The following is a 72,089-nucleotide window of genomic DNA, read 5'->3' as shown; positions in this document are numbered from 1 at the left end:
TGCTGGGAATGGAATATGGAGTGTAAAAAGAGTATTAAAAATTCAATAATTTTTCTAACAAATTATTGTACTGTTTACATTTAGATTGAATGCTATGCACTCACTTTTACCATCTGGTAATTACATTTTTTTGTGGTTTTTTTAGAGCTTGGTGTAAAACTCCAAATTATTGAAGTACCAGGAAGGTTTTCCTTTTATTTAAAATAGATTTCTTCCACATACAGTACAAATCAGTATTGGCCCCTTTTCTCCCAACTCTTTCATGTTCCCCCATCCATCCCCATGTGTAAACCAGGCTGATGCCACCGCTCATCATAAACCCAGCAGGCCTCTGAGGGATAACAAAACAAGATAAAATATAATTAGATAATACAAAAAGCAACACATAGGAAATGGAGAATGCAAACACAAGGACAGAATAAGAGGAATCATGAGAATCAGAGATGGTTTAATTAGTGGTAAGTAAGACAAGCTGAGATGGCCTGCCATCCATTTCACAGACTTATGAATATCTCAGCAAATCTTTGTGATAGCCTTAATTTTATTATACCCTACTGGGTAATAGAGGGACATTGAACTGCTTTCTGAAGTAGCACAGAGAAAAGATGGAATAATATTTAAAACTGACTTGCTTAAATGCCTAGCATGAGAAAAAGAACTTTTAACTTCACCCCTTCATACACTCTTTTCACACTGCCTTGGTAATGATTAAGTTCAACTTTGGTATTATTCTGTTGTTTCATTTGGCGATCATAATCTGTGGACTATGTGGAGTCATATATTTCTACTTCACAGTGTTCTTGGACAAACATTTCATTCAGTGTTTATTTTTTTTTTAGATAACATTTTCTTTCATTTAATATTTCTATATTCAGAAGAATGTAATCCATACTTTCTTTGATATAACCAACAATATCATGCTTTGCCCCAATTAAGATCAACATTAATTTCATGCATAAGTTTTTAAGAGGTAGCATGTGGATGGTTGCGGCAAGGACTATAATCTCTACCTAGCAACTGTGTTGAGTGTGCAGTTATATTTCTTAGTTCTTAGGTTTTATTTTATAACTCCAAGCTCAGGAAGCCCATGATATCTGCACTGTCCATCTGGCGTTGATAAATGTGTAGAATTTCTTACAACATTCTTGAGACTATTAGTAAAACCCCTTTATAGAAATGATTAAATTCTTATACTAAATGAAAAGCTAGGCTTTGATGTGCAGATCACTTAGATTGCTTGGCTCATCACTAAAGCTATTAATTATTTCATTATATTTTACTGTTTTCAAAAGATTAATGCTTTGAAATTTTTAATTGTACTTTACCTCTGTAATCTTTTATGTTTTATAGTTCTATTTCTGATTTTAATTTTATAATGTAGGGTAAACAGGCAGACAGTGCACACTAAGGTCATCAGCACTATTAAATTTTGACAGTGCCTATGACACACACTTTTAAAAAAAACATAGTTTTCTTGCAAATTTTACTTAATGATGGGTTCATTTGACTAAGTGAAGCCTATTGGATGTATCCCAATGCTCAGGAAAAAGTGAGATGTATAGTCTTAATATGGGAGAATGGCACAGAACTCATGGCTTCAAATCTAAAACTTTGATTTTGCAAAGCTCATTAATGGAATAACTAATAAATTTTATTGTTTTAAATTTTGAAACTATAAATTTAACAGCAATGCTAAACATATATGTTGCATTTATTATGAAGGACACTTAATATTTTAACACATTAACAAAAGTAATATGATTTTAATGTATTAATGCTAGCTAGTGTTTATATTAGTTATATATCATTAACTGTGAATTATTCAGCATACCAATGTTATAAATTATTTAAATATATTGATCTCAGGACTTAGTATTTTAGTAATAAGGCTGTGTCTCTAGTTGCATATGTAGCAGAGGATGTCCTGATAGGCCATCAGTGGGAGGAGAGACCCTTGGTCTTGCAAAGATCATATGCTCCAGTACAGGGGATTGCCAGGGCCAGGAAGCAGAAGTGGGTGGGTTAGGAGCAGGGTGTTGGGAGGGTATAGGGGACTTTCAGGATAGCATTTAAAATGTAAATGAAGAAAATATCTAATAAAATTGTTTTTGAAAGAAAAAAAAGAAAAGCTTTAATTACTAAGATCCTTGCAATGTGGGGTAGTGGAAAGTTATGAGTTCAAGTTAAAATAATAACAATATTTTACCAAGTAAAGATAAGAGCCAACCTCCAGTGAAAAAAATGGTTCTCTTTGTTCTTGAAATAGCATATTATGTTATTAAAAATATTATGTAATTCAATTCAATTAGCTTTCTTTATTTATTAAGCTAAGTTATGAAAGAGACGACAGACATTGTGCTTACTTGAGAGTAGCTTTAGTACTGGCCTGGTTCAGTAGGTAATAGACATGAGTTTTTCTGTAATTTTAAATAAAACTTCTAGGACATATAACACATTCTGTTATTAGAAGTTTTGTGTTGTTTCTACCAACATTCAAGAAAGAAGCTGATTGAAAATCATAAATAACGCTTTCATATGATGATACAAATGGCTGTGGTCTTCATCAGCTCATAAAAAGTACTAAAAAAATTACTGAAAATCCAGGTCAGTAGTTATTGTGATAAGTATAGTTTAGAATATATTCACTGAAAATCAAGTTTGAATACTTTATTTACAAAAGACACAGCAGTAGAAATAGTCTTCCCTGGGGAAAAACACACCGATTGATTATATAATACCAAATGATCAATAGTGAAAATATATGGACAAGAAACAGTTTACAGACTGGGTTGTACTCAAGTATTTAGGAATGTATGTATAGATAATATATATGTATATATATATATTTTTATATATATATATATATATCAATGAAACAATAATTAATGAAAAATGTGTCCATGAATTTGAAATGTAGTATAGACAGGTATATGCAGAGGGTGTAGAGAAAGAAAGGAGGATATGATATAACTGTAATTTCTCAAAAAAATTTAAAAATTAATTAAAAATGGAAAACAATCATTTTTTAAGCTATTGGGTAGATCAGCATGAATTGCAACAGTATTTTAATAAGAAATTAATTGAGTCAGACAAGACAATATAAAAACACTCTTAGATGAAGCTGTTGAGTAAATATAAGTGTGAAATGAGCAGCCAATGGGGAGGGTCTGATTGTGAGAATCAACTGTGTTCTCAGCAGCACATGTAAAAAATGACCACAATGGAGTTTCATGAAGATAACTATATATCCCTTTAACCCAGACTCATGTGAAGGGCATTCCTTGTGTATTTGTGTTTCAAGATGGATCCCAGGGGATTATCTGATGCATATCCTTGGTGGAGAAGTTTTTGAAGAAATACACACAACTACACAATACTCTAAAAAGGAATGAAGACTGGGAAGATATTTTGACTCAAGTTTAAATAGATCACTGACTGTCTGTGCACTGCTTAGCCTTCTCTGTGATGTGTATGAGTTACAGGGAAGAAAACTACAGAGATCCTGAAGAGAAATGAGTTTGCCTATTTATAGCAATCAAACCTATTCTACATTCTCCATGATGGATCATGTTCTCTAATCTTTTGCAAACTAGATTACTGTTTCCTTTGTAAAAACATATACAGAACATGCACTTATTTGATGTGAATAAACCTGGTTGAAAGCTGATAGTAGTGTAAACTAACCGAACTTATACCATGTCAAACTATGATATTTGCCAGGCCTTTCCAGATAATATGCTACTACGTATTTTTTTTTAAATACAGTGTCTGTGTATGTATACATGTGTACACACCCGTGTGTGCACTGACTCGTGTGTGAATGCTGATGTCAGAATAACCTTGGGTGTCTGTCCTCACCTTCCACCTCTTGCATATATGAGGGTAGCACATTATTGAATAATTATTAGTAGTTAGAGGTAAATTATTTCTTATCTTTAAATGAGTGAAATGAATTTACTTCACCTTAGCTCTAAACAGTATTACAATAGAAATTGTTACATAGTTTTTATCCTTTGTATAAAGTACTTTTCAAATGAAAGATTTTTATTTTTTCACAAATGCGAATGTACAAATGCCACATTGAATTGAAAGCATCATAGTAAAACTGTAAACATAATTAATATTGAGTAATGTATTTTAATGGAATGTTTGCTTGCTCAAGAAAAATAATTATGTTTAAAATTAGAACCTTAGACTAATTTTCATTTCTGCCACATTTTATTACAGCTCACCTTTGATAATTAATGGGTACATATTTATTTCCACTTACTGTAAAAAAAGGGGGAAATTACTTTCTGTCTAAAATGGGAAAGTTCATATTTTATGTAATTCATTTATCCCTCTAAATGATAGTATACTTATTTAAAAAATAGGAATATTTTATTTCTAACATATTTTCTGAAATTCAAAACCAAGTTATTGATTTACTAACATATCTTTGGTGTTGATGATGTCAGCATAATATTTCTTTAAATGGCATAACCCTGAAATGAAAACATTCAGTTTACTATATTTATATGTAAAGTTAGTGATGGAAGTTCTGGGAAGTATGCAAAAATAAGGTTTTGGGAGTTTTTGGTGTGTGTTCTAAGTGTAATGAATTAATACAATATGCTATTTTATTAATTTTCAAGCTGTTCTACATAAATATGTTCATGTAATTAGTTTAATCACCTTTTGGAGGCAAGATATGAAGGAACATTATGAATCAAGCAGAATGAGGTAACATCACTGTCATAAAACACCATATGATATAATGACAAATAATGATAATTTGTTAATAGCTCATTTCCATCCTTCATAAGTTAATAGTAATTGGATAAATTTAGAATCACTATTCTTATATTTAAAGATTGCTTCTATGTCTCTCAGTCTACCTGTGATTAAAGTAGTCAAAAGCATATGCAAGAAAACAAATGACGGGATGCCCTGAAATGTGTTACTGCTCCATAAGGAGCACACTCACCAGATATCTGCTGCTCATGTTCTAGGATCCATTGGTGTTAGATTAGAAAGGATTTCAATGAGTTAAGACATTATTTTAATTGATGAACAAATGAAGTATTGCATTTATTAATGGGTAGAAACTAAATTCCTGTGTTGATATAAGTTTTTGTATTTGGGCTCCATTGGCTGAGAATAATTTACACAGGAAGTGACTCAGTTCAGGAGAGGTGATAAGTGACATGACTTTGGAGGTGAAGAGAAGAAAGGACAAAGCAGAGAGTTGCATTGATCATGCACTGTGAAATCTGAAAAGACCACATTGGAAGATGCTTTGATGAGGGTAATATGAGACCAAACATTAGACATTTGTAATAATGATTATTGCTTTAAGATATGCCATACATTGGGCACGAATTAGCAGACAGTCCCACAGTGCCCTGAAGACTCTCTTAGGATCACTGGTGAGATGAACACAACATTGGTTCCAAGCCAATCACACCGGACCTGAGCCAGCAGCAAGGAAGCAGAAAACATGCCTGACCAGGGGCACAAGTCACTTCCGGTAGGTGCGAAAAGTATTGTGACAGGTCTGTGACAGCAGGAGCAAGGACACGGGAGCCCTGCCTGACCAGAGACTCAGGTTCCCTCTGATCAATACTGGTATACCATGGTTTAGAACAGACCAGAAAGCTCCATGGTCCTCAGATGAGACACCCTTTCCAGGCACTGTAATATGCCCAATATCGTAGGATTCCAGGATCCCAGGGTAACAGGAATTTGGTCACACTAGGATGTCAGGGTCTCAGAGGAAGCTTGACTGCCAAGAACTCTGACACACCCAGAATCTCAGGTTCACAGGAGTCTGGAATCACAGGATCACAGAGAAAGCTGGACTCTGAGGAGTCCTGAATCAACTGAGATTATAGGAAGAACAGGCTCCAATCAGATATATTGAGGGCAGCAAGCACTTGAGATAATCAGATGGCAGGAGGCAAGCATAAGAACAGAAGCAACACAAACCAAGGTTACTTGTCATCATCACAACAAAACTTTCCCACCACAGCAAGTCCTGGATACACCATAACACCAGAAAAACAAGACATGGATCTAAAGTCACTTCTCATGATGATAATGGAGGACTTTAAGAAGGAAATACAGAAAAACACAGGTAAACAGCTAGAAGCCTAAAAGAGAAAACACAAAAATCCCTTAGAGAATTACAGGAAAACACTGCCAAACAGGTGAAAGAATTGAACAAAACAATCCAGGATCTAAAAGTGGAAGTAGAAACAATAAAGAAATCCCAAAGGGAGACAACTCTGGACATAGAGATCCTAGGAAAGAAATCAGAAACCATAGATGCCAGCATCAGCAACAGAATACAGGAGATGGAAGAGAGAACATAAGGTACAGAAGATTCCATAGAGAGCATGGACACAACAATCAAAGAGAATGCAAAATGCAAAAAGATCCTAACTCAAAACATCCAGGAAATCCAGGACACAATGAGAAGACCAAACCTAAGGATAATAGGTATAGATGAGAATGAAGATTTTCAACTTAAAGGGCCAGTAAATATCTTCAACACAATTATAGAAGAGAACTTCCCTAACCTAAAGAAAGAGATGCCCATGAACATACACGAAGCCTACAGAACTCCAAATGGACTGGGCCAGAAAAGAAATTCCTCCTGACACATAATAATCAGAACAATGAATTCACTAAATAAAGATAGAATAATAAAAGCAGTGAGGGAAAAAGGTCAAATCACATATAATAGCAGGCCTATTACAATTACATCAGACTTCTCACCAGGGACTATGAAACCCAGAAGATCCTGGACAGATGTTATACAGACCCTAAGAGAACACAAATGCCAGCCCAGGCTACTATACCCAGCAAACTTCTCAATTAAAATAGATGGAGAAACCAAAGTATTACATGACAAAACCAAATTTACACAGTATCTTTCCATGAATCCAGCCCTTCAGAGGTTAATAACAGGAAAACACTAAGGACAGAAATTACACCCTAGAAAAAGCAAGAAAGTAATCCTTTAACAAACATAGAAGAAGACAGTTGCAAAAACAAAATCCCAAATCTAACAACAAAAATAACAGAAAGCAACAATTACTTTTCCTTAATATCTCTTAATATCAATGGATTCAATTCCCCAATAAAAAGACATAGACTAACAGACTGACTACACAAACAGGACACAACATTTTGCTGTTTACAGGAAATACACCTCAGGAAAATTGGCAGACACAACCTCAGAGTGAAAGGCTGGAAAACAGTTTTTTAAGCAAATGGTCTGAAGAAAAAACCTGGAGTAGCCATTCCAATATTGAATAAAATTGACTTCAAACCCAAAGTTATCAAAAAAGACAAGGAGGGGCACTTCATACTCATCAAAGGTAAAATCTTTCAAGATGAACTCTCAATTCTGAATTTCTATGCTCCAAATGCAAGGACATCCACATTAATTAAATAAAGTTTAGTAAAGCTCAAAGCACACATTGCACCTCACACAATAATAGTGGGAGACATCAACACCCCACTCTCATCAATGGACAGATCCTGGAAACAGAAAATAAACAGAGACACATTGAAACTAACAGAAGTTATGAAAGAAATGGATTAACAGATATCTACAGAACATTTTATCCTAAAACAAAAGGATTTACCTTCTCAGCACTTCATGGTACCTTCTCCAAAATTGACCATATAATTGGTCACAAAACAGATCTCAACAGATAAAAAAATATTGAAATTATCCTATGCGTCCTATCAGATCACCATGGACTAATGCTGATCTTCAATAACAACATAAATAATAGAAAGCCAATATTCACGTGGAAGCTGAACAACACTCTACTCAATGATAGCTTGGTCAAGGAAGAAATAAATAAAGAAATTAAAGACTTTTTAGAGTTTAATGATAATGATGCCACAACATACCCAATGTTATGGGACACAAGGAAAGTAGTACTAAGAAGAAAACTCATAGTTCTGAGTGCTGCCAAAAAGAAACTGGAGATAGCTTGGAATTGGCTGGGCAAGAAACTAATCAATGAGTATAGCAGAGTGTCAATAGAAATCATTGTATTGCTACCCATTGTTGTTTGTTGTTGATGTTGTTGTTTTATTTTGCGGCAGGTGGGACAATAGTATTTTTTTCACCTTAGGCTCCTGGGCCATCTGGTGTTGTGGTTATCACTGGGGCTAAATTTTATATTAATTCCATTCTCCTGTGGGTGGCTGTGAACAAGGAATGTGTCAGCACTCAGGTGATTTCCTGTAAACCTGCTTCCCACCTTAATTTGTAAAATAAAGGAGATGATTGGGCAGATAAAAGGTAAAGAGGAGAAGAAGGTGAGGAGAGAGAAGAAGGAAAAATGGAAGAGGGAGAGGATGCAGAGGAGGAGAAAGAGGAAGAGCAGAGCAGAAGCACATGGCCTGGGAAACTGCAAGTTCTAGGGTTTCTCATAAGCTTTGAAAGATGCTAGTGTAGTGGTAGATCTGCCCCATCTAGGTGCACAGCATATAATCCTATTAACTTTGTTGTGTTTTCATTGCCAGGGCATATTTGGGAGAAGATTTACTGCAACAATTTAGAATCAGGTTCTTAGTCACACAAGTAATATCATGTATAGGTTCTTTCTCTTGGACTGAGCTGTAATACAAACCAGATTTTGGTTGGTTACTCCCAACCGTGTGTGTGTGTGTGTGTGTGTGTGTGTGTGTGTGTGTTTTGAGCAGAGACATTCCACTAAAGTGATTGTGGATCACTTCAGTGTCTTCTCCACTCATATGGGAGGAGGTTTTGTTTAATCCTCAGCTTAAAATACACTTGGCATTAAGTCCTTTACCATATACTATAAGCTGAATTTCCTGACCTTCTTGAGAGATTCCTTTTGAATTTATATTCAGCTGTAGTAGGTCTTTGGAACAAAATACATCTAGTCACAGAAAGTAGGTAAGTATACAATGTTTCCAGGCGAGTAGCTCTGTCTGTATTGCCTGGGAAGAATAATGATATAGACAGCAGCACAAGCATCCTCCTCTCAGAAAGCAACATGGCTGTACTTCCATCCAAATAGAGGAACACTGAATACAGTGTGAAGCCTGAAAAAAATTGGGTTTCAAATGATTTAAATCCATGCTAGTTATTATACAATAACCTTGCCACTTCTTCCATGGACCTCATAAATTTGAGGCTTGAAAACAAAAGTTTGAAATTTGAGATATTATCAAACACTAATGACTGTTTGCCTTGTAAACTTGAAGTTAAATTATAATCCATACAAAATCACCACTAAAGGGCAGTTTCACATGTGAGTGGAATACGTATCTACTGAAAAGGTAAATGAAAAATTGAATAGTGCAATTATACATATTTTTACTACTAAATCATCTTCATTCATCAATGTCTACATTGAATGCATTAGAATATTTATTTTTCCAATGGGTTTCACATTCTCCTATCACCGTTATTTGATGAAATCATGGCATTAACATAAACAGGAAATAAATAGCAAAAAAGCAAAATATGCCTTGAGAGTTTAGAGCTGTACATAATTTTTCTGCAAAACTGTTTAACTCCCTTCACATCCAAATTTCTTACTTCTTGAGAAAAAAAATACTTTAATAAAAAAATCATTCCACCAATTCACTTCATGTGAAATATTTATTTATAATACATCTAGATATATACAATATTCCTGTTTCTTGTTGCCTTTTGAAATAATTTTGTAGTGCTAGATATTTAGTCAAAATATTTTGTATACCAAACAAGTCTATCCTACTGATATTTCTAATGCGTTGTTTTATAGTAACTAGAAATTATAGAATTTTTTCTAGGATCCTGGAAACACTGTACTTAATCTATCCCTAAAGATTAATAGAAACAATGCTTTATAATACACTCCTTTATTTATCTTATGGTATCTGTCAATATTTGTGATACAACTGCACTTGTAAGTGAAAACTTTGCATTCCTGATGTAAATGTTAATCTGCACTAAGGAATGTTAAATATAATGAATAGTATTATATATACATTAAATACTCTTTGTTTTAAGTCTATGAATGTTTGGCATATGACAGGGATGTAATGGCCATACCATGTTATTTTAATTAATCAATTTCAATACATGCTGACATATAGGCATCTTAGTTCACTATGTTCGCTAGTGTGACAAGTACTTCAAAGAAGATGAACAAAAGGATATCTCTTATATGGTATGAGAGAACCCTTTGTATGTACACATGAGAGGTGTGTAGCTTGCTTATATGGTAGTTCTGAGGAATTGTTAATGAATTCTTTCGTGAGTTTGAAGTTTTCATTCCAGCAGCAAAGTATGGTTTCTACATCATGCTTTTCTCTGCAATAAAATTATTTGCAATTAATGCTGAAGACTACAGTTTAGCAACATCCCTGCCAGGGGAGGTATCCGTATAATGTCTGAAGGACTCTAGTAAAGCACTAACATCTCTCTTTCAAACACTTACAGATACTGTGTTAATCATACTCAACCACAACATTTCTTTATCTTCCCCAGTAAACGTTCTATAAAATGTAGGCATAAGAGCCAGAGAGCCAGCGTCATGGGACTAGGGGAAGTAATAAACTTACTGCCTTTTTACTGCTCTGTGGTCTTTCTAACAACACTGAAAGCATCTATTCGAATTAACAATGAGTCCAGATTTCCAAGGCAGAAGTTGTGTTTAGTCGACAATTGTAAGTACAAGTGAGGAAACCTAAACTCTCTAATAGTTTTGTTGTTGAATTTTAAATAATAATATGCATGAATGGCAAATAATGAATCCTAGTATATCACTATAATGCTTACTCCAAAACTGAAGGAGTATTTGCAGAAACATGATGCCTAAACTTTTAAAAAAGCAATCTGAAATCATAAAATAAAAGCATTATTTTCCAATAGAATAATATGACAAATTGAAGTATAGAGAGCTAAACTTACAAGTACATTTGCAAACGAACAAAAAAAAGAGTAGAATAATTTTGACAAGCATAACTCCTATCAAATGCTCCAGCTCTACCTTATGAGTTGAGAATTTAATCGTTATTATGAAGTGTCTTCTATTCAAAATCATTCAGTGAATCTTTCAGCTATTAATTGCACATGGGATTTGCTTTGCACTATGATATCTCTTCTGGAAATGAAGTTATAACACACGCTATGTGAAAATTTACAAGGTGCTAATGAGCTTTCTTCAAACACCACAAATTATTTAAGTAACTTAATGCTGTTGTTATTTTTTACAGTGTCAAAGGAGTTTTCACACTAATGTGAAGCAGGCACATAATTTATTTCTCTGTTTCCAAACTTCCAAGTATAAATTGAAAACATAAGCATAATGTCAAAGAGAATGACATTAATTTATTTCTTTCAAAGGCTTATATATTCAAAAGTATTTTTATTACCAGGAAATAAATAATTATGTGATTGATTTTCATGCTTAGCAGTCTAAATTTTTAGCATAGATTTGATATAGAAATGTATAAAGGGGTGCTATCACATTGAAACAGAATATGGAATTTCTATAGATTTTAACTATATGTACTAAATGAAAATTTAAATTATGTATTTATACCAAACACACACCCCACACACACACTCTCACACACACACACATACATATATATATATTTTTTTTTCTTTTTACCTCACACTAGAAAGTCAGTTTGCTTCTTATACAGAGATGTAAATATTAGATAAACATACATTTTCCCATGCTTTTAATGATTTCCCCCAGAGTAGAACAAGTTGTTTGCAATGATAGGCATAGAAAAGGTCCGTAGTTTACAATAGCAATTTCAAAGGACAAGAAGTTAAACTTGGGCCTTACATGGAACTCTCTTTAGCTTCACATCCTAGGAGAATAATTTATGGGGCTCTAAACATAAGTGAGAAAACAGGAAGTGGTGGAAAGGTGGACAAGATTTTTATGATCTTATGTGGTAATATGTAAAATAATAAATCCTAGACATGCATAGATTTCTACAAATTAAAAAAAATGACATAATGTAACATTTACTTGTCTACATGGTTGTAAATACTAAGTTTTGTCTACTTGTGCAAAAACACATGCATTACTCTGAAAGGAGAATGCGGAGTTGCCAGGTGCACAGTTACTCACTCTTTCTCAGTGACAGGATTAATAAAACAAATCCAGTAAAGGGGGTGTTTGTTTGTTTGTTTTCTTTGCCGTGGTGTGTGTGTGTGTGTGTGTGTGTGTGTGTGTGTGTGTTGAGATGAGTTTTTTGAAGAGTTTTGCTAACCCAAGGGCTGGGCTTGACATAGATTTCAGTTTCACTAAACTCTAATTATTAATTTATTATCTTATTGTATAACTTACATTGGATGTAAATACATTAGTGATAGCCTAAACTGCACTAGGCTGTCATATCAAGGTATATGGTAATTTCATCTACAACAAAAGTATATTAACATGGAGGCTAGGAAGTCTAATTCTAAAATCAAATTTTAAAGAAAATTTAATGTAAAAGGGGCTGGATTTATCTCTTTATGATGGATGTTCATGTCCTTCAATGCAGCAGCCAATCAAGATAAAACTACCTCTAGAAAGTTTTATTTAATTTGTGACTGTTTCCATTACAGGATCTTTGGTGGACCTCTGACCACTATTAAGATCTCCTGTTGTACTCAAGTCATATTCTTCTCATGGGGGAATACATGCTTGTTCATATCAATAGCCTTTCCAGTCTTAACATGTTCCAGCAACAACTTCAAGTTTACATTTAAATTCAAATGAATCAAATATGTAAGACAATTTATAAAGTCACCTCTATGTAAAGTCTACTTCATAAAACCAGACAAGAAAATAAATATTTTAATGAATTAATCATTAGAGAAGCCCCTTTAACTTCTGATTTTTCTGTATCTTCCTCACTTTCTGAATGCTCAAACTCTAGCCACAGACCACAAAACCCATGCTGATCATACTCTGATAAGACAAGAGCAGCCCTTCTTTGGAAATTTTCTGGACCCAGTCCACTCAAATTCACTAAATGCCAAAATTCTTTAGCGTACAGTTCTTTGTTTGTGTGTGTGTGTGTGTGTGTGTCCTGAATAAATTTGTTAGATGTTTCCTATTTGGGATAATCTATGATGTTCCACTTTCATGGATAGATTTTATCCAAGAAACATTTCTCCATTTTGTCTTTTCTGATAACTGTTTTTGTATGACCCCCTCATATGTCAATAGGACATAGGCTATGCTTGATACTTTAAGGCAAGCATAGTTCTCTGTATGGTCATAGAGTATATGTGTCTGTAAATTATATTCCATGTTGTACTATCAAAGTTTGGTGTGGCTTTTTGTAGAAAAATGAGATTCAGATTAGCTTGTTCATGGCATGACTGCATCAGCTTCTATCATTCTAACGAAAAGCAGGAGTAGGAGCTGAGCCTGACAGTACTGACAAGGCATATTCACAAGTTTCCTTCCTGACTCTGTTCCTTTAAGGCACTAATTCCCTCCATGGTAGGATGTTTGAGGACATTTTCTCATTGTTTTGTTGTAGATTACCCATTCCTTCTATCTGTGAGAAATGATATTATCAGCAAAATTTCATTAGTTTAGACCCTTGGATGCCCACCTAAAAATACTTCCTACTCAAAAATTCAGCCTCCATTTTCCACTCTAACTACTTTCCAGTTACCTATTAGATCTTAAAATATATTTCCATTCCCTTATATTACTCCTATAATATCTGTGGTTAAAAAACCCTATAGAGTCTCTGTAATATTTTTACAAAGAAATTTTAAGACAGGATAGTGTAATTAATTGTCCTTTAGCTCCTCACTTTTGTAAAATCCTAAGACATACACACATGTCCTTTCTGTTCTTTGAAATTGAGTTAGTGATCATTTTTTAAAAGTTATTATTATTATTTCATATATGGTTTTACAATCCAGTCCTTATTCATCTGCAGGTTCTTCTTCCAACAGTTTTTCATTCCATTCCTTCTCCCCCATCTCTAAAATAATGTCCCAACCCAAACCCTACCAGACCTCCCCATTCCCTGAGACCTCAGGTAAGTCGAGGGTTAGGTTCCTCTTCTCTCATTGAGGTGAGACCAGGCATTCCTCTGCTCAATATGCATCAGGGGCCTTATATCAGTGAGTTTATGCTACCGAGTTGATGGCTCAGTGTCTGAGGGATCTCTGCGATGCAGATTAATTCAGACAACTGGTCTTCCTATGTGGTCACCCAGCTCCTCAGCTTCTTCCAAATCACTTTGGAAAGTAAACTTTTGCTGCAGTTGCTGACCTCATGACTCATCTCTTCTTGAGGCCTCTGCATAAGTGTCCCTTCACCCATGGTTCTAACAATATGCTGATCACAGGCATGAAATCAGAGGAAAATTTAGACCTTCCACTGTTGCCTCTTCTTCAAAGCCTAGAGTTGCTGATCACTGTCCTTTCATGGTTTTGTTTGCTTATTTGTTTTATCTATTCCTTCCAGAAACTTCCATCCTATATTCTCCAAGCAGTTCCATGCACAGATATATAGGTATATAACGCAGCATTAACAGCAATAACTACAAAGTTTAACCTACATCTGTTTTAATTTAATTTGCACTGTTATAATAGAATATTTGAGACTAATGTATAACCAATAGAAGTTGTATAGTTCTGAAGGATGGCAAAGCAGAGGCCACAGGGAGAGGCTAGTACCTGCCTCTTTGAATGGTCATTTCAGAGAGAAGATGGAAGAGGATAAGTGCATTCAGAAGAGAGACACAAGGCCCAATATTTTCTATCAGGAATCTGATTTCATAATGTTTCACCCATTCCCACAGTGATTTTGATAGCTTGAGCACTGGCGTTACTTAATCAGCTACTAGCCATCTCAGTGCTTATCACTTTTTCCTTGGTAATTACAGTTCTAACACTTGAGTCTAGTATATATCAAAGTCATGCTAAATGATAGAAACAGCAGTAAACATGTAAGGCATGATAGCTCATCAAGATTTTTTCAACGTACTTTATGATTAATTCATTTCTTGAATTCAGTCCTACCCTTTTAAGAATCCTCAGTGAGAGAAGCTGAGAAATAAATTGGTATAGTACATGGAAGTTAGCATCAAACATAATTGTTTGGCTGATGGTTTGAAATGAGCTGTGATCTTTAAAAATTATCAGTGCATATGCTCACTGTTCGCAAGGGTCAGAGCGAGTCTCTATTTTATCAGTTGAAGGTCTGTGGCCACAGAGCTGTGGTATTTATATGTGATGTAAATTCTGGTCAAGTTTGGAAATGTTGAGCATAATAATTGGTTTCTGATGTTAAATGTTTATGCCATCCCATGCCTATACATTTCAGGTATGGTTTGGGCATGTAGCATATCACACCCTTCTCACCGTTCCACATGAAGATGGTGTGTTCCTTGCTGCTTTTCAGTAACACAAACTAACCCTAACCATCCTCCAGAAAGTTTGGTTACACATAGCTGTGATATTATTCAGTTATTGATAGATGTTTTAACATTTGGGTAGTTACTCGGTCACATGCTTTTCTTATAAGGTTGGAATGTTCAAATTCTCATTATTTCTAAAATTTAGCATTGCACTTTGAAGCTACATTGTAACATTTAGGTGATTTGCCCAACTCTTAGTCACTGTTATTTAGTAGATGTAAATATATCTGAAATTTTCTAAGCACTATATAAGTCAAAATCAAAAATATATGCATTTGTTAAACTTGGAAGCTGGGGTTTAGCTTGGAGTTTTATTTTATATATATATATATATATATATATATATATATATATATATATATACATATATGACAAATTCTATATTACAAAATGATATAACAGAATTACTTGTAGTGCTTCAGTATGGCGCTGCAGGTTCATAGTCTATATTCCTTACTTGCTATACACCTTTAACTTTTTAAATAATGACTATATTTATTTAGGAGTTTCTTTATTATATTTTCATTTTCATTAAATACACATATAAATTCTCAGATAATATAGACTGATTGTGGTTTCGCCTCTCTATAGTTCTCCCAGTCTTTCCATGCTTTCTGTCTATATGGATTAACCCATTGCTGTTTCTCATTATACAACTAACAGGACTCTAAGGAATAATAACAAAATAAAATGAAGTACAATAAAATATAATAAAAATTTTAACATGTAGTACATCATAATTGGATAACAGAAACACATAAAAGGAAAAGAGTCCAAGAGAAGGTACAAAAAACAGAGAACCACACTCAGAAGTCTCACAAACTACTAAACTGGAACACATGGTGTTTATGCAAAGAACCAGCAGGTAAAAATAGAGTGAAAAAGTATTAAAAAATAAAATAAGCTAAAATAGAAACATTATGAAAAGCCCTTGCTCAACATGAAGAGATAAGACGAGGAACCTCCAAAGATGGCATTAAGCTTTTATTGGCCATCTACTGCTAGGCATGCAGTTTTGTCCTTAGAGTAGTTTGTTTCCTTGGTAAAACTCTATTGGAAAAAAAACTAAGTACTTATTTGCAAGTATTTATCAATGGAGAATCATTTTTGGGTTAAGGATAGAAGCATGTGTCCACTTCTCCCTTCATCTCTAGGAGCCCAGCTGATGCAGACCATGCAAGCCTCATGCATTGTCCTTCAATCTCTTGAATTCATATTAGCTCCAATCAGGCTGGTTTAGAGGCCTTTGTTTTTTTGGTATCCTATATCTATCTCCTCTGTCTCTTATACTCTTTCTTGTTGCAGTAAATCTCCAACCCCAATAAGCCCATGTGAAAAACATAACACTCAGCTACAATATTTATAAGCTGCATGTCTAGATTGGGCAGATTTACCACTACACTACTCAATCACCAGCTATGAGACCCCTTGCTACTTGTGGCTTCTCCAGACCACGTGTTTCTGTTCCATCTTCCTATCTTCAACAGTTCCCCTCCCCCTCTTCTTCCTCTCCATTTTCCTCTTTCCCCCACAATCTAAAACCTCCAACTCCACTTTTCCATTCCACTGTCCAATCACAGGGTCTGTCATTTATTTGGCCAGCTAAAATGGGGAGAAAGTTCACATGAAATCACCTGGGTCCGTGATCCACTCCTCTGTGGTTGAGTCAGTCCCGGTTGAGGAAGAAGAATTAATATCAGAACACAAACAGCACCAGGACAACATATAACATTTTCTGCTTTCTCCTTTACAGGCTTCTCTGAGCCCTGAGGGCAGAGAATTAATCTGGACATCTCATTTAGGAATGAGTTTTTCAGGGTTTTTCACTCTCTGCATAATATTTGAATGTGTTTCTGTATTTGTTCCCATCTTCTGCAGGAGGAAGTATCTCTGATGATGGCTAGGCTAGGCACTGAGATATAAGTGCAGCAATATGTCAACATGTGTGATTATATTGCCTCCTCCTTCCTGTTGTTATTGTTTTTTGTTTGTTTGTTTGTTTTGTTTTGTTTTGTTTAGAGGTATAGAACAGCAGTATCTGACTTTACCCTCGTTCCTCGGACTATCTCAATCACCTTCTTAGTCACCCAAGCAATATCAGGTATAGGGTCCTTATCATGGAGTGGGCCTTAATTCAAATAAAGCAGTTATTTGCCTTTTTAATTCCCACAAGCTTTGTGCTACCATGGCACTAGTACAGCTTACCTGGGAACTGTTGTAGATCAAAGGGTTTGTGGCTTGGTTAGTGTTCATGATTCTCTTCTGGTAGCATGCAGAGTACCAAAGACTATAAAATGTAAGCTGGAGCATCTGTCTATTTGGGCTTCAGCTTGACTTCTCCATGTTCAATACTTGTTTAGCTGTTTTCTTCAGCAATGGGGCCTCACTATCAGTTTATTCATGGCAACCATTACTCCTAACCATGTGAAGGGCTGTAGGAGAAACCGAACAGAATCTGTAAAAACCATTACTAGAAAGAAATAGAAGATTTTTGTGTGTATCTATCTATAATATTCATAAAGGGAAAGTAAATTCTTTTTCTACACACATAATTTATGTTGGTTTTCCAACAGCCAGTACTTTGTGGGCAACATATAAATATATAGTTGGCTCTCAAAGATGACTTTTACTATGGTTATAATTCTTGCTTTTATATACCACAAGATTATTAATGAATTGTGTGATTTTTATTTCTATTTGTATCTCTCAAAGAGAACTTTTAATTTTTTTTAACGATTCCACATTAGAATTTCATCTGCGCTATGTAAGAATAATTGGAGTCTATAATTTTCCTTCAGCTCAGAATTACAATATAACTTATGAATCATGCTTTGGAATATAATAGCATTGTCATTATTAATTTATTATATTTTATCTTTGATCTTGATCCTACTTTCATTCTTTTAATTTGACAAGGGTTACCTTTGTCATTTTTGTAGGATAGTCCAATGTGAGGATACATGAATTTTATACCAATACTCATGGTATGAATCATAGATTCTAGTACTTCCTCAAAGGAGGAATAACTAAGTGTATGCATTATGGTAACCACTCTGTACTGTCTATTGACTACTGTGATAGAAGCTAAACATAAAATAAGAAGAAGTTGTCAGCACATCACCATAAGCATTTTGTTTCATACAATGTAGGAAGGTTGTCCGAAAGAGAACAGGGAATTCCAGCACTCTTATTCATACCTCAGTAATTTCTGAGAGCATGCTGTGATCTGACTGAAGGCAGGCATACCCTGGTTATCAACAGAATATTAAGTAGCTGGGTAAACATGTGAGTTTTGGTGGAGATGGTTGGTATAAAATAAAAGAATGGAAAATTCTTCCCTAGTTAGCCTCCTGTCAGAGGAATGCCAAAGGAAAAAGGAAAAATGTGTCTCATAAGAGTATGAGACTTTCTGATATTTTGAATGAGTAGATGCCAGTCCAGTTTGGTTCTAATAAGACAAATGAATATTAATTATGATTTTTAAAATAGAGGAACAAGAATCAGTGATTTTTCTCATTTGGTGTCTGATGATCTGAAGTAGAATTAATGCTAGTTGTGAATGCAAAGACCTGAGAATTGAAGTTCTATAAGTTAAGGAGAGCGGCTATTATTGGGGACATGTATTGTGTATTGTACTGGGCTGTGAAGAGGACAGCAGTCATGAGATAAGTTTGTTCCATATTTTAAAATAAAAATGATTTATAAGCCCATATAAATTTGTAAGTCTCATTCACTAAACATTCATTTCCTTAACATGTAGTGATTAAATAATAATTTTTTACCTTTAAATTTTAAATTTATCATTTTTCTTTATATGCTAATATTAATTTTCTTGTTAAAAATATACAGAGTCACTGTCATGAAACATCTGCTTTTCTAGGCACTTTCTTTGTGCCAGAAATGCTTGAATGAATCAAAAAGGTCAAAACATCTAACCTTCTGGCACTTTCTTTGAGAATGAGAATAGGGACACTATTTTACAGATCATTAATAATTTTGAGGGTTTCAAAATAACACCTACGATGCTCCAGTCATGAGCCATAACTCTACATGCATCCCTGGAAGCCCGTTGTCACCAGGGAAAACCAGGTGAGATCCTCAAACCCTAATACCCTTCCTTCTGGGTCCCATGGAAATCCCAGCAGCTCTGAAGTCTTCCTCATCCCCTCTGTGCTCCATTTTATTGCCCATACCTCTACCTGTAATCGCAGAGACATGCTCCCATCAGGTACTATCAACTTTACCTGTGTTGTCAGTTGCCTTCTGCCATCAGGGACTATCAAGCCTGCCAACACTTGAGATAGCCAGATAGCTAAAGACATCATAAGAACAAAATCAAAAAAAGCCAGGGCAACATGTTCCCACTGGAAATCATTAAGTCTACTACAGAACACTCTGTGTATCTTAACATCCCTAAAATAAAATTAAATGACCTTAAATTTAATCTTATGAAGTTGATAGAGGTCTTTTAAAAAGAAATAGATAAGTACACTAAAGAAATATAAGTAAATACAATCAAAGAGGTGAAGGAAATGAGTAAAACACTTTAATATCTGAAAATGGAAATAACAATAGTAAAAACAGAAACTGAGGCAATCCTGAAGATGAAAAACCTAAGAAGAGAAGAGAAATTACAGACATAAGTATCATCAACAGAATATAGGAGATGAAAGAGAAAGTCTCAGGTGTAGAAGATAGGAAAAGAAATGGATGCTTCATTACAGAAAATGCTAAATCTAAAGAGTTTCTAACACAAAACTTCCAGGAAATTTGAGGCAATGTGAAAAAAAAAATCAAACTTAACAATAATAGGTTAGTCCAGAGCTCCAAGAGACTAAATCACCAACCAAAGAGTACACATGGTGGGACTCATAGCTCCAGCTGCATATGTAGCCGAGGATGGCCTAGTCAGTCCTCAATGGAGGGAGAGGCCCTTGGTCATGTGAAGGCTCTATGCCCCAGGGTAGGGGAACGCCAGGGCCAGGAAGAGGGTGTGGGTGGATTGGGGAGCAGGGGGAGGGTGGAGGGAATAGGGTTTTTTTGGAGGGGACACCAGGAAAGGGGACAACATTTGAAATGTAAATAAAGTAAAAATAGAAGAAGAAGAAGAAGAAGAAGAAGAAGAAGAAGAAGAAGAAGAAGAAGAAGAAGAAGAAGAAGAAGAAGAAGGAGAAGGAGAAGAAGAAGGAGAAGGAGAAGGAGAAGGAGAAGGAGAAGGAGAAGGAGAAGGAGAAGGAGAAGGAGAAGGAGAAGGAGAAGGAGAAGGAGAAGGAGAAGGAGAAGGAGAAGGAGAAGGAGAAGGAGAAGGAGAAGGAGAAGGAGAAGGAGAAGGAGAAGAAGAAGAAGAAGAAGAAGAAGAAGAAGAAGAAGAAGAAGAAGAAGAAGAAGAAGAAGAAGAAGAGGAGGAGGAGGAGGAGGAGGAGAAGAGGAGGAGGAATAGCAGAATGATAAGCTTCCCAGAATAAAGGACCTTGAAATATCTTCAACAAAATCCTAGAAGAAAATTTTCCAACCATGAAAAAAGAGATGCTGGCTGGAGAGATGGCTCAGTGGTTAAGAGCATTGACTGCTCTTCCAGAAGTCCTGAGTTCAATTCCCAGCAATCACATGGTGGCTCACAACCATCTGTAATGGGATCAGATGCCTTCTTCTAGTGTGTCTGAAAACAGCTACAGTGAAGTACATACATTAAATAAATAAATAAATATTTATTTAGTAAAAGGAGAGGAGGGGCTATAAACGTATAAGAATACAGAATATCAAGATTGGAGCAGAAAAGAATATCTTACCACATAATAATCAAAACACAAAATCTACACAACAAAGAAAGAAAATCAAAAGTTGGAAAAGAAACGGATGAAGGGACATACAAAGGCAGGCTTAGCTTAATTACACCTGAAGTTTCAACATCCCTAGGATGAAGCTTACTTTATCATGATGGATGAGGTAGATGTGTGCATATAGAAGATTGCCAAAAAATCTATAATTTTCACACTACATAAAAGTCAAGTCCAAGTGGATGTAAGTATAAAATCTGATACACTAAATTTAATAGAAGAGAAAGTGGGAAATCGCCTTGAAAGCATTAGTAGAAGAAACAATTTCCTGAAGAAAACACCAATGGCTCAGGAGCTAAGATCAACATTTGGTAAATGAGACCTCATGAAACTGAAAAACTTCAGTAAGGCAAAGGACACCATCAATAGAACAAAGTGACAATCTTCAAATTGGGAAATGTTCTTCACCAACATTATGTCTGATAGAGGGCTAATATGCAAAATATAAAAAGAACTCAGAAGTTAGTGACTGACAACCCAAATAATTCAATTTAAAAAATGGAGTATAGAGTTAAACAGATAGTTCACAAAAGAGAAATATGTAATGACTAAGAAACATTTAAAGAAATATTCAACGTCATTAGTAGGAAAATGCAAATAAAAATGACTTCTAGATTCTACTTTACAGCCATGAGAATGGCTAAAATCAAAATCTCAAGAGACAACACCTGCTGGTGAGGATGTGGAGCAAGGGGAACATTTCTCCACTTTTGGTTCAAATACAAACTTGTATAATCACTTTGGTAATCAATTGGGTGGTTTTCTCATAAAATTGGGGGTAGTTCTATTTCAAGACCCACCTATCCCACTCCTGGGCATATACCCCAAAGATGCTTCATATACCACCACAAGGACACTTACTCCACTATGTTCATAGCAACTGTGTTCATAATAGCCAGGAACTGGAATGAATTCAGAAGCCCATCAACCAAAGAATAGACACAGAAAATGTGGTTGATTTACACAGTTGAATAATACTCAGCTATTAAAAACAAAGACATCATGACATTGGCAGGCAAATGAATGGAAATAGAAAACATCATCTTGCATGAGAAAATCCAGCCCTAAAAGAACAAGCACAGTATCTACTCACTTGTTAGTTAATATTAGCCACAAAATAGAGGATACCAATGCTACTAAACACATACCAAAAGAAGCTAAGTAATAAGCAGGGCCCAAGGGAGGATGCTTGAATCTCAGTCAGATGGAGAAATAAAATATTCTTCAGTGGTGAATGGAAGGAGAGAAGAGGATGGGGTAGGGGATGTAGAGGGGAAGGGGGTATAACATGTAGATAGGGTCAGGAGAGTGAAATTTGCATGGGGGCTTATGGGGACATATCTAAGATATGGCAGAAACATAAGACTGGGAGAGTCTTTAGGAAGTCTATGAGAGTTATTCTAGCTGAGACTACTTGCACTGGAAGATACGGAATTTGATGTGGCACCACTCCTAGTGAAGTAATAGGGACAGCAACCCGCCCACAATACCTTTGACCCAAAAGCTGACCTGCCTACAAGAAGTGCAGGGAAAAAGATGGAGCAGGTATTGTGGGAATGACAAACTAGTAGATGTGCAGCTTGGCCTTCATGCAGGTCCCCAACAACTGGAGTGAGGGCTATCCCTGAGTCTGTTGCCTACCTATGGATTCTGTTTCTCTAATTGGGATACCTTTTCTTGCTTCAGTGGGAGAGGATTTGCTTAGTCCTCCAGTGATTTGATATGCCAAGGTGGGTTGGTTTTCAGGGTAGTTCTCCCAGATTATTAGAGAAGGGGGAGATAAGGGGAGGGATATGTGAGGAGGAGATTGGAGAAGAGGGATTGTGATGGGGATGTAAAGTGAATAAATAAATAAATAAATTCATGGGAAAAATAAAATAATATCTATAAAATATTTCATTTTTATATTCTAACATATGAAAGGAATTAACTTGAATTGCACATGTATTTGAATTAATAATGTTTACACATGTAAAGAGTCACTAGTATATATTTATTATACTCCACAATTAGTATATGATATTTACCAGTTTTGACATTTGTATATGTATACTTTTGCAGTTTTGATAAGTCAATCAGTCTTGCTCATTTCTACTCAACATAATGTAAACTGTAAAATACTTTATGACAGCAAATAATTTTGGAAAAATAAATAATCTCATTGCTAAAGATCATTGAGTTGATTTGTGAACCATTTTTCTTTGTTCAGTAACAAAATCCTCTTATGATTTGCAGTGGTGAGTTGAATAATTCATCTCAGTAAAGTAGTTTCTTAAGGTAAAAATAACACCTTGTAACAGCTTACTTTAATTAAGTGGCATTCTTCCCAAATGATAGACATTTCTCTGAGATTTTTGTTTGCTTGCTTGCTTGCTTGCTTTTTATTTGTTGTTTTTGTTTTTTTTTTTTGCAGAGTATCTTCCATGCTGCCCTGCCTCAGCTTGCTTTTTCATAGAGAACCAAGGTTACCTAGAGCTCCCAGACCAGCTTTTAGTCTCCTAAGTGCTGGGAACACAGGTCTGGGACACTACACCTAAGGTTTTGACACAGAATTCCTAAGACATTTACTTATACTTTTTAAAGGATCAAATTAAGTTATCAAGAGAATGAATATAAATTTCCATGTTTCATATTACCTCTAAAACCACATAAATGCTGTATTATTTATTTAAAAATGCATATTCTGTGCCTTTCCCATTCAGATCTTGAGTATTAGACCCTGCTTCCTTTTGTTTTCTCCAATGTCATTTCAATTTGATGTAATAAGGATGTTTAATGAATCACTTATGTATGTGAATCAAAAGACAGTGTATGAGTCGGTAGAAGGATAAAGAGAACACACAAAATATTGGGTCCTACTGTAAGCATATGTAACCCCAGTGATATGGAATCTAAGAGTTAAGGCTCTCCTGGCTCCTGGCTCCTGGCTATTCAGTCTGCTCTAAACAGCAATACCCAGATTCCAGTGATAGACTCTGTCTTATAAAATAAGAGGAAAATGAATAAACATGAACACACACATATCTTTCACATAATTTTTTAAATATTTTATCATTCACATATATAGTAAAGAAAATAATTATTTTGATAATATTTTTAAGATATAAAATATATTTTAATTATACCCAGTAGAATTTTGGTGATTATTGTTTTCAATTTGGTGGCACAAAGTAGCCAGTATGACAAGTTTATGCATATATATGTGAAGAAATTTCAACAAGGGAAAAACAGAAGTAGGAAGAGCATTTTTAATATTGGTAGCATTAGTTCAGATAAAAAAAGAAAGAGAGAAAGAAAGAAAGAAAGAAAGAAAGAAAGAAAGAAAGAAAGAAAGAAAGAAAGAAAGAAAGAAAGAAAGAAACTGAACAACAGCTTTCAAGTTTCTCTGCTGTGATGGTTTGTACATGCTTGGGCAACAGAGTGGCCCAAGGAGGCGTAGCCTTGTTGAAGTAGGTGTGTCATTCTGCATGGACTATAATACCTTGTCCTAGGTGCCTGGAAGACAGTCAGTACTCTGCTAGTAGCCTTCAGATGAACTCTCAGCTCCACCTGCACCATGCTTGTGTGGATGCTGCAATGCTCCTGACTTGATAATAATGGACTAAACTCTGAACTTGTAGGCCAACCCCAATTAAATGCAATTAAAAGTTGTCTTGGTCATGGTGAGTTTTCACAGCAGTAAAATCCTAACTAAGACATCTGCTTTCTGTTGTAGATACAATGTGACCAGACTCCTCAAGCTCCTATGGCCATAAATTCCTCTCTAGGACTGATTGCATCCTTACTACTGCATGGCAATATAAACCATACCTTATTAGGTTGCTTTGTCTTGTATTTTGTCACAACAATGAGGAAAATATCTAATATAATATCCCAGAGTATTCAAACAATATTCCAAATAGAAAGACACTAAAGACAAGTTAGTATAATTTAATTTTCTCATATTCAAATATTCATTGACTCTCAAACATTGTTTTGCAATGTATGTGATAAACGGATCTCAATGTAGAAATACATATTTGACTTTATATTATCTATTTCAAAATAAAGGTCACATGACTGATTTCTAGAGAAGCTCTCAATATAGTTTACATTTTAGCATTAACCTACACACACATATGTATATATGTGTGTATGTGTGTGTACATAATGAATGAATCACATTCATTTCTTGAAGTTTTATGACGCATGTATTTTTATAGCTGTGACTTAATTGTGAAAATATTTAAAGAGTTATAGATTCATTTTTAATTTTTATAAATTTTCAATTCAAAAGCCATACAACTTTGTGTAATTTTAGCCACAATCAATATGTATGTCATATCAACATGTAATTCATAATAACATATTCCAATAATCAAAACAATTCAAAATATTACTTTATTCATTGCTTTTCTGATATCCATTAGGAATCCTCTGAAGTTAGTCCATAATCATCATGTGTTATTCTCCACGAAAATGTAGCAAGTATAGTGACAAGAAAAATCAATTTATCAAACTCCTAGTAAGACACACCTGTTAAGCATGAACACAGTTTTGTGTTATTAGTTTAAAACATATATTCCCTATGATTTTGAAAACAGATTAAGTGTAAAAGAAACTTACAGACATTCATGCACCCATAACACAGAATCTACAAAGCAAATATACAACAGAAGTAATCATAACAATGAGAAAGAAATAAAAGAATAGAAAAATATTTTTGTTTTAATGTGTACAAAGTAATTTCTCATGTATAACAAAATGGTGTATGAGCGAATGTGAAGGCTGAGAAGACAGAAAGCATTTCAAGGAATCCATGATAAAAACAATGAAGACACAAAGCTAAGCACAGGATTGAATTCCCACAAAACTACCATGGTCTACTTGTGGAGCAGAAATGAAGGACTTGGGAGTGACACAGATGAGGTTCACAGATGGGGTCAACAGATGAGGTCAACTTGCCAGGGTAATGTCAACAAAAAGCAAACTTTCCCATTCATCAACATAGTTTCAAAGATCAGCTTTCACAGATACAGGTTATAGAAATATAAATACAATAGCATAAAATATCTCCCATTCAAGACAAAGAAGACAAGCTCAAAGAAGTTCATATTTGTAACAAATACATCTTAAAAGTGATGAACTTCCAAATAATGCATCTGTGCTTCTCATTCAAGTATCCCCCACAAGGCACAGAAAGCCTGAATAAGGGTAACGATTTTTGTGGTAATTGAAGATTAAAATAACAAGGACATGTACCTCCAACCTACATCTTGGAGGCCACTTGAACCTCGCCATCTGGATGACACAAGGAATCCTGTCTGAATATTCCTGAATGTAAATATTGCTTGCACATCTGCAAGTTGTATCAGCTACTACTTCTTCTTCTGACTCCATTGCATATGTGTCAAACATGTGACCTCTATACCTAATGAGAAAAAAAGAGGTACTGAAAGGAATAATATTCTAATTGCCCTTCGCTGTTGTGCATTTACCAGTTGTGAGGTCATGCTACTGTGCAGAAAATAAAGGTATTGTGCATCTTCCTTCAAGCATGACTAGTAATCTGCATATACAAATTAAATTATTGTTTCTGTTGGTTGATACTTACAGCTCATAGTTTATTTTTTTAGCAGTACTTACTTAAATATTTGTTTTCTAATAAATACAGAGCTTCTAAGTATTACATGACAGAAGGTGAAATTACAAGTCTGGTAAAGAGGAAAATTGTTGTTCAGAATGCATAACAACATGCATCTTGAAATCAGAGTTTAGAACAAAGACATCTTCATACTGTGAGACTTCCCTTTAGTGCTGATGGTATTCGGAATAATTTCATATATAAAAGAAGGTGAAGTTGAAGTAAAGTTTGATCCATTTGGTATCATTAATAGGCTCAAATTGAAGTAGCTGTCAATCTACGGAAAATCGTGATCATATTTATTCATTGTCTGAATTCCAGCTTACATGAATAATTTTTCCATCATCTTCCCAGGAAGTCAGTGCTACTGGATTTCATGTGGGAATTCTCTGCTGCTCTTTATCCCTGGTAAGTACTTGAAGAAACTATTCACATTTAAAAAATGTTTGGATGATAGCGAATCTAGACACTTCTATAGATAATTTTATCTATACCAAAAATTAATACAAAAATTTTTGTGACCCCAAAAATTCCACCAGAGAACTCCTAAATCTTATAAACAACTTCAGCAAAGTAGCTGGATATAAAACTAACTCAAACAAATCAGTGGCTTTCCTCTACACAAAGGATAAATAGGCTGAGAAAGAAATTAAGAAAGCAACAACCTTTAGAATAGTCACAAATAATATAAAATACCTTGCTGTGACTCTAACTAAGCAAGTGAAAGATCTGTATAAGAACTTCAAGTCTCTGAAGAAAGAAATAGAAAAAGATCTTAGAAGATAGAAAGATCTCCCACGCTCATGGATTGGCAAGATTAATAAAGTAAAAATGGCTATCCTGCCAAAAGCAGGCTACTGATTCAATGCAATCCCCATCAAAATTCCAACTCGATTCCTCACTGAATTAGAAAGGGCAATTTGCAAAATCATCTGGAATAACAAAAAACCTAGGATAGCAAAAAATATTCTCAACAATAAAAGAACCTCTGGGAGAATCACCATGTGTAACCTCAAGCTGTATTACAGAGCAATTGTGATAAAAACTGCATGGTATTGGTACAATGACTGGCAGTTTGATAAATGGAATAGAATTGAAGACCCAGAAATGAACCCACACACCTATGGTCACTTGATCTTTGACAAAGGAGCTAAAACCATCCAGTAGAAAAAAAAGACAGTATTTTCAACAAATGGAGACGGCATTAACTGGCAGTTAGCATGTAGAAGAAAGGAAATTGACCCATTCTTATCTCCTTGTACAAAGTTCATGTCCAAGTGGATCGAGGACCTCCACATAAAACCAGACACACTGATTATAGAGGAGAAAGTGGGGAAGAGCCTCGAAGATATGGGCATAGGGGAAAAAAATCCTGAACAGAACACCAATGTCTTGTGCTGTAAGATCATGAATCAACAAATGTGACCTCATAAAATTGCAAAGCTTCTGTAATGCAAAGGACACTGTCAATAAGACCAAAAGGCAACCAACAGATTGGGAAAAGATCTTTGTCCATCCTACATCTGATAGAGGGCTAATATTCAATATATACAAAAAACTCAAGAAGTTAGTCGCTAGAGAACAAAATAACCCTGTTAAAAATGGGGTACAGAGCTAAACAAATAATCCTCAACTGAGGAATACCGAATGGCAGAGAAGTACCTGAAAAAATGTTCAACATCCTTACTCATCAGGCAAATGCTAATCAAAACAACCCTGAAATTCCTCCTCACACCAATCAGAGTGTCTAAGAAGAAAAATTCAGGTGACAGCAGATACTGGCAAAAAGTGGAGAATGGGAAACACTCCTCCATTGCTGGTGGGATTGCAAGCTGGTACAATCACTCTGGAAAACAGTTTGGCATTTTCTCAGAAAATTGGACATAGTACTACCTCAGGAACCAGCAATACCACTCCTGGGCATATACCCAGAAGGTGCGCAAACATGTAATGAAGACACATGCTCCACTATGTTCATAGCAGCCTTATTTATAAGATCCAGAAGCTGGAAATAACCCAGATGTCCTTCAACAGAGGAATGGATACAGATATCGTGGTCCATTTAGACAATGGACTACTATTCAGCTATTAAAAAATGAATTTATGAAATTCTTAGGCAAATGGATGGATCTGGAGTATATCATCCTGAGTGAGGTAACCCATTCACAAAAGAACACACATGATATGCACTCAGTGATAAGTGAATATTAGCCCAGAAGCTAGAATACCCAAGATACAATTCACAAACTACATGAAACTCACAAAGAAGGAAGACCAAAGTGTGGATACTTCATTCCTCCTTAGAAGGGGGTACAAAACACCCATGGAAGGAGTTACAGAGACAAACTGTGGAGCAGAGACTGAAGGGATGGCCATTCAGAGACTGTTCCCCCTGGGGATCCATCCCATATACAATCACTAAACCCAGACACTATTTTGGATACCAACAAGTACTTGCTGACAAGAGCCTGATATAGCTGTCTCCAGAGAGGCTCTTCCAGTGCCTGACAAATACAGAAGTGGATGCTCACAGCCCTTCATGGGACTGAGCACAGGACCCCCAATGAAGGAGCCAGAGAAAGAACCCACAGAGTTTTAGGGTTTGTAGCCCCATAGAAGGAACAACAAAATGAACCAACCAGTACCCTCCAGAGATCCCAGGGACTAAACCACCAACCGAAGAGTACACATATTGGGACTCATGGCTCCAGCTGCACATGTATTAGAGGATGACCTAGTTGTTCATCAATGGGAGGAGAGGCCTTTGATCCTATGAAGGCTCTATGCCCCAGTGTAGGGAATGCCAGGGCCAGGAAGCAGGAATGGGGGTTGTCATAGGGGGAAGAGGTTTTGTGAGGGGAAACCAGGAAAGGGAATATCATTTGCAATGTAAATAAAGAAAAATTCAATTACAAAAAAAGAAAAAAGAAAAGAAATTCATACATGACCAATGAGTATGTGTTGTCCAGTCACTTGCATATATATATATATATATATATATATATATATATATATATCTTTATAGTTTAATTTGATTTTTATTTCTCCTTTTTATTAAACTCTACTACCACCTCAATGGATTTTGGGAATGGGAAACAGAGATGCAATGTGATACATTGTACAGAAAATCTGATGCAGTTTTTTAAGAGGCTTGATCAAGAGAACTGTTCAGGATTCTCGTTCCATATGCTATATTGTCCTATTGTCTGAATTTGTGGCTTCCAAATGCGTATGTTGAAACCTTATTTTGACTCCAATGTACCAGGAAGTGGATGCTGGAAGTGGATTCTGGAAGTGGAGGTCTTAAGAATAAAACTAATCAATTCTTAAGGAACTGAGGAGTTTAAGGTATGAGAACATAGCGAAGATCTCACCCTTTCTTAACTAGACAGGTGGTGACACTGAAAGTATGGGAACTTTTATACAGACTACAGTATGTGACAATTGGTATAGCAGTCTGCACTACCTCTACATGCAGTAGAGAGTGCATGTTTGCATGATCAGCTCACTATCTTAATTTTTTCATTAAAGAGTATTACTGGGCAAAATATTTCTCTTTATCTTTCTCTCTCTCTCTCTCTCTCTCTCTCTGTCTCTCTCTCTCTCTCTCTCTCTGTGTGTGTGTGTGTGTGTGTGTGTGTGTGTGTGTGTGTGTGTGTGTGTGCGCATCCATGATGAAAATGGTAAGGCAATCCCTGGTTTACACAAGAGACAATCCAAATAAATTAATCCTTTTATGTCTGGGGTTTTCCTATATTACTCTGATGTGTACATACCTGGGTAGAAATACAGTTTTTGGTCTTAAACCTAAAAATTAAGATGAAGTTTTTCAAAATCTCAGGAGAAATAAGTACATTGGACAGAAGAAAGTCATTTACTTAATATATCCTGAAAAGAACCACAATATATTTGTATATAAATACTTTATGAAGAAATAAATGTAGGTTAGACAATTTATCCTTCTAATGCAAAGAAGTATTGAGGTTCTGAAGGGAAATCTAGGCTAATCGAGCTCTAGAAATTCCAGAAACCCACTAAGAAAGGTGATGGGCAAATATATGAATCATCAGCTTTAAAGGATCACAAATGTCAGCTGTGCAGTTCTGTCTTTTCTACAAGGCATTTTCTAGGGGTTGGGGAGAAGGCTGAATGTTTCCCATAGAAGCATTAGAATCTGAGTTTTAATCCTTAGAACTCATGTAAAAAGTTGGTTTGTTGTCATATACATGTTATCTCCACAAATAGGATGGTGGAGAGGGGTTCCCTGGAGAGCAAGCTAGTTTAGGAAATGGGTGTGCTCTGTGTTAAGTGTGAAACTACATGAAAAATTACAGTGAACACCAACTGAGGAAAATTCCTGTTGTCAAACATTGCTCTACATGCATAACACACACACACACACAAATACACACACAAACACAGAGAGAAAGAGAGAGAGAGAGAGAATTAAACACAAACATTCTATATAAATATTATCTCATTAGATTTCAGTGAAAATAAAAGAAGAGATAAAGAAATAATTATTGGAGGCTGAAGAGGAGTAGGAGTGGTCTCCTGACTGACTTTACAGCTCTAGGATGTAAAGGACAAGGAGGTTTTTAAAATCCCTTTGTTTTCTCATGGTTGGTCACCACTGTTGTGCTGGATCAAGGTCCATACATAGACTGCTGCTTTCAAAACATGAGAAAAGGTTCATAATTAAACTGTTAATTATTTTCTGGTTCCCTATGTCTTAGGTTTGAGATATATTGCTCAAAATCACTCGGGTACTTTCAGCTGGGTCACAGAATCTCTCTAGTTTGTAGTGTTAATATTAATCAAGCTAAAAACAATATTAATTATCTCTATTTTCACAAAATATTCATAATGCTGTTAATAATAGCAGAGTGAAAATATAAATTTGATCTTAATGTTTAATTGTAATACTTAGTTTCCTATTTTCTGTATTCCTAATCTTTATGACAATGTTTTTATTTTATTATCACTTACAGGCCAGATACCAAGCTTTCTCATCCCAATAGACAAACTAAAATTAATTTATCAAATAAACTATAACAGTGCTCTGTAAAAACAAACAAAAAACCCTCTACCTTACTTTTTCACTATATAAAACACACAAAAATAAATAAAGGTACTTGAAAAGTAGAAAATTATCCAAGATATTGATCTTAGATAATTTAACATAATGAAGAATGGTTTCTGGGAAATGAATTGATAAATATTAATTCTGCCTTTTACACCTTTATGTTAGTCAAGTCAAGCTTGACTAAAGAAACTTCTCTAGCTTCAGTTATGCAGTGTTGTACGTTTTCTTGCCAGAGTCAGCCTGCATACTCATCCCTGTCTGTCGATCCCTCACTCACAGTGAAGCATGTCAGAGGCAATGAGCAGTGGAGCAGAATTTGCTTTAGGAAACTTCTCCCTCCTCTCTGCTTCATTGCTTCCTGTCTTGACCTAGGGAAGATACCAGCATTTCACAGTGCACACATCAAACATTTTACAGTCAACTGCTGATCAAGTGCAGGGAGACAGAGAAGCTATTGCTGTAGTGTTTAATAAACCAGACATGATCCGTAGTTTATAAGAAATAAGCAAAAGCAGTATTAATCTAAATATTCAGTGAAAAACAAGGATCTCTTTGAGCTAGCCACTTAAAAGCATTAGAGATATAATTTTTTTTAATTTTTAATATTTTTTATTACATATTTTCCTCAATTACATTTCCAATGCTAGCCCAAAAGTCCCCCATAGCGCCCCCCACTTCCCTACCCACCCATTCCCATTCTTTTGGCCCTGGCATTCCCCTATATTGGGGCATATAAAGTTTGCAAGTCCAATGGGCCTCTCTTTCCAGTGATGGCCGACTAGGCCATCTTTCGATACATATGCAGCTAGAGACAAGAGCTCCGGGGTACTGGTTAGTTCATCATGTTGTTCCAACTATAGGGTTGAAGATCCCTTTAGCTTCTTGGGTACTTTTTCTAGCTTCTCCATTGGGAGCCCTGTGATACATCCAATAGCTAACTGTGAGCATCCACTCCTGTGTTTGCTAGGCCCCGGCATAGTCTCACAAGAGACAGCTATATTTGGGTCCTTTCAGCAAAATCTTGCTAGTGTATGCAATGGTGTCAGCGTTTTGAAGCTGATTATGGGATAGATCCCTGGATATGGCAGTCTCTAGATGGTCCATCCTTTCATCACAGCTCGAAACTTTGTCTCTGTAACTCCTTCCATGGGTGTTTTGTTCCCAATTCTAAGAAGGGGTATATTGTCCACATTTTGGTCTTCATTCTTCTTGAGTTTCATGCGTTTAGCTAATTGTATCTTATATCTTGGGTAGAGTTATAAATTTTAAATGGTGTGAGAATATGGTCCAAAACGTAGAATGAATGAGATAGTTTTAACATACATTTGAATTGATACTTATGGTGTCTTTATAAAATCAGGAAGAGTGAATTTTCTATTTTTATGAGATGATCCCTGTGTAGGAAACATAATTACTAACAAAATTGATTGAGGTCCAGCAAACTTCTTCATAAGTGCAGAGCTGTAAGAAAATAATTATTATGAGCAGGCAGTAAACCAGAGTGTGATGTGCATCCACGACTATAGTAAAGGCTGCTAAAACAAAAGGCAATGTTCTCTATGTTAAGCCAGACTGATACAAACCAGGTACATGGACCCAAGATAAACAATGAACCACACTCAATACAGATGACACCATCAATTGTCATGGACAATTCATCTTATATGTACCTGATCATTGAATAGCCAGCTCTGTGCATTTGCTAATTATCTTATTCCAAAGGAAAATAATTTTTTTCACTGCCTCATGACAAGACACAATTTTATAACAATAGGGCACCCAGGCACCCACTGAAGTTAGTTAGAATGCTCCTTCCACAAAAAATTAAGAGACAAGAAATTGTATTTCTTGATAATTCATTTTGAAAGATGTAGTTCCTTATCTTTGACAAAGACATTTTGAAAATAAGGTAACTTAGTCCTAGTAAAATAAGAGATTGTCATAAATTTCAAAATAACAGAGCAATGACTTCAAGTTACAATAATAAAAGGAAGAAATGTGTGCTCTTTTCTTTTTAAATATAATTATTATTTGTGTGTATGTGTGTGTGTTTTCTGTATAGCATATGATTGGAAGTCAGAGGACTAATGGAGATACTTCTATCCTTCTATCTGCACTAGAGTTTTCAGAATAGACTTTTCTGACAGAATCATGTCATCTGCTTTCTTCTTTTATTTTCCATATGAAGAGTTAAACTTAAATTTTATATGTGACAATCTTTATATTAAAAGTAGATTTTTCATTTCTATGAAGATTTTTCGGTTTCCAACACATTCTAATAAGTAATGTCAAAGGTAAAGATTAATTTTATGTAAAGTTCTATATAAGTGATTTTTTTTTCTCAGAAATGCATTGATTGGTTCTATTAACATCTATTCCTTGTTAGTAGTAATTGCTGCTCTTCTAGAAAGCACATAATAACAGTGGAAGGGATACAAGAGCTCTTGTCGTCCCCACTAAGGATCAGGGCTAATAGCCTTTCATGTTCAAGTAGGATTATGTTTGGAATCTGCCGTGCTTTGGAGTAAATTGTGTAGATATGTATAATATTTCACTAAACAAAGTTAAATAATAAAGTTTCATTTTATATGAAATTATAAATATTTCTAGTTCAAAGCGAGTTTTACTAAAGGAGATGAAACTTAAGTGGTGTGTTTCTCTTTTCTCTCACAGAGCCAACTTAATGAAACACTGACATTGACAATTTCCTAGCAAAAGCAGTGAAATGAAATATACATGTAATAACCAAGGATGTCATATCTATTTATATTAAAATGATAGTATCCTTTTGTCAGAAGATAGAGTCTCATATAGAGCTTCAGGGTCTGAAAATAATGAGTAACTCTAGATAGATGAAGTCTGGATACAAGTTGGCAGGTAGTGACTGGATCTCACACATCAGATGTTTTCGGTCACACACACCCGAATGTTTCTGCATCCTATATACACACAGTAGCTATCATTTCTTAATATGAAACATATGGTCCTATGTGCAATTGCTTGCCTATGCACTTTTGCTAGAGATAGAAAATAAATAGATTTTTAACAGTAATTTTTACTGTCTAACTTAGAGAATGACTAAAGCCATTTGTTCATAACTGTACAAAGAAGGGTTGAGCCCTGAAACAATTTGATTATGGTTTCATCCTTGTTTTTCAGATCAAGTCTGGATTTCCTTGTGCTACTGCTTTGTGTTTCAGTGAGGTATTTTTGTTAGTACTCTCCACATTACCTATCCAGGCTTGAAGAGTGTGAACTGAACAGTATTGCTAACAATTCTCACAATAAATATATTTTAAAATATCCATTGACCCAATGGACAAGAATATTACATTTGTTCTCTACATTCTCACTCTTAAGTCATTTATGTATGTATGTATATATATATATATATATATATATATATATATATATATATATATCCATCTCCCTTTCTTTCTCACAAGTCTCTCTTTGTGTCTGTGTGTTTGTGTTGTACTTGTGTGTGTGTGTGATTGTGGACATGTGTGTGACTATGTATTGAGATGGTAAAATTGATGTAGTAGAAAATTTAAATTGACAACATGATCAATTCAGGCCCTGTCTTTCTACAGTAGATACTTGAGTGTCATGATTAACTAAATGCCAGTATGTTTATTAAATCTTACCAAAAGAACTGAAACAATTTTATATTATTATTTAAAGTATTACCCAATTTTACTTTATTAATGCCACTAACTTACTAACAGTTTAATTAAAATCCAACTGTGTTTTGGAATGTCTTCACAGAATAATAGCATTTCTTGTTTTTCTTTCTTTTTTTCTTTTTTTTGAGAAACAGCTATTATCACTATAAATTTGAAATGATTTAGAAGTAAATTATTCCTTTACTTGTTAGCAAAGGAGTCATGAGGTGTGAATTGGAAGGCAGAAGCATAAAACAATAATGTGCCTAGAATTTAGCTAGATTTCCAACCAGAGTAGATAAACACTAAACCAAAGAAGCACACCATGCAATGCCACATTCTGGGAAAGAGACTGCATCTCCTCTCCTCTCAGTCTAGGACTGTTATCAGACACAATAACCTAAGGTAAACGTTCTGTATTAGAAATTGGTACAGTAACTTTCTTGACATGGGATTTTTAAGAACATAATAATGAAAATGAAATAACAAATTTTGTAATAAACGAAAGTAAAACAAAACAGCAAAATCTGTTACTAAAACACTTTTTAAACTTTCAGAATTGTAATAAACATGGTGGACAATAGTCCAAATGTATAGAAAAATGTGAAATGTGTTTGTACTGAAGAGAAAACTATTCAGAAGTATATACATTAGTTATTTCTTTTTCTACTATCCATGTAATTATAGCAAACTTTTGGGGTCTTAATATATACATATATCTTAATTGTAATCAAGAAATATCTATGCTATGCTCATTAAATCTAACCAATGGGGCTTTGTAAACAAGAGCTATAGAAGATGACACTGATAGATGTGCTAATGTGGATGAGGAATGCTCAGGAGGACCCAAAGCAATATAGATATCTAAAGGGAACTATGGAATAATGAGGGCAAGAGAAATAAAATAGTCTTACCCAATGAAATGAATGCCAATTGGTTCTCCAATACCAAATGGTCAGTCATGAAAACATAGTGTTCCTTAAGGAAATCCACACTAATTGATTATCCAATACTTCAATACCAATGAGTCAACACTGAAAATACTCATAAAAGTAATATTATATAGACTAAGCAGGTGGTTTTTATATATTTAGAAAATACACACCTATTTAGATGTGTGTATGTGTGCATGTGTCACAGAATTTAAAAAATTAAACACCATAAATTTTGGGGGTTTTCAACAAGTTATCATGAAAGTTTGGGAGGGAGATATGATGTATTTTAAAAATAATCTAGCAAAATAAATAATTTTTAAAATATTAATAATATGATTGCAAAGTGGGGGAATTGTCATGATACTATGGAAAAATAAAAGAATATCTTGTATATATCAGTGTGGAAATAATAATAAATGTTTCTGAGATGCTAAAAAAATAAAAGTTCATGAAAGGTCATCAATTAGTTTTTATTGATTTTTATCTTCAAATTAAAGTACTGTGTATTTGAATACAGTCCCTGTTAGCATTCCTTCTCGGCTCTGCCCAAAAGTTACCTGGCTACAGCCTGGTAGGCCTAGTTCACCATAAAAGGGGATGTTTGCTCCATTTCACTTTTTCATTTTCTCTGACTCTCTTCTCTCCATGACCCCTTTCTCCTTCCCCTCCTTCCCCTCCTTCCCCTCCTTCCCCTCCTTCCCCTCCTTCCCTTCCTTCCCCTCCTTCCCCTCCTTCCCCTCCTTCCCCTCCTTCCCCTCCTTCCCCTCCTTCCCCTCCTTCCCCTCCTTCCCTTCCTTCCCCTCCTTCCCCTCCATGTGTTCCTGGTCCTGCTCCCTTCCTCCCTCTCTCCCACTTTCTCTCTATCTCTCTTTCCCCTCCATTCCCAGCTGATATCTCAGGGCTAAGGGATACCTCAACATAGCCCACAGAGACACCCCTTTCACTCTTACCTCACTATACCTTGCTTTATATAACATATCTTGGCTTTGTCTTTTTACAAGACACAACTGTCCCAATGTGCTGGGTTTGCTGTTGTTTGATTTTAATTTTAGTTGGGTTTTGGCGGAATTTGATTGAAGATGCAACAGTGAAGCTGAGTCTTCTACTGATGCTTTTGTTACTATGGAAATGGCAGAGAAGCCTCCACCCCCACCCCACATATGTGATAGCTAGAAAACAAGTATGCTACCTGTTAAGCATTGCATGTCCGGGAAACATCATTCTTAAGACAATAGAATAAAAATCTCCAAAAGATCAGCTCTTCTAAGTCATTGTCTTGTGCTTCTAAAAACTACAAGGAGAAATACATTTGAGTATTATTGCAGATGTATGTGATCATCAGGAAAATGAAAAAGAAATCATTATTTGGGAAAAACCATAGTCTTCAATCTGACATCAAAAATGTTACCTTGGACTGCACCCATATATGTCAAAAGTGAGTTTATAAACAGGGAAACAAATGTTTCAAAGGTATTTGGTCTTCTTTTTTTTAATTTTATTTTAATTAGGTATTTTCTTCATTTATATTTCCAATGCTACCCCAAAATTCCCCCGTATCCTCCCCTCCCCCACTTCTCTACCCCAGTCTTCTTAATAGAAGAGGAAAATTGGAAAGAGGATCCTACAGTGTACTAATATAAATAAGTATAGGCTACTCCTATTTTATTTTTTCATTATTTCTGTACACCCTCCATATAATTGTATTCATGCTTATGTCAAAATAGGTATGTTCAAATGACACAATCATTTCTGATTATTATGTTTGTATTCTTTTTCCTATTATTTTATATTTTACAACAGGCATTTTTTATTTTTTGCATTTCGTGGTGCATTTCGGTTAATGATCTAAAAATAGTGTCACACCTGAAAGTGTAGTGTGAGATAACAAACTACTTCTGAAAGTTTACTCTTTATGAATGTCCTACAACTTATGACATAATTTAAGTAAAGATTTCAGCGATCATTTCTTGGAAGAGAGTAATGGTCTGTGTTTTATGCATCTTCACCATATGCTAACAGCAACCAATTCATCTTCTTATGACTAATGGATCCCTTTGCATTGCATAAACACCCTTGACTGCCAAGTTCTTTCTCCCTTCTGTCAGGCTCTGCCCCCTCTGTTGTGCCTTAGATTTTTGCCCATGGTCCATCCTGACTCTCTTTACTTTCTACTCTTTCATTTTTCAGTTCCTCTGAAATCAACTTTAATCACCGCCAAATGTTCCCTGAATGTGAATGAAGACTAGATGCATTTTTAGTCAAAAATAATGTTTTTGCAGAGTCAAAGTTGATCATTAGATCAATTTATCAAAATCTAAGAAGAGGTTCCATTTGATGTAGCCATCATTTTAGCCCCACCATATCTACTAGCATGACTGCACAGTATTCACCATATTACTACTTCTCTACCTCTTTCTCTGAGACACTTTCTCCTTGCCCCAATTTACCCACTAAGAGATTATGTAGATTTTAATTTCTATAAACCTTGCACCTCTAACCCTAACCCTAACCTTATGCCACATATGTTTGTCCTTATACATTGCTCCTGTATCACTGCAGTGAAATAGCTTCTCCAGAAATAATTTCTTCATCTCCCAAGTGCTTTCTATGCCTTGTTTCCCCACCTCCCATAATGTGGTAGCTTGTACTCTTGCACTAGAGTGTTTCATTCATCAATATAATTGTTCTCATTTGCTTTTTGTGGTTCATGGCTGTTCTGTGTTCTAAATGAGAAGTTGACAAATGCAGCCTCCACATGTGTTAATAAGGTTTTATTGTAACAAGGTGTGTCTCTTAACATTTTATTATATATTGCTTCTTTAATTCATATAATAACAAAGGTAAGTGCAACAGAGATCCTTTGCCATCACAGCTTAAATACCTATATTTTTCTACAAAATGATAATAATGTGCTTGAAGGCTTCATTTCCAGTTCCCCATTTCTTTCCCACCCTCTTCCTCCCTTTCTTCCTTTCCTTCTTTCTTTCATTTCTTCTTATTCCATCTCTTAAGGAGTTGAGGAAAAGAATTGTATGGTGAAATACAGTAGAAGATTGATTTATGTTAATTTCCTGCAATGTACATTGGTCATATTGACCTGTATTCCTCATCCTACCCCCTCCCCAATCTGTCCCTATGTACTTATCTCCCCAAATTTCTGTCCACTTATTTGTTTATTCTAAATCTATTGAGTCCAATACATGTGAGCTACATTCTACTGCCTGTTAGATTATCTATTATAGTATTGTTGATAAACAAAAGTCCAAAGGCAGACTTAAAAGGAAATGATTTTCTATCCTGCCAGATGTATCTTCAGGAAGAGGTGGCCAGCCATGCCCACTTCCCCCTCCTGGAACTTTGACTTGTTTGTTTTTTGTTCATGTTTTGTGAATCTTAAAATCACTGCTATGAGTAAGTATAGCAACCATTACAGGTTATTGTCAGTGTTCTTGGTAACCTTCCATAGCCTGAAGGTAAGACCATATGGATGAATCAAAACACATGGAGAAATCAAACTGGTACTGACATGACATCCAAACTAGCTACATTTGATGGTGATGGGGATGCTGTAAATGCTAACTACTATGGAAACAAAGTAACTATCAGTCTTACCCAGCTGCAAACATTGAAATCTATAGTAACAACTGTCTAGATAGATATGCCACTTATGCAACAATGGTATGGATAGTTTGAGACATCCAACCCTTTTTTATTGAATTTAACCGACTCTACAAGAAGCAGATCATACTAGTACCAATCATCTGTGGCTAAATATGTTATAGGGACTAAGTAAATACTTACTACTATGCAGTGAAACAACATAGTTTAAACTCACACTTAACATAGATGAGTACAGCTTTCACTCCTCTCCAAAATGCTTCTTTTTGCAGTAGATAGTGATGAACACAGAGATGCATAACTGACAAATATAACATAGTGAGATTAAGAGTGTTCAGAACTCTCAGCACTAAATGATATATATGTATCGCAATTCAACTACCTAGACTGAGTGAGGGTCATTAGAGAATTGGGGGTGGACTTACAGTAAAGGCCATAGGTGGTAGATGACTACAACAAAGGTCATTTCGGAGTATTTTTTTTAATTTAAGCATATGAATATTTGCATGCATGTATGTATATATATCACTTGTGTGCCTGGTGCCTATGAATGCCAGAAACAGGATTTGAACACCCTAGAGTGGACTCATGCAATTGTGATTGAATAATACGGGTCTTAAAATTCAACCAAGGTCTTCTGCAAAAGTAACAAGTTCTATTAATTGCTGAGCTATATTTCTACGAGGAAATAATAATTCCAAAGTACTCATTGAGTCCTTTTAAAATTATTATCATAAGGTCCCAATCGTGTGAGTAACACCACTCAGACCCAAATAAAAGGATTTGAGTTTGCACATTCCATCATCTACCCTATTGTACTTGCTAGTTTTGTGTAAACTTGACACAGGCTGGAGTTATCACAGAGAAAGGAGCTTCAAGTGAGGAAATCCATGAGATCCAGTTGTAAGGCATTTTGTCAATTAGTGATCAAGGATAGGAGGTCCAATTGTAGGTGGTGCCATCCCTGGGCTTGTTATCTTGGGTTCTATAAGAAACCAAGCTGAGCAAGCCAGGGGAAGCAAAAGACCTGTGACACACTCCAGCTTGGATAGCAAGATCCATTTTTACATGTTTTGTTCTTTTTGTTGTTTGTTTGTTTCTGTTTGAAGAGGGTGGATGGCAGATAAGGAAAGAAAGGAAGATGATCCAAAATTCACACACACACACACACACACACACACACACACACACACACACACACACACCAATAAAACAATAAAAGGTTAAAAATAAAATAAAATGATAAATAAAAGCAAACTTCCCATTTTTCTGTGCAAAAAATGTTATAATAATATATATTACAGTTACCACTATAGGGCATTTATCAGGATATCTGCACCTGTTTTGTACTATTTCATATTACTGTTTTACATGAGTTCAGACACAAACACACACACTGACAAATACACGTGCCACATAGACATATACATTGAATGTTATGTATACATGTATTTGTCACTTTATTTTTTTTTGTTTTGTTTTGTTTTTATTTATTATATGTAAGTACACTGTAGCTGTCTTCAGACACTCCAGAAGAGGGCGCCAGATCTCGTTACGGATGGTTGTGAGCCACCATGTGGTTGCTGGGATTTGAACTCTGGACCTTCGGAAGAGCAGTCGGGTGCTCTTACCCACTGAGCCATCTCACCAGCCCCGTATTTGTCACTTTAGATTTCATCATATTAAAAAGTTTTTTTAAACCTATGTCATGACTTCCTTTACAGATGAAATTTCTTGTTTTGGAGACAGTCTTCCATTTCTCTATCAATATGCAATCATTTTCAGGTTCAATATAACTTTCCAGTTTCATAAGAAATCTTGAGATTCTACCTCACACCAGTCAGAATGTCTAAGATCAAAATCTCAGGTGACAGCAGATGCTGGTGAAGATATAGAGAAAGAGGAACACTCCTCCATTGCTGGTGGGATTGCAAGGTGGTACAACCACTTTGAAAATTAGTCTGGCAGTTCCTCAGAAAAATAGAAATAGTTCTACCTGAGGACCCAGCTATACCACTCCTGGGCATATACCAAAAAAGATGCTCCAACATATAACAAGGACACATGTTCCACTATTTTCAGAGCAGCCATATTTATAATAGCCAAAATCTAGAAACTACCAAAATGTCCTTTAACTGAGGAATAGAGACAGAAAAAAAAAAAAATGGTACATTTACACAATGGAGTACTACTCAGCCATTAAAAATGATGATTTCATGAAATTTGCAGGCAAACGGATTTAACTTGAAAATACCATCCTGAGTGAGGATAAGAAGAACACACATGGTATGTATTCACTGATAAGTGGATATTAGCCAAAAAGGAGCTTGAAATACACACGATACAACTCACATACCATATGAGACCCAAGAAGAAAGAAGACCACAACAAAGTGTGGATGCTACAGTCCTGCTCTGAAAGAGGAAGAAAATAATCTCAGGAAGTAGGGGAGAGAGGGATCTCGGAGAGAGAGAGGAGAGGGAGCGAAAAAGGGGAGCCAGTTCAGATATGGGAGGAGATAGGGGAGAGGTACAGAGGGTCAGGAAATTTAAAGAAGTTGTGTAGCAATGGGGGATGGGAAACTGGTGGCTAACCTCTAGAAAATCTCAAATGCCAGGGATCCAAATGGTTTCCAGGACCCAACAGAGAGGACTTTAGCCAAAATACCCGACAAAGAGGAGACAGAAGTGTGGATACCTTTTCCAGTGGATAGGCATGTCCGCGGTTGAGGAATAGAGCCACCCACCCACTTCATAAATATCAATACGGAATTTCTCCTGTCAAAAAGAAAAGCAGGACAAATAGTGGAGCAGAAACAGAAAGAAAGCCCATCCAGAGACTGCATCACCTAGGAATCCATACCATTTGCTAACACCAAACCCAGACACTATTGCTGATGCCAAGAAGTGCTTACTGACAGGAGCATGGTATAGCTGTCCTGGGAGAGACTCTGCCAGAGTCGGACCAACACAGATGCAGATGTATACAGCCAAACACTGGACTGTGGGGTCCCCAATGGGGAAGTTAGGGCAAGGACCGTAGGAGCTGAAGGGGTTTGCAACCTCACAGAAATCACAATATCAACCAACCTGACTCTGCCCCCCCGCTCCCCCCCCCCCCCGCCACCCGCAAAGTTCCCAGAATGTAAACCACCAACCATAAAGTAAGTACACAGGGGATACCCATGGCTCCAGCTGGATATGTAGCAGAGAACTGCCTTATCTTGCATCACTGGGAGGAAGCCCCTTGGTCCTGTGGAGGCTTGATGATCCAGGATAGGGGAATGCTAGGCCACTGAGCCAGGAGTGCATGGGAGTGTGGGGAGTACTCTCATAGAGGCAGGGAGAGGAAGGAGGGGATGGGGGCTTGTGGAGGGGAATCTGAGAAAGGGAATAACATCTGAAATGTAAAGAAATTAAATAACCAAGAAAAATGAAAAAAAAAAGCTGTATCTTAGCATAAATTAACGTCTTTGAGTCTAATAGTAGCTTCATCTTTCTATATCCTGGTTCTGTTTTCTCTAATAACATGCAAACTAAGTTTCTTCAATTTGCTCGTATTGTTCTTATTTCTTTCCTTCCTTTCTTACTGTAAGTGGAATCATAGGATATCCCAGGTCCTGAATTCCTGTATGACATGATGCAGAGTTTTGTTTTGTTTTGTTTTTTTACTTACTAATCACTTAATCAGATTAAGATATCCCTATTGATTGTCTTGTTTTTTAATTATTTTTCTCCTGTGATGATGGTGATCTGTATTGGCTTTCCCTCTGTGTTTCTCATTCTCAGTGCCAGAATTTATTCAGGTCTAATTAGAGCCCTGGTCGTCTTGTTTCTCAGAGAAAACATTACTGAGCTTTGTACTGAAAACAAATAAGCAACACATCCACAGAAATTATGAAGTTGTAGAACAATGTGTGCATAGCTAAGGATTGATTTTGTTTTCCTTGTACATGCCTCTGTAGGACATACATAGAGATTCTCTGTAGCAGGCTCAATTAATAACATCTCATTCTAGTGTTGTACTTGGGAATTTTTTTCTTAGTTACAAAGTGAGAAAAGATAGCTTGAGGATGGAGTAAAAAAAACTGTTCAAAACAATAATATTTTAATATAATACTCTGCAGGCAGAGGGGTGAAATTACTAGATGGCTCTGGTTCTTGAGACGACAAACGTTCCTGACAGTAGAGCATGACACTGTCCTCTCTCACTCATCAAAGCTAAGTTTGGGTCAAATAACTTTGGTTATTTTTTTTTTGGAGGTGTAAGTGAATTTTTATTGGGAAGGAAGTTGTCAACTTAAACAGCAACAAATGAAGAATGCATAAGGAAACTCGCTGTTGTCACAGACAGATGTAACCTCCAGAATATGTGACACAGGAGACATTTCAATCTGTGACCTCCCACCGAGCCCAAATGCATTAAGCTCTTTTCCATTCAATCTAACACTTCTGGATTCCTACTAAAAAGGAATTTGTAGTAAGAGCATGGAAAAGTTCCTTCTGAAAGGAAACCCCCAAGAAGGTTCAGAAAAGGAATGTAGAAATCAAGAAGTTATTATTAATTATTACTTTAAATTGTGATGTACTACATTTTTCATGTCTTCACAAAACACTCTCGCTTGCAGAACTGGTTCAGATTACTTTAATACAAAATGTGCTGTCAGTCCTCCACACAAGTGTCTGGAAGTTACTCCTGTTTGTAGGAAATGAAGCTATTGATACTTTTCTACAGCAGTAACTGCACACCAGGAAGGCAGAGACAACACAAACCAAGGGATGGAATTTTTCCCAAAGCTGCAGTGTGAAAAGACTATAAACAGTTGATCCCATACACATGAATGGGCTTCCTTGCTAGAGGAAATCCAAGTGGAATAAGGAATGGAGATGTAAAAAGGTTTTCTTAAAGGGGAGGAGGCTGGTGCCCTGGATGCCTTTAGTTTTCAGCCCCCTCTGCTGCATCACATTCTTCTCCTGCACTGTCTGAGTCCATTAATGTTAAGTTGTCTCTAAGCAACTGCATGAAGAGGGTGCTGTGTTTGCAGGAGTCTTCGTTCAGTGTATCAAGCTCTGCGATGGCCACATCAAAAGCCGTTTTAGCCAGTGTGCAGGCAAGCTCTGGATTATTAGAATCTCATAGTAAAATACAGAGAAGTTATGAGCCAGCCCCAGATGGATTGGATGCGTAGGCTGCATCTCTTTCTTGCTTATATCAAAGGCCTTTTGGTAGGCTCCTTGGGAATTTTCTATCGTTTCTTTTCGATCATCGCCACAAGCTACTTCAGCAAGATACTGGAAATAATCTCCCTTCATTTTCATATAGAAGACCTTACTCTCTGGATTAGTTGCATTGGCTATTAAATACTTATCCAACAATTCCAGGACCGTGGTACAGATGGACCTCAGCTCCGACTACACTTTATCCCAATAGTCCTTGATCAGCTGCAACTTCTTGTCCGAGGTGTCAGTCTTCTGCTCAATGTTCAAGATGACCCTCCAGGAGGACCTGCCCCACCCCCCACCCCCCCACCCCCCTGTCCACGTTCTTGTAGGCCACCAAAAGCAGGTTGCGCTCCTCTTTGGACAGCTCCGTGCCCTGCTCAGTCATGGCTTTCATGCTGGTGGCCATCTTAGTGGCCGTCTTAGTGCTCGGCATGCTCTGCCAGCTTGGCCTTCTGGATCAGCTCAGTCTTCTCCATGGCGAGTGAGGGCGAGCGCCGAGTTGGATCCGGAATTCTACTAGTCTCCACGGCCGAGACTCGCGTCCAATTTTGATTATTATAAACATAGCTTTTTAGTTTGGAATGAAGAAAGTAACAAAATATACATCAGGCTTCTGGTAAGGAAGATGATTTTCACTTTCATCTTACATGTCTTTACAGATAAGGGAGTCAGACAGACACTATATTTAATACAAAGAATTTGTCTTAGGATTTCTAATGCTGTGAAGAGACACCATGACCACAGCACATCTCATAAAAGAAAATATTTAATTTGGCTGGCTTACAGTTCAGAGATGTAGATCATTATCCTCATGGTGCGGAGCACTAAGGCACTTAGTCAAACAGGGTGCTAGAGAGGTGGCTGAAAGTTCTATATCTGCATCTGCAGGCAGCAGAAAGAGACGGTGAGTTACATTGAGCCTGAATTGAACTTCTGAGACCACAAAGCCAGCCCTAGTGACCCATTTCCTCCAAGGCCATACCTCCTAATAAAGCTGTTCCTATGTGCCTATAAGGCTATTTTCATTCAAACCAACATGAAATGCAAATTAAATAATCTGAGTCAAGAGAGGGATAGTGATAGCTTACAGAGGCAGAGCAGCACCAGTTCCTGCAGAACATTATGCAGAAACTCATGCACTTATACTTATCCTCTTGAAATATTTGACATTTTGAATAATGTCAAAGCCATTTTGGAATTTATATTTAATCTCTCTTGCTTCCTTTCTCATCTAGTTTGTGTTGGGTGATAGTCAAACCATGTGTACCCATGAGCTACTAGGGAGAGTCAAATTTGACTTCTGAAGTATAGCTTTTTTTCTAAACTGTACTTAAAAGTTCTAATAGCATAAAAAGTAATGGAAGTTTGAAAGACAGGAAGAAATATACTTAATTATGCATGCATTTATTCTATGATCAAACACTAAAAATTTTGCTTTTAAACAATCAATGAAAAATAAACAGTTTGTACAAACTTTCTTCCATTAACAAATGTATTATTAATCATAAAATAATTTATATAGTTATTATGCTTATATTGAAAATCTATACACTAAGAAATATAAAAAATACAAATGTAAAATTACAAGATTATGAACTGTTTACACAAAGGTTTTAGTAAATTCAAAACTACTTTGTCAGAGTTGATATTCTGCTAGTCTAGGAAGCAATAAACTGTACATTTGCATTTATAAAGAGATTTTATAAAATGGGAAAGATTTTTAGAATTTTTACAATATCAATGCTCATTAATGCCTAATGAGTAGGACAAACAGTAGATGTGAGACATTTGTTATTTTTTTGGTGATAAATCTATATCTAATGATGCTACTGTATCTTACATGTTTCTGAGTCAATTGGGAGACTCCTAATGAGAGCTTTATGTTTGGGCATGTCTATGAGGAATTGTCTTCATTGATGGTTGATGTGGGAGATCCCAACCCACTGTGGGTAGTATTATTCTCTTGTAGGTGAGCCTGGCTTATTAGAAACTGGCAGAATGCTAGCTAGCCCCAGAACAAAGCACAAAACAGTATTTTTCTGTGTATTATTTCTGAGCTACAGCTTGAGCTCCTGCCTCAACTTTTCTCAATAGCAGAGAGTGAAATGAAAATGTGAATTTAAATACATTTTGTCCTACAGGTTGCTTTTAGTCATGTTGTTTGCTAAACTCACAGAGACAAACCAGAGCTCCTGATTAATACTGAATTCACAGATTGGGGGAGAAAATGGAGACTGTTACACTAACATAAAAGTATCAAGTAAAATAAATCTTTGAAAAAAATTCAGAATGGTAGAGTAACTCTAATCAAGCAAGTGAAAGACTTATATGATAAAATCATCAAGTCTTTGAAGAAAGAAATTGATGAAGATATCAGAAGATGAAAAGATTTCCCCTACTCATGGAGCAGTAGAATTAACATAATGAAAATGGCTGTCCTATTAATAGCAATCTACAGATTTGATGCAGTACCTATCAAAATTTCAACACAACTTTTCACAGAAAAATTATACATCATATAAAAATACAGTAAACCTAGGATAGCTAAAACAATCCTGAAATAACAGCTAAACAGTTTCAAAAGCAACAACAAAATGAAAACCTTCCGGTATCTCTGATTTGATTTCAAATTGTATCTCAGAGGTACAGTAATAAAAAAAATCCAACATAGTACTGGCATAAAAACATACATGTTGTTCAATAGAATCTAATTGAAGATCTAGACATAAACCAACCCATGTAGAGAGAGACAATTTAGTTTGATGAAGAGGCCAGAAATGCAAACTACAACAAAGACAATATTTTCAACAAATGATGCTGTTCAAAATTGATGTCTGCATATATAAGAGTTCAAGTAGATTCATAACTGTAGCTCTGCACTAAACTCAATATCAAAGGGATCATACATCCCAACATAAAACAAGATACACGTAATCCAATAGAAGATAAACTGTGAACAACATTGAACTCACTGGCACGGGAGAAGACTTCCTGAACAGGAGACCAATAGCACAAGTATGAAAATAAACAATAATAAATAGTACCTTGTGAAATTGAGTAGCTTCTGCAAGATTAAAGACACTGTCATTTTGACAAAGATGCAGTCTGTTGAATGAGAAAGATTTTTACCAATTTCAGACCATACAGAAGACTAATATTCAAAATATATAAAGAACTAAAGAAACTTGAGTTCAAATGCCAAATAATTCAACTGAAAATTGGATACAGATCTAAACAGAATTCTAAATAGATGAAATTCAAATGACCAAGAGACACTTAAGGGAATTTTCAGCATCCATAGCCATCAGTAAAATGCAAATCAAAACTACTTTGTGATTTCATCTTATACCTGTCAGAATGGCTAAGATCAATAAGACATGTGACAGTTCATGCTGGCAAGGATTTGGAATAGACGCTAACACTCCTTAATTGTTGGAGAAAGTGCAAACTTTTACTGCCACTATGGAAACTAATATATTTCTTCAGAATGTTGGGTAAAGATACACTTCAAGATACAGCTAGAAAAATTTTGGACATATACTCAAAGGAAGTTTCATCCTATGAACCGCAGGTACTTTCGGCAACCATGGTAATAGCTTCTCTATAATAATCAGAAATTGGAAACTAGATGTTCCTCAACAGAAAAATGCATACATGAAATATGGTACATTTAAACAATGGGATATTACTCAGTCCTTTATTTTTTAAAAAATGAGGAAATTTGGAGGCAAATGAATGGAACTAGAAAAAAATATTCTTCGAGTAAGGTAACCTAGATGCAGATAGATAAATATGGTATGTATTCACTTAGATGTAGATATTAGATGTAAAGTAAATGATAATCAAGCTACAAACTCTAAACCTGGAACATTAAGGTATAAGGAAGGAGATTAGGGTGGTGCAGCACACAATGATTTCCTTAGAAGGAAGAAATAGAATATGTTTTATTGGTGGACTGGGAATAGCAGAGAATGGAGGGTCAGGTTAAGAGTAGGAGAGAAGACACATTTGAAGAAGGAAATACATGGAGATACAATTTGAATTAAGGGGTCATTGAGGGATGGTAGGAAATCTACTGCAATGGAAACTTTATAAACTCTATAAAGCCAATCCTAATGAGGTCCCCTAATAATGGGGAAGATGGAGTCCAAACTGGTCATCTCTTGTCACCAAAAGAGATTATTTGAACTAGGAACTGAGTTGACTTCAATTGAGTTGTTGGCCAAGGGAGACCCATGGGAATCCCCCAAATCACACAGGCTGTTGCCCAGACAATGGATAGGTCTCTGCAAACTGACATAGGGGTCCAATTTTTTAAAGCAATACACACACAACTCATTGAACGTGGAGAAATCAAGATAGAGTCCACAGAGGGCCTTCAGGACTGTTCCATATATGTCACACATTACCTAGAATTCAGGCTACGAAAACAGGGATGTAAACACCAACCCAACCACAGAATCTATCATCTACAATTTGTTCTCCATGTAAATTATGCTAACATGATAGTTTCACAGAAGATGTGTTTGTGGGCAAGCAATGTATTATTTGACTTTAGGCTTGATATATGAGATGAAGTCCATATTTGACACTGCTTAGGTAACAAAGAATCAGAGATTAGACATTCCAGAGGCCTAGGTAAGAATTAAACAAACAAAACAAACAAACAAACAAAAAATTAGCCAAATTCTCAGAAACATTTACTGTCAGAATGTATTTTAAAATTTTGCTCATGAACACAAATAATCATGAAGTAAACTTACTTATTTAAAATAAAAAAGTACAAAATATTAAAATAACTTCTAGTAATATTCTGCTATACTCAAAGATCAGTGCCTTATGAAATTATCATCAGAGAAGTGTACTTCTATAGCAGATGGAAACAGATGAATAGACCCACAGGCAGACATTACTATGAGAGAGAGAAAGAGAGAGAAAGAGAGAGAGAGAGAGAGAGTGAGAGAGAGAGAGAGAGAGAGAGAGAGAGAGAGAGAGAGAGAGAGAGAGATTGGAATACACAATTCTAAATTTGATATCTTCATCAAATATCTCCCCTGAGAGCTCAGAGAACAATGGAGAAAAAGAGGAAAAAGTATAAGAGTCAAAGACAATACCAAAAGAACAAGAGTCTCTACTGAGCAAAGTTCATATTAGCTCATAAAGACTGAACCAAAAAGCACAGGGCCTGCATGACTTTGCCCTAGGTCCTATGCATATATAAAATTTAACTTGGGATTTTTATGGAACTTTTGTATGTTTTTGAGTAGATCTTTGATTTGTGTGCATGCCCTTTGAGGCTCTTTTCCTCCTGTTGGTTTCCCTGGTCCAGCCTAGATATGGTGGGATTTTCATCTTAATATATTTTATTTTCAATTTTGGCTATCATCTATTAGAAACTTGTTCTTTTCTAAAGAGAGACAGAAAATGAATGTATCTGGATGGAAGGTAAGCTAGAGAAGTGATTATGAGATGTCTTTTCTTATCTTTTTTGATATATTTTAGTTGAAAGTCAATTCTATTCGATGTTAGAATAGCTACTCCAGATTGTTTCTTGGGATTATTTATTTAGAAAAAAATGTTTTCCAGACTTTTACTCTGAGGTAGCATATTCTTTGTCACTGAGGTATGTTTCTTGTATGCAGCAAAATTTTGGATCCTGTTAACATATCCAGTCTGTTTGTCTATGTCATTTTATTAGGGGAATTGAGTCCATTGATGTTGAGATATTAAGAAATAGTAATTGTTGCTTCCTGTTATTTTTGTTGTTAGAGGTAGAATTATGTTTCTGTGGCTATCTTATTTTGGATTTGTTGAAAGAAGAATACTTTCTTGTTTTTTCTGGGGCAAAGTTTTCCTCCTTGTATTAGAGTTTTTCATCTATTATTCTTTGCAAAGCTGGACATTTGGAGAGATATTATGTCAATTTGTTTTTGTCATAGAATATCTTGGTTTCACCATTTTTGTTGATAGTATTGCTGGGTATAGTAGCCTAGGTAGCATTTGTGTTCTCTTAGGGTTTGTATGAAAACTTCCCAGAATCTTCTAGCTTTCATAGACTCAGTTGCAAAGTCTGCTGTATGTCTGATAGGTTTGCCTTTATATGTTACTTGACCTTTTCCCCTTAAAACTTTGTTTTAAACATCCATTCTTTGTTTTAAACATTTGTTGTTATGACAGGAGGAATTTCTTTTCTAGTTCAATCTATTTGAAGTTTTGTAGGCTTCTTGTATGTGTATAGTCATTTCTTTTGTTAAGTTAGGGAAGTTTTCTTCTATAATGTTGTTGAAGATATTTACTGGCCCTTTACGTTTGGAATCTTCACTCTCTTCTATACCTATTATCCTTAGGTTTGGTCTTCTTATTGTGTCCTGGACTTACTGGATGCTTTGGATTAGGATACCCTGAGATTCCACCTCACACAAATCAGAATGACTAAGATAAAAAACTCAGGTGACAGCAGATGCTGGCAAGGATGTGGAGAAAGGGGAACACTCCTCCATTGCTGGTGGGATTGCAAGCTGTTACAACCACTCTAGAAATCAGTCAGGCAGTTCCTCAGCAAATTGGACATAATAGTACCTGAGGATCCAGCTGTACCATTCCTGGGCATATACCCATAAGATTCTCCATCATGTGATGAAGACACATGCTTCACTATGTTCATAACAACCATATTTATAATAGCCAGAAGATGGAAAGAACCCAGATGTCCCTCTACAGAGGAATGGATACAGAAAATGTGGTACATTTACACAATGGAGTACTACTCAGCTATTCATGTATTTACAAAACTCACAGGCAAATGTATGGATCTAGAAAATATCCTTAGTGAAGTAATTCAGTTAAAAAAGAACACACATGGTATGTACTCACTGATAAGTGGATATTAGGCAAAGAGTGTGGACTATCCACTATACAACTCACGGACCACAAATAGCTCAAGAAGAAGGAAGACAAAAGAGTGGATGCTTCTGTACTACTTAAAAGGAGGAACAATATAGTCAAGGAAGGTAGAGGATGTGAGGGACTTTGGAGGAAAGAAGGAGTGGGAGGGAAAAAAGAGGGTAAGTATTAGGTATGAGAGCAGATGGAGGAGATGTACAGAGAGTCAGGAAATTGAACAGAGCTGTGTAGAAATGGGGGATGGGGAACCAGGGTAGCAATAAGAAAGTCCCAGATGACAGGAAAGCAAGAGCCTCCAATAACCCCACGTGGGGTGACATTAGATAAAATAACCCACAATGGGGACTGAGAACCTGTAGAGACTCTATGCAGAGGTAAGCATGGTCCCCTGGTTGAAGGATGAGTCCACCCAACCATCTCCAAAATTTTAACCCGGAATTGTTCCTGTCTGAAGGAAATACCGGGCAAAGAGCAGAACAGAGACTGAAGGAAAGGCCATCGAGAGACTGCCCCACCTGGGGATCCTTCATACATGCAAATACCAAACCCAGACACTATTTCAGATGACAAGAAGTGCTTGTTGACAAGAGCTTGATACAGCTGTCTCCTGTGAGGCTTTGCAAGATCCTGACCAATACAGATGAGGAGGCTTGCAGTTAACTATTGGACTAAGCACAGGGACCACAATGGAGGAGTTAATGGAAGGACTGAAGGAGCTCTTGGGCCTTATTTGTCATCAATGGGAAGGGAGGCCCTTGGCCTGTGAAGGCTTGATGTCCCAGTATAGAGGAATGCTAGGGAGGTGAGACAGGAGTGGGTAGGTGGGTGGGGGAGCACCCTCAGAGTACAGGATACAGACAGATGGGATATGGGGTTTGCAGAGGGGAACCAGGAGAGGGGATAACATTATAAATGTTAACAAATAAAATATCGTATTAAAACAGATTTTTAAAAAAAAAACAGCTCATTTTCTCTTGTCAAACAAAAGACAATACAGTTTTCTAGTAGATGAACAAGACACATCAAAGAGACAATAAAATTTTCTATTTTTTAATTTAAAAAAAATCATAGTAAGCAATTCAGACTTTATTGAAACATTTTAATGAACAAGAGGTATTAAACCAACTTTATGTGATCTACATTTTTGTGATTTTTATGTTTTTATACACCAAAAAAGAATTAATTTTAAATTACAGATATGCCTATTTTGATGTACTTAAATGACTGTATCAGTTCTTAAGTGTATTGAATATCACAACTATTGAGAGGTTAATATAATCAAATCACTGTAAAAGGATAGTGTGCATATTTTAACATAGAAGAGTATAAGAAAAATTTTATGTTACTACACTTTTATAATTATATATTAAATTTTGTCTTTTAAACAGATTTAAACCATTCAGAGTAACAAATGACAGCTGTGGTATTTATAGGTAATAAATCAATTAATTATTTCTTTTCCATGTGGATATCCAGTATTCATAGCACATTTCACCCTAGGTTTGGTACTTTTTTCAAGAAGCAGATAACATCATGGTTTGATTTTTGGAACCTTTATTCTGTTTCATTAGTCAATAAATATCTTTGCATGAACGACACACTGTTTTCATAATATGATTCTGTACTGCTGCCATTTAAAAACAAGCTTTGTAATACCTTGTCTGTTATGTTTTTGTCAAAGTTGCTTTGACTACTTGTTTTGTGGTTTGTTTCATATACTTTTTGTTTTGTTTTGTTTTGTTTCTGATCTGTGAAAACATGTCATTGGAATTAAAATGGAATCTACAGATCAAATTTTATAAGATTTCTACTTTTCCACTAGTGTCATAGTTATCTAAATTAAAAAAAATTCCTTACTTCACTAAAATGTAACATTATTTTATAATCTAAAAACATTAATTTTAAGCTAATCAAATTTTACAAAATAGCTCGTATTCATAGTTCAATGGTTTTCCAGATTAAAGAATATTATCAAATGTGCATAAAATAAATATTTATTTAAAATAAGTTTACTTTTACACATAGGAATTTCAGCACATGAATTTAAAAGGCTGTGAATGAACATCAGAAAACTACTACTTTATTTTGATGCTATTTATTGGTTTATAAATAGAAACAAGGGAGTGTTACACAGATGGCCTTCTGCAAATGTATGGCACTCGAGGTAATTAGAATGTGCTGCGATAAATTTCAAAGGATAACTTGAGTATATTAGCATGTGAGTTAATTTTGCATGATATTAAGCAAATATTGAACAATATTTAATAAGACACTAACTGGAATGAGATTATTTAAATGATTGATGAATTGATTTTTATATAATAATAATGAATATAATTAATTTTGAATATACTGGTATAGGATCCATTAGAGAGTAGACATATGAAATTTTATAAACACACACACACATACATATGTTTTTGTTATTTAAGTGGTATTATATTCCATTTGTTGTCTTATGTATTTTAAAAAGTAATCCACAGCTTTAGTAATTAATAGATAGCTATCATGCACATCTATGCTCACAAAATTACCAAGTGAAGATTGGACAGTGTTAACTTCACAATGTTATTTGTTGTTTTGTTATCTTTCCAAGGTTATTTTTTCAATTAATTTATATTCCTTTATGCAAATCTTTGATTCTTTTGTATTGTACATACTAAAAACATTCATGAAGGAGATGTATTATTCATGAACTTTTCAATTTACTATTTATTTAAATATTAACTATATTATAAAATATAGTAGAGAAATATAAAACACGATTTTCTCAATAAAAATAAATGTTTAGCTTTCATTTAATTATTTTATCATCTGAGAATTTTATTCATCCTATAATGCTTTTGATAAAAACAACTCCCATTTCATCCTCTCCTGTGTTCCCCTAGTCACTGCCTCAGCAGTTTTTCTCCCCAAATGTTGTGAGTGTAGAACTTTCTAAAAGGAATCGAGTACCCCTGAGTGAGTGCCAACAGTGACCCAGAGGAAAGTAGACTCTCCTTAGTACAGCAGCCATCAACTGTCAAAAGCTCTCAGATAATGATGAGATTTTGAGTTGTAACACACTTGTTTTGGGTTGCTTGTTTGGTTGATTGGTTGGGTGGTTGGTTGGATTTGCCATGATCTTGTGACGGTCTTTTGCCTACCGTCAATGCTGCTGGGTTTCTGTGTACAATGGCCCTGCCTTGTCTGGTGAATACTGTTCAATTATTATATGTTTCACTGATACACAACCTTATAACTGGGCTACCTGTGTAGTCTCACCATATTCCTTTTCCAGACTAGTCCTTATAATTCATTGTGTTCAATTAGAGGAAACATGTTCTTTTTTGATAGATGAACAAAAGATATTAAAAATTAATTTCAATTCAACTATGAAAAATAAAAACTATTTTACCCCTTTTTTATATGATTGCTTAAAAATAACTTTTTAAAATACAAACTTATTTGAGTGGCAAATATTTGAAACTAATCAATGTTAGTTTTAAAAAATCATATAAGATATCATATTTGATCTTGCATGATTTCAAAGTATAATCCTTTGAATGATTGTCTGTTTCCTAAAAAATTTATTTTTAACTCAATGCCCTTTCTTAGTTTCCACTCATATTTCCCAAGTGACACAGAAAAGCTATAGATGACAAGTAGATTTATTTCTCTAGATATGACCCTTTCCCAAGCTCAAAATCAATGTGTTCTAGTTAATTTTACCTCCTGCCTGATTTTCACTTGGATATCTAATACAAAATTCAAGCATGCTGTCCCTAAATGCCTAGGTTCCCCTCTAGATGTCCATGACCCTGCCAAATCTTTTTCCTGACTTTTGTCCTATAGGGAATAGCACCATTATTCACTCAGATTCTCATTTCAAACATGACAGTTTTTGATTTTCCTCTTTCTACCATGCCAATACATCATCAAATACTGTCTGTTCTTCCTTCAAGATGCAGCCTGAATAACGTAATCTCCCATTTCAGAGAGTTCTACTCAACTCTTCATCGGCAGCGTACCTTTTAAAATATGACAGTCTGATCTGATACAGCTTATTAAAGCTCTTAAATACAGTTTCCTCTCCTATAATATCCTGTCTGAACTGGCTCTCATGACCTTTACAAATGAATCTCTGAATGCTCTTCACACTGCATACCACACCTCAGTTCAACTTGTATTCAGATCTTTCAGCATGCTTTTATATCACACGGAACTGTACTCTTAAGAGTTTCTTCACCAGAAACCTCTGCCATTAAACTCTCCATCTCTCCCACAATATTTCAAAAATGGTACTCCTTGAAGTAGGTCTTCATAGCTCTCCTATAAAAGGACTCAACATGCTTATCCATCTCTCTACCATCTTTAGTTTTTTCTAGTTGCTATTCCTCACCCTAGCCCTCATAGCCACTCACTGAATTTTTAGTGCACGTGCATAAATTTGCACACACACACACACATTCACACAATCATACAAACACACTTGTGTTTGTTGCACATACTCTCTCACACTTACACACACAGAGACACACAGATAACTGTAATATACACTTACCCTTACAATTTCTTTTTCTTATCAGGAGTCTTTCACCTAAACTGAGTTTTAAAATTATATTTTTTGTTTAATTGTTTTTTCTACTATCAACAACTATGTAATAAATATAATAGTTTGATCTAATAGTAAATTGAAGAAAATGATTCTAGACAATGAAGGACAAAATAAAGAGAAGAGAAAGGGGAAGACTTTTCCTCCCTTGAATCTCTGCTTAGGATAAGATCCTTTTAAAGAGTAGATAAATTCCAATGTCCCTTTTTGAAGACAGCTTGAACAACAACAACAAAATACTGTTCTCTGCTGAGTCATCATGAAGGTATTATACAGAAAGGACTATCATAATGAATAAAAACATTAGCTAATGAGGCATTTGAAGATCTGCATGAGCACTTTGATGCCCCACAGGGATGGGAGAGTAAAGTCATTTAAGTTTACAGGAAATACTGGATAATCTGCACTATGTGAAACCAGACCGCTATCCTGGCTCCTTTGTTTACCCTATTTCTGTCTAAGCTCATTTATTTATTTTCCATTATTATTTCTCTTCTTTTTTGCTCCATTTAGACTGATTCTGTATATTTTAATGTTCCACTTAATTTCCGGTATGGGCTTTATCTTTATATGTTTCTGTGTTTTGAACAACCTGGTGGAGATTTGTACGCATAGAGACAATGATTTACTTATAACTGTGTCATTCCATAAATAAACTTTAAATAAATATAATGATTATTGGTAAAAACATATGTACATTCTCAGTAATGAGAAAATTATGTAGAAAAAGAGTCTCGGCAGAAACCGGCCTGAGTAGGGCCACAGGCCTCATCTGGCCGGATCAGCACCAGGGTAGCTAGAGCGCAGGGTCAGCTGACACCCGCCAGCTACCCACGACCCCCGCCACAGGATTTTGAGACTGCTGGTGAGTGGAACACAGCTTCTGCTCCAATCTTTAAACAGTGACAACGACAACAACTAACCCCAGAGATTACCAGATGGCGAAAGGTAAACGTAATAATCTTACTAACGGAAACCAAGACCACTCACCATCATCAGAACCCAGCACTCCCACTTCGCCCAGTCCAGGGCACGCCAACACACCGGAAAAGCTAGACACGGATCTAAAAGCATATCTCCTGATGATGGTAGAGGACTTCAAGAAGGACTTTAATAACACACTTAAAGAAATACAAAGGAACACTGGTAAACAGGTAGAAGACAGTAAAGAGGAAGCACAAAAATCCCTTAAAGAATTGCAGGAGAACACTGCTAAAGAGTTACAAATCCTTAAAGAAAAACAGGATAACCTAAACAAACAGGTAGAAGTCCTTAATGAAAAACAGGAAAACACATCCAAACAGATGATGGAAATGAACAAAACCATACTATACCTATAAAGGGAAGTAGACACAATAAAGAAAACCCAAAATGAGGCAACACTGGAGATAGAAACCCTAGGAAAGAAATCTGGAACCATAGATACCAGCATCAGAAACAGAATACAAGAGATGGAAGAGAGAATCTCAGGTGCAGAAGATTCCATAGAGAACATCTGCACAACAATCAAGGAAAATGTAAAATGCAAAAAGATCCTAACTCAAAACATCCAAGAAATACAGGACACAATGAGAAGACCAAACCTACGGATAATAGGAGTGGATGAGAATGAAGATTTTCAACTCAAAGGACCAGCAAACATCTTCAACAAAATTATAGAAGAAAACTTCCCAAATCTAAAGAAAGAGATGCCCATGAACATACAAGAAGCCTACAGAACTCCAAATAGACTGGACCAGAAAAGAAATACCTCCCGACACATAATAATCAGAACAACAAATGCTCTAAATAAAGATAGAATACTAAAAGCAGTAAGAGAAAAGGGCCAAGTAACATATAAAGGCAAGCCTATCAGAATTACACCAGATTTTTCACCAGAGATTATGAAAGCCAGAAGATCCTGGACGGATGTGATACAGACACTAAAAGAACACAAATTCCAGCCCAGGCTACTATACCCAGCCAAACTCTCAATTAACATAGATGGAGAAACCAAAGTATTCCACGACAAAACCAAATTCACACATTATCTCTCCATGAATCCAGCCCTTCAAAGGATAATAACAGAAAAAAACCAATACAAGGACAGGAACCACGCCCTAGAAACAACAAGAAGGTAATCCCTCAACAAACCTAAAAGAAGACAGCCACAAGAACAGAATGCCAACTTTAACAACAAAAATAACAGGAAACAACAATTACTTTTCCTTAATATCTCTTAATATCAATGGACTCAACTCCCCGATAAAAAGACATAGACTAACAAACTGGCTACACAAACAAGACCCAACATTTTGCTTCTTACAGGAAACTCATCTCAGAGAAAAAGATAGATATTACCTCAGAATGAAAGGCTGGAAAATAATTTTCCAAGCAAATGGCATGAAGAAACAAACTGGAGTAGCCATTCTAATATCTGATAAGATTGACTTCCAACCCAAAGTCATTAAAAAAGACAGGGAGGGACACTTCATACTCATCAAAGGTAAAATCCTCCAAGAGGAACTATCAATCCTGAATATCTATGCTCCAAATACAAAGGCAGCCACATTCATTAAAGAAACTTTAGTAAATCTCAAAGCACACATTGTACCTCATACAATAATAGTGGGAGACTTCAACACACCACTTTCACCAATGGACAGATCATGGAAACAGAAACTAAACAGGGACACAGAGAAACTAAGAGAAATTATGAATCAAATGGATCTGGCAGATATCTATAGAACATTCTATCCTAAAACAAAAGGATATACCTGCTTCTCAGCACCTCATGGTACCTTCTCCAAAATTGACCACATAATTGGTCACAAAACAGGCCTCAACAGATACAAAAACATTGAAATTGTCCCATGCATCCTATCAGATCACCGTGGACTAAGGCTGATCTTCAATAACAAAATAAATAATAGAAAGCCAACCTTCACGTGAAAACTGAACAACACTCTTCTCAATGATACCTTGGTCAAGGAAGGAATAAAGAAAGAAATTAAGGACGTTTTAGAGTTCAATGAAAATGAAGCCACAACATACCCAAACGTATGGGATGCAATGAAAGCATTTCTAAGAGGAAAACTCATAGCTCCGAGTGCCTCCAAAAGGAAACTAGAGAGAGCACACATTAGCAGCTTGACAACATACCTAAAAGCACTAGAACAAAAGGAAGCAAATTCACCCAAGAGGAGTAGACGGCAGGAAATTATCAAACTCAGGGGCAAAATCAACCAAGTGAAAACAAGAAGAACTATTCAAAGAATCAACCAATCAAGGAGCTGGTTCTTTGAGAAAATCAACAAGATAGATAAACCCTTAGCCAGACTCACTAGAGGGCAAAGGGAAAGCATCCTAATTAAAAAAATCAGAAATGAAAAAGGAGACATAACAACAGATCCTGAAGACATCCAAAACACCATCAGATCCTTCTACCAAAGGCTATACTCAACAAAACTGGAGAACCTGGATGAAATGGAGAAGTTCCTAGACAGATACCAGGTACCAAAGTTGAATCAAGATCAGGATAATGATCTAAACAGCCCTATATCCCCCAAAGAAATAGAAGCAGTCATTAATAGTCTCCCAACTAAAAAAAGCCCAGGACCAGATGGGGTTAGTGCAGAGTTCTATCAGACCTTCAAAGAAGATCTAATCCCAGTTCTTCACAAACTATTCCACAAAATAGAAACAGAAGGTACTCTACCCAACTCATTCTATGAAGCCACATTTACTCTGATACCTAAACCGCAAAAAGACCCAACAAAGATAGAAAACTTCAGACCAATATCCCTTATGAATATTGATGCAAAAATCCTCAATAAAGTTCTTGCTAACCGAATCCAAGAACACATCAAAACAATCATCCATCCTGACCAAGTAGGTTTCATCCCAGGGATGCAGGGATGGTTCAATATACGGAAATCCATCAACATAATCCAGTATATAAACAAACTCAAAGACAAAAACCACATGGTCATCTCGTTAGATGCGGAAAAAGCATTTGACAAGATCCAACACCCATTCATGATAAAAGTCTTGGAAGGATCAGGAATTCAAGGCCCATACCTAAACATGATAAAAGCAATCTACAGCAAACCAGTAGCCAACATCAAAGTAAATGGTGAGAAGCTTGAAGCAATCCCTCTAAAATCAGGGACTAGACAAGGCTGTCCACTTTCTCCATACCTATTCAACATTGTACTTGAAATCCTAGCCAGAGCAATTCGACAACAAAAGGAGATCAAAGGGATACAAATTGGAAAAGATGAAGTCAAAATATCACTTTTTGCAGATGATATCATAGTATATATAAGTGACCCTAAAAATTCCACCAGAAAACTCCTAAACCTGATAAACAGCTTCGGTGAAGTAGCTGAATATAAAATTACCTCAAAGAAATCAATGGCCTTTCTCTACACAAAGAATAAACAGGCTGAGAAAGAAATTAGGGAAACAATACCCTTCTCAATAGTCACAAATAATATAAAATATCTTGGCGTGACTCTAACTAAAGAAGTGAAAGATCTGTATAATAAGAACTTCAAGTCTCTGAAGAAAGAAATTCTAGAAGATCTCAGAAGATGGAAAGATCTTCCATGCTCATGAATTGGCAGGATCAACATTGTAAAAATGGCTATCTTGCCAAAAGCAATCTACAGATTCAATGCAATCCCCATCAAAATTCCAAATCAATTCTTCAACGAATTAGAAAGTGCAATCTGCAAATTCATCTGGAATAACAAAAAACCTAGGATAGCAAAAACTCTCCTCAAGGATAAAACAACCTCTGGTGGAATCACCATGCCGGCCCTAAAGCTCTACTACAGAGCAATTGTGATAAAAACTGCATGGTACTGGTATAGTGACAGACAAATAGACCAATGGAATAGAATTGAAGACCTAGAAATGAACCCACACACCTACGGTCACTTGATCTTCGACAAGGGAGCTAAAAACATCCAGTGGAAGAAAGACAGCATTTTCAACAAATGGTGCTGGCACAACTGGTTGTTAACATGTAGAAAAATGTGAATCGATCCATTCCTATCTCCTTGTAATAAGGTCAAGTCTAAGTGGATCAAGGAACTTCACATAAAACCAGAGACACTGAAACTTATAGAGGAGAAAGTGGGGAAAAGCCTTGAAGATATGGGCACAGGGGAAAAATTCCTGAATAGAACAGTAATGGCTTGTGCTGTAAGATCGAGAATTGACAAGTGGGACCTCATGAAACTGCAAAGCTTCTGCAAGGCTAAAGACACCATCAATAAGACAAAAAAAACACCAACAGATTGGGAAAGGATCTTCACCTATCCTAAATCAGATAAGGGACTAATATCCAATATATATAAAGAACTCAAGAAGGTGGACTCCAGAAAGACAAATAACCCCATTAAAAAATGGGGCTCAGAACTGAACAAAGAATTCTCACCTGAGGAATACCGAATGGCAGAGAAGCACCTGTAAAAATGTTCAACATCCTTAATCATCAGGGAAATGCAAATCAAAACAACCCTGAGATTCCACCTCACACCAGTCAGAATGGCTAAGATCAAAAAATCAGGTGACAGCAGATGCTGGCGAGGATGTGGAGAAAGAGGAACACTCCTCCATTTTTGGTGGGATTGCAAGCTTGTACAACCACTCTGGAAATCAGTCTGGCGGTTCCTCAGAAAATTGGACATAGTACTACTGGAGGATCCAGCAATACCTCTCCTGGGCATATATACAGAAGATGTCCCAACCGGTAAAAAGGACACATGCTCCACTATGTTCATAGCAGCCCTATTTATAATAGCCAGAAGCTGGAAAGAACCCAGATGTCCCTCAACAGAGGAATGGATACAGAAATTATGGTACATCTACACAATGGAGTACTACTCAGCTATTAAAAAGAATGAATTTATGAAATTCCTAGCCAAATGGATGGACCTGGAGGGCATCATCTTGAGTGAAGTAACACAATCACAAAAGAACTCACACAATATGTATTCACTGATAAGTGGATATTAGCCCAAAACTTAGGATACCCAAGATATAAGATACAATTTGCTAAATGCATGAAACTCAAGAAGAATGAAGACCAAAGTGTGGACACTCTGCACCTTCTTAGAATTGGGAACAAAACACCCAGGGAAGGAGTTACAGAGACAAAGTTCGTAGCTGTGATGAAAGGATGGACCATTTAGAGACTGCCGTATCCAGGGATCCATCCCACAATCAGCTTCTAAACGCTGACACCATTGCATACACTAGCAAGATTTTGCTGAAAGAACCCAAATATAGCTGTCTCTTGTGAGATGATGCTGGGGCCTAGCAAACACAGGAGTGGATGTTCACAGTCAGCTATTGGATGTATCACAGGGCTCCCAATGGGGAAGCTAGAGAAAGTACCCAAGGAGCTAAAGGGATCTGCAACCCTATTGTTGGAACAACATGATGTACTAACCAGAACCCCGGAGCTCTTGTCTCTAGCTGCATATGTATCGAAAGATAGCCTAGTCGGCCATCAATGGAAAGAGAGGACCATTGGACTTGCAAACTTTATATGCCCCAATATAGGGGAATGCCAGGGCCAAAAGAATGGGAATGGGTGGGTAGGGAAGTGGGGGGCGCTATGGGGGATTTTTGGGATAGCATTGGAAATGTAATTGAGGAAAATATGTAATAAAAATATTAAAAATTAAAAAAAAAAAAGAGTCTTTTGAAAGTAGATGGTAAAGAAGTCTTTAATAATTCTAAAGCATCTCTCTAGTCATTCTCACCATTACACTACTTGGTCAGTAGCAGTCATGCTTTCAATATATCAAGCTGGAATCTCATAAGCATATAGAAATTATGATTTTTATCATCTACCATATAGTAATTTTATTTCTATAATTTTGTGATTACAATATAATTATATCATTTCTCCTTTCTCTTTCCTCTCTCCACACTCATAGGCTCATCCTTGCTTTTACTTTCTTAATTCTTGGCATCTGTTTTCACTGATTGTTTTTAAAAGCACATATGCATATCCATATATATTTCTAAACACACCATCTTCAGTTTGTATGATGCTATTTTTATAAATGTTTCTAAGGCTGCACATTGGGACTGGATAGCTAATTGGAATTACCAGATAGTCTTCTCCCTGGGGAAGACAATTTTTTTTTGCTCTCATCATTCCTGAGTTGCCTGTAGTTCTTTTGAAACTCAAAATATATTTACATCATTTGTTATTTGTACTCATTCAAAAAATCTATTAGCATATAGTTGAATATGAAGTTAGTTACACTTGTAGTTTTCACAATTAAAACTTTATTATAATATCACCATATTGGCATAAAGACTGAGTCTGATAAAATTGAGAGCAAGTGACCTAGCAGTGAAGATGTCAGAGCTCAGGTATTCAGCTTACTCTCTCTTTAAAGTTTAAATTATGTACTTCCTGTGTCAGTATTTCATAATATACATGACTATTACAATAGTTAAGAGAAAATTCAAGTCTTTCCCATACTCCAGTGTATTTATGTATGAAATATTTTTACTCCTTTCAACCATTAGTTTCTAGGGTTTTATAGAACTTTGTTGAAAATTTCTGATGTTAAGATTTTAGTCTTAAATCTATTCTGCAGCTTATATTCCCCAAAAGATTTTCAGTGACCCATCTTTTATCAAGGAGTTTTCACTGGGACAGGGTGTTTATCTTTTCTTGGTTTTCTTGTATGTTGTTCTGTATTCATGCTTTGATTTCTGAGAAAAGAAGAAGAAGAAGAAGAAGAAGAAGAAGAAGAAGAAGAAGAAGAAGAAGAAGAAGAAGAAGAAGAAGAAGAAGAAGAAGAAGAAGAAGAAGAAGAAAGAAGAAGAAGAAAGAAGAAGAAGAAAGAAGAAGGAGAAGGAGAAGGAGAAGGAGAAGGAGAAGGAGAAGGAGAAGGAGAAGGAGAAGGAGAAGGAGAAGGAGAAGGAGAAGGAGAAGGAGAAGGAGAAGGAGAAGGAGAAGGAGAAGGTGAAGGAGAGATGTAGACTAAGAGAAAAGCCAAGAACAAGGAAAGCACATGGACAGGGTGAGAGAAGCTGTGAGGAGAACACAGGTGTTGGCTTAGTCTTGTCCCAGATTTCTTTGGAAGCTGGCAGTTTCTATCTCTGGTTTGATCTGCAATTTTTGCTTACTAATATTTTTTCTATTATTCCCTGTTGTCACTTATTTCCTATTTTGTTAAATTCCTCCTGGTTTTCTTTATTTGGTTTTTTTTTTGTTGTTTGTTTGTTTATTTAGAACTCATAATGAATTTTGAGTGGTCCATTGCCCATACAGTTCTTTTATCCTCCACTGTGTAGTTCATTTCTCTTCAGGGTGACATGTTTTAGACCATGTTTCCCATAACCACAGCCTCTGAAAATAGTTTGCTAGCCTGATTTAAAGCTATGTTAGAAAACCCAACTAAAGTGAGTTGCAGCAGTCTTGACACTGGCTGGAGGCTTAAATCTGGATTGGAAAGATCATTCACTTCTGGAGTCTCCTGTTTGTTCTTTAGGCCTATTTCAGGTTTGTGACTGTATTTAATTAACCTAAAGACTCAGAACCTGTGGTTTATTGGAAAGTGTTGCTTTTAAGCTAAAACTTCAACATTGCAAAAACTAAAGTGGCTAATTGTGTCCCTCTCTAACAAGCCTGTAAGGCTGTAATGACTTACTTAGACTTTGAAAGTATGTTCCAATAGATTGAGTACATTGTACCAATGTGGTACAATACAAAAATATTGTATGCCAATATGGTGATATTATAATAAAGTTTTAATTGTGAAAACTACAAGTGTAACTAACTTCATATTCAACTATATGCTAATAGATTTTTTGAATGAGTACAAATAACAAATGATGTAAATATATTTTGGTTTTGTACAATGTACCACATTGTGTTAGTGTGAATAATTCAAATATTTGATGGATATTGCTTATTACACTTTTGTGAAATAAGAAATTCAATATGTTGAAATAGTGTAATGTAGAATTTCTATTATAAAAAGGTTCATTAACAGTATTTAGCAAGATATGGCAAATAATATTACCAGTAGCTTCCTAATATTTCCCATTTTAAAGTATTAGCTTTGGTTTTAATTGAGTGTAAAATAATTAAAACAATATGTGGAATCCACCATAATCAAGTAGGGTTCATGCCAGAGAAACAAAAAATATTTCAACATAATAGAATAGATCAATGTAATCTGTCATTTAAATAATTGAAAGAAAAAATTACATTATCATCTTATTAGATGATGAAAAAGCCTGTGACAAAATCCAACACCTCTTTATGATAAAAGTCTTGGAGATATTGTGGATAAAAGGGACACACATAAACATAATAGAGGCAATATACAACAAATAAAGAGCCAATACCAAAATGGATGGTGAGAAACACAAAGATATTCCACTAAAGATAAACATGATATGTCCTCAATTACAAGTGGGTATTAGTTGTAAAGAAAGGGATAACAATGTCACAATCCACAGATCCAGAGATGCTAAGTAACAAGGAAGGCTCAGTAGGGAACACATGAATCTTGCTTGAATGACAAAAGAAAATAGATATCACAGTGGACTGGGCCAGGATTGGACAGGAACAGAAAGGATCAGGTCAAAGAAATATGGACAAATCCAGTACTGAGACAGATGACTGAAATTGGGGAGCATTTCAGGGGTGAAGTATAAGCCTACTGCAATGAAGATTCCCAGGAATCTGTGACGGTGAATCTAGGTAAGACTCCTACTTAGGGGGAAATGAGGAGCCTGAACTTGCAATAACCAGGTATGACTTTTAGTGGAAATAAAGGGACACCAACCAAATCTCAAAACCTTCAACGTAACAATTTGTCCTGTGCTGTGGTAAAAGTGGGACAGAAATTGTGGGAGTGGCCATTCAAAGACCAGTCCAGCTTGAGACATATAGCATGAGAGGGAGTCCAATCAAGATACTGTCTGAAGGGACAGGACCCAGAGGTTGGATAGCTCAAATACCTAGGATAGAATCCATCATGATTAGGAAAAAATAAATCAATGAAGGGATTTCTAATGATTTTCTGCTGTATACATGTACAGGAGTCTCTCATAATTGTCATCTGAGAGGCTTCATCCAGCAACTGATGGAAATAGATGCAGAGACTGACAGCCAAACATTAGGTAGAGCCTGAATATTCTGTGGAAGTGGGGTTCTACAGATTTTAGGTACAGGAGGGGGCAAGTATACCACCATAAAACTTGCAGAATCAATTAAGATGAGCCCATAGGAGGTCACAGAGGCTAAACTGACAATCAGGGAACCTGGACAAATCTAACGTAGGCATTCCTTATACAGTTATGGTTATGGAGCTTCTTCTTATGGGGCTTTTAACAATGAAAGCAAGAGCTTTCTTTGATTCTTTTTCCAGCTTTGGAAACCCATTTCCTCCTGAGGGTTACTTCTCTAGCCATAATATGAGGGGAGGTACAAAGTCTTAGTGTAACATATACGCCATGTTTGGCTGATAGCTCTTGGAGGCCTGCTTTTATCTGGAGATAAATTGAGACATAGATTTGGGGAGAGGATTTGAGGAAAGGAGAGAGGGGGAAATTCTGTGTGGGTATACTATATAACAGAAAAATAAACAAAAAAAAATAAATTAGAAAAGAAGACAACTTGATTCTTGTTTCTTCTTAATAGAAAAGTCAGTATTGATAAAATAACATTGCATCAAATGTATTAGTGTACTTTGTAAACTCATGTGTTCGTATGTAATCCTTAATTTGCAAATAAATCTATTATTCACAAATTTAACTGTATGTTTTTTTAAAAATAATTTGTTTTTTAGATATTTTCAGTTTTTAATATTTTGTATTTGTATCGTGTGATTCTAAACAGTTGCCACATTTTAACTAGAAGATGCAATGAAATCAGCAATCAAGGATATATAGTGTAAGTAGATTTGTCACAACCCCCCTTTAATATTAGGTTTTGGAGATCAGAATATATATTTCCAAGATAAGAATTTTAAATGCATTTTTCTGCTAGTCTCAGAGAGAAAAGTAAAATTTATTAGCAAATATTACCAAATAGCACTACCAATGTTGAAGTAGGCAGGCCTGTACTTCCTAAGCTACTCCAGTTAGATCTTACAACTCCTGATCATCACATATTTGTGTAATATTGATAACATGAAGGGCATCCTTGTTTTCATGAGCAGCACACTAATGAAGACAAGTCATATTTAAATGGAGAAACATGTAAAAGACTTCTATTATTAATTGATAGATCCAATTTCCATATGGCAAATTATCTTCTTTTTTTGTTGTTTTGTTTTTCAATTTTAGTCTTTTATTGGATATTTTCTTTATTTACATTTCAAATGTTATCGCCTTTCCAGGTTTCTCCTCCGGAACCTCCCTATCCCATCTGGCTCACTATGTTTCTATGCAGGTGCTCCCCCACCTACCAAAACACTCCAGCCTCCTGGTCCTGGCATTCCCCTACACAGGACCAAGGGACTCTCCTCCCATTGATGACAGACTATGCCATCCTCTGCTACATATGCAGCTGGAGCCAAGGATTCCTCCATGGATACTCTTTAGTTGGTGGTTTAGTCCCTGGGAGCTCTGGGGGTGGAGGTGGGGGGGTCTGATTTGTGATATTTTTGTTCTTCCTATGGATTGCAAACCCCTTCAGCTCATTCAGTCTTTTCTCTAATTCTTCCATTGGGAAGCCTGTTATCAGCTCAATGGTTGGCTGCAAGCATCTGCCTCTGTCAGGTTCTGTCAGAACCTCTCAGGAGACAACTGTATCAGGCAGCTGTCAGCAAGCATTTCTTGGCATCTGCAATAGTGTCTCCATTTGGTGACTGTATATGGGATGTATCCCCAGCTGGGACATGGCTTATGCTCTAAGATTAACAACAGACAAATGGGACCTCATAAAACTGCAAAACTTCTGTAAGACAAAAAACACTGTCAATAGGACAAAACAGCAACCAACAGATTGGGAAAGATCTTTACCAATCCTACATCTGATAGAGCGCTAATATACAATATACACAAAGAATTCAACAAGTTAGATTCCAGAGAACCAAATAACCCTATTAAAAGTTGGGTACAGTCCTAAGAGAATTCTCAACTAAGGGATGTAGAATGGCCGAGAAGCACCTAAAGAAATGTTCAACATCATTAGTCACCAGGGAAATGCAAATCAAAACAACCCTGAGATTCCACCTCACACCAGTCAGAATGGCTAAAATCAAAATCTCAGGGGACAGCAGATGCTCTTGAGATGTAAAGAAAGAGAAACACTTCTCCATTGTTGGTGGGATTGCAAGCAGGTACAACCACTCTGGAAATCATTTTGGCGGTTCCTCAGAAAATTGGACATAGTTCTACTAGAAGATCCAGCAATACCACTCCTGGGCATATACCCAAAAGATGCTCCAAAAAATAACAAGGACACATGCTCCACTATGTTCCTAGCAGCCTTATTTATAATAGCCAGAAGCTAGAAAGAACTTAGATGTCCTTCAACAGAGGAATTGATACAGAAAATGTGATACATTTACACAGTGTAGTACTACTCAGCTATTAAAAACAATGACTTCATGAAATTTGTAGGTAAATGGGTAGAACTAGAAAATATCCTGAGTGAGGTAACCCAATCACAAAAGAACATATAGGGTATGCACACACTATTAAATGGATATTAGCCCCAAAGTTCGGAATACCCAAGATACAATTCACAGACCACATGAAGCTCAACAAGGAAGACCAAAGTGTGGATGCTTCGGTCCTTCTCAGAAGAGGTAACAAAATACTCATGGGAGGAAATGCAGAGACAAAGTGTGGAGCAGAGACTAAAGGAAGGGTAAAGTACCTTCTTATATTGCTTTAAATGTCCTTTATTATTCCTGTAATTTAATTTGACTGTTCTTATAAAGCTCACCTACATATGTATAAATTATTGTTTCTTTTCTCTTTGGTATAAATTTCTTATAAAATCATTTGAAGTATGTTGAAAGAGAAAGTGAGTCAGTATAGACATACATAATCACATAGCATTAATAATACACTAAATTTAAACAAAATCTTTGCCATTTGAAATACAAATATTCAAATAAGATCATAAGATCACTTCATGACTATGTTATGCCCATGGGAATGAAGTGACTCTTCAGCACTTGAGCACTTTTAAGCATTAATTTTATTGAAACTCTACTTTTATTATATTCTAGTTTTAGATCCTACAATTACACTTAATTTTTAACTTAAACTAGGAATTTTTATTTTAAAATTGTTTGAAACTTTCACATATGTATATATGTGCCTCGATGTGGACGTCATCGTCTGGAACACGAGGGAAACTCCTAGTGGGCATATCCTGAAACAACAGAAACTCTACCTTTATCTAATTAGGTTCTTTAGAACCTAAGATAGGCATGTGTATGAGGCCTTCCCCAATTCATACTGAACTTTGACTGACTGGTTCTACAATAATGCAAACTGCTGGTAGTTCTTGTGTGCAGCAGGCATGTGTGGTCCAGAAAAGAGCATTTCCTAACACACTCTCATCCTGCACATCCAACATCCTATCTATACTCACTTCTGTGATCTCCCATTGAGAATGGGATAAATATACATGTCCTAAATACTTGTGGTCCCTTATTTCAGCACCTGAATAATGATGAGCTTATGCATTAACTACCTACAGTAATAATAAAAAACTTTTCTAATTAAAGTTGGGGAAATCATAAGTCTTGAAATAAGCATAAAAATTTAGAAAGCAGCTTGACAGCATAACTATTTATGAGAACAATATCAGTAAGTTATCTCCTGGAGTCTATGTCTTTTTTACCTACGGTTTTGACTGTGTTTATTTCACCAAGTATAAATTTCCTTCTATGGAACAATCATCAAATAAAATAAAGGGAATGGTTGATTATGTTCTTAAAACATCTTGGCACTATAGCATAAATAGGCACACATTTATAGCATATTAGTACTATAATGTGCAAGTACAATACTGGCTGAGATCACAGATGGCACATCTCACCCCTCAACCTTCCAGTACTATCAAAGATATCAACATTGTTTACCGATCATGTTAATATCAGTTTCTCAATGTACAGTTTCTCAATTTACAATGTACAATTGTAAGCTACATGTACAATATTTTCAGCAAAGGGACTTATCAGCTCTTGCAATTATAGGAAAGGGGATAGAATTTGAAATGTAAATAAAGAAAATATCTAATAAAAAATTTGAAAATTCTCAGAAAAGAGACAAATATAAAAATCATTATAAGCAAATAATGTTCCCTTTCTTCCCTAGAGGCCTACATATTACCCTTTGGCCCTAATGAGCAAAGTTATTTATATCATGAGTTGATCAAAGTTGGTTGGTCTGGATCCTATGTGAGTGGAGTTTTCACCTAACTGTTCCTAGTACATAGGTTTATTTTCCATTAATATATTTATTTGTTTACTTTATATTCTGATTGTAGCCCCTACCCCTCCTTCCAGCCTTCAGTTCACACAGATCCTCCTTCCTCTTCATCTCTGAGAAGGGGAAGGTCCCCCCTGGGTACCAACCAACTTGACACCTCAAGTCACTGTAGGACTAGGAACATCATTTTTCCAATGAGGCCACACAAGAGAGCCCAGTTAAGGGAAAAGGATTCACAAGCAGGCAAGAGTCAAGGTAGCCTCGATTCTAGTTGTTGGTGGACCTGAATGAAGACCAAGCCTCACAACTGCTATATATGTGCTGGGGTCCAGCCCTGGTATATTCTTTGGTTGGTAGCTCAGTATCTGGGAGTTCTCAGGAGTCCTTTTTAGTTGAGTTCATTGGTCATCCTGTGGAGTCCCTCTCCCCTCCAGGTTCCTCAATCCCTCCTCCCCCAAACTCTCCCACGAGGCTTGTTGGTTGTCGGTCTCTGCATCTGTTCTGATCAGTTGCTGGGTGTGATCTCACAGGAGACTAGTGTGCTAGGCTCCTGTCTGCAAACAAAACAGACTATCATTAATAGTGTCTGGGATTGTTCCTTGCCTATCAGAAGGATCTAAAGTTTGGCCGGTCCCACTGTCTCTGCTCCATCTTTTTCTCTGCACTTCTTGTGGGCAGGAAGTTTTTGGGTCGAAGATTTTATGGGTGGATTGTTGTCTCTATCCCTCAACTTGGAGTCCTACTACATAGTTATGTTGA

At 36.0% G+C, this 72,089-nt stretch overlaps 1 pseudogene; it reads right to left on the bottom strand.

Annotated features, from left to right (window-relative positions):
- Positions 1 to 45,119: 45,119 nt before the first annotated feature.
- Positions 45,120 to 45,882, bottom strand: LOC110291587 (14-3-3 protein theta pseudogene; annotated as a pseudogene).
- Between the last annotated feature and the right edge of the window lie 26,207 nt (positions 45,883 to 72,089).

Source organism: Mus caroli, unplaced genomic scaffold (assembly GCF_978045245.1).
Source record: "Mus caroli unplaced genomic scaffold, Mus_caroli_1 scaffold_3, whole genome shotgun sequence".
NCBI classification, from domain to species: Eukaryota; Metazoa; Chordata; class Mammalia; order Rodentia; family Muridae; genus Mus; species Mus caroli.
Note: the sequence above shows the minus strand (reverse complement) of the source record. Positions and strands in the feature narration are given on the sequence as shown.